Below are 72,089 nucleotides of genomic sequence, written 5' to 3'. Positions count from 1 at the left end.
ACCATCTCTCCAGCCCCCACCAGTTTTTTTTTTAAGAAAATCATATCAAATACCTTCTTTTAGATGTTTATCATTACATTTATTTATTCAGTGTGTGCTCTCCTGTGCATATTCACAGCATAAAACATGTATGGAGCTCAGGCGTAAGTTCCCTCCCTCGACTGAACTCAGACCACCAGGCTTGAGCAGTCTCACCAACCCAATATGCCAATTTTTAGAATAGTAGGATCCAAAGTCTTTATATTATCTTTAAGATTTAGAGAACTAAATTTAGAATTTAAGAAACATCAGGGGGCCGGGTGTTGGTGGCACAAGCCTTTAATCCCAGCACTTGGGAGGCAGAGGCAGGCAGATTTCTGAGTTCAAGGCCAGCCTGGTCTACAAAGTGAGTTCCAGGACAGCCAGGGCTACACAGAGAAACCCTGTCTCAAAAAATAAATAAATAAATAAAATAAAATAAAATAAAATAAAATAAAATAAAATAAAAAAGAAACATCAGGGGGCTGGAAAGATGGCTCAGTGGTTAAGAGCACTGACTGAAGGTTCTGAGTTCAAATCCCAGCAACCACACATGGTGGCTCACAACCATCTGTAATGGGATCTGATGCCTTCTTCTGGTGTGCCTGAAGACAACAATGGTGTACTCATACATAAAATAAATAAACCTTTAAGAAAGAAGGAAACAAACAAACAAATACATAAAGAAAGACACTTCAGTCATTTAGTTCAAATCCATTTTTTTTTTGAGACTTCAGGCCAGAGTGTTCAAAAGAGTGTGTGTGCACATAGCAGAAAGAGAAGAGGGGCCAGGATGCTAAACAGAGCAGCTGACCCTCCATATACCTGGATATCCATGAGGGAAGTAATCTCAGCGGCCTGCTGGCATGGTTGCTGATCAGGTCATAAAGGAGCATTTCTAAGTCCCCACCTGTCACAGGGACTCACTAACTTATTTGCATGATACCAAGCACCTAGGAAGCAGATTCTCCTTTTTACCTTCTAGAGATACGGACAACAAACCAAAAGCAAAGTCAAATGTGTGGTATGTGAATGACAAATGCTAAGGAAATAAATCTGCTGCGGTGCAGGCAGCGCTAACCAGGCAGCCTGCAGAGAAAGAAGAGCTCAGTGGAGAAGAGGCAAGCAGGCTGACCCACGCGAAAGGGCACATACGCAAGAGAATAGAGTGTGTAAGTGAACAGGGTGTGCAAGAGAACAGAGCATGCAAGAGAATAGTGCATGCATATGAACAGAGTGTGCAAGAGAACAGAGCGTGCAAGAGAACATAGCATGCAAGAGAACAGAGTGTGTAAGTGAACATGGTATGCAAGAGAATAGTGCATGCACATGAACAGAGTATGCGAGAGAACACAGCATTCAAGAGAATAGTGCCTGCACGTGAACAGAGCGTGCAAGAGAACAGAGCGTGCACGTGAACAAAGCATGCGAGAGCACAGCAAATGCAAGTGAACAGCTCATGCAAGTGAACAGCGAATGCACGTGAACAGCGAATGCACGTGAACAGCAAATGCACGTGAACAGTGAATGCACGTGAACGCTTGTCCAAGTGAACAACACGTGAACGAGGCTTCACTGGAGGCCACTGTGGTCTCTGAACAAGAAGGGAACAGGAGGAAATGAAATCAGACTTTGTAAGCGGAGTAAGGATTCCAGTTTTGGCTGGAAGGTTCAAGCGGGTTCTTGACCTTCGAGGTTCTTGGCTTTGTATTTAAAGCCTTGAAATAAATACACATAGATTTGCAGTATAGTAAGGAAACTATTCAAAGTCAACTGAGAGTTCATACAGGTAAAACACGCTGCAAGAGAGCAGTGACCACATGAGTGAGAGCTATAAAGGGTGACATTCGGTACTTCCTTCCATGGGGTCCAAGAGAAGGAAAACTTCGGTTGCTAAATGGCGTAGCTCCCGTGGCTCTTTTACTAATTTTTTTTAAAAAAGATTTTAACTAATTTTTATGTTAGCATCTGAGTGTTGGATCAGCATGCTAAGCTGCAGTGCCTGCAGAGGCCAGAAGAGGGCCTGGAGCTGGAGTCACAGGGCAGCTGTGTGCTGCCAAACAGGTGCTGGGAACTCCAGTCCTGCAGAAGTGCGTTTAACCACTGAGCAATGTTGGGAGATGGCTTTGTGTGCTGTGTGTTCAGATGCTGATTTCTACGCCCAGACATCTGGTTGCAGTCCTGAGGATGGCATGGTCAAGCATCTCTGGCTTCAATGTTATGTAAAAATTGTTTTATATCACCTTTGAGTGGTTAATAAAGAGCTAATCAGACAATTAGCTGGGCAGAAGAGAATAAGGCAGGACTTCTGATTCCAGTCATGGGGTCCCAGAGGAGGGAAAGAAAGAGGGAGAGGGAAAAGAAGAGGGAGAGGGAGAAGAAGAGGGAGAGGAGAGGAGAGGAGAGGAGAGGAGAGGAGAGGAGAGGAGAGGAGGGGAGGGGAGGGGAGGGGAGGGGAGGGGAGGAAATGGGAAGGGAGGAGAGGGGAGGGGAGGGGAGGGGAGGAAATGGGAAGGGAGGAGAGAGGAGGGGAGGGGAGGGGAGGGGAGGGGAGGAAATGGGAAGGGAGGAGAGGGGAGGGGAGGGGAGGGGAGAGGTGGAGGGACCATATGGAGGGACCAGGAGGATTTGCCATGACGTCACGATGAGAGAGCGCCCATGAGGACACATGCACCAGAGCAAGCCAGGGCAGGAGCAGATGGCAAGCTGTGAGGCACATGGTTAAGAAATTGCAGCCTAGACAGGTTAGAATAGCTCAGAAACTGCCCAGCTTAGTGCCGGCAGCTTGTTAATAAAAATGCCAGGTCTCTGAGTCTTTATTCAGCAGCTAAATGGGCTAGAGCAGGGGTAGAAACACCCTGTCATTATTCGGCAGCAAAAGGCAGGTTAGACCCCCCCCCCCCATTACCTTTAAACTCCAGCCCTGCATGTGCAGATCTTTATTTTAAATGACAGGTTAAATTATACAATCTTTATTCTATCGTGTATGTTCTTTCCCATAATGCACCATATTTTAATCATATGCACACTTGGTTATGCATAGGTATAAAAGTTAAATAGGGGAGCATACCCAAAAGTTCACTTAGAGGACAGTTCAGTTTATTGTGCATTAATCCAGAGTCAGTCTAGCTATGTTGGTCCAATTTCCCTGGTACTCAGATATACTGGAGATCTTTCAACTGAAAATGTCCAGGAGCTGGAGAGATGGCTCAGCAGTTAAGAGCACTGACTGCTCTTCCAAAGGTCCTGAATTCAAATCCCAGCAACCACATGGTAACTCATGGCTATCTGTAATGGGATCCGATGCCCTCTTCTGGTGTGTCTGAAAAGACAGCTACAGTGTACTTGTCATATACATAAAATAAATAAACAAAAATCTTTAAAAAAAAAGAGTGAAAGAAAAAAAGAAAAAGAAAATGTTCAATTAGGGTTGGAGAGATGGCTCAGTGGTTAAGAGCACTGGCTGCTCTTCCAGAGTTCCTGAGTTCAATTCCCAGAAACCACATGGTGGTTTACAACCATCTATAATGAAGTCTGATGTATTCTGGTGTGTCTGAAGACAGCAACAGTGTACTCACATATATAAAATAAATAAATCTTTTTTTTCAAAAGGGAAGAAAAGAAAATGTCCAACTATAAAAGTTGACTTGGCCAGGTAGTGTGGTACACACCTTTAATCCCAGCACTCGGGAGGCAGAGGCAGGTGGATCTCTGAGTTTGTGGGAAGCCTGGCCTGCAGAGTGAGTTCCAGGGCAGCCAGGGCTACACAGAGAAAGCCTGTCTCAAACAAAAACACATTAGATTCATTTATTACTTTACACCTATGTGTGTTGTGCCTGCATGTGTATATGTGCACCACATGTGTGCCTATTGCCCTCAGAGGTCAGAAGAAGGTACCTGGTCCTCGGAGACCTGAGTTACAGATAGTGGTAAGCCTCCAGATGCTAGATCCTCTGCAAGAGCAACAAGTTGTCTTAACCACTAACTAACTTCCCAGCTTGAAGATGTCCAACTTTGTCATTAAGGGAGAAGAAACTTAGCTCATTATTTGAAGTGGGGAGTACCTGGGATTTGGTGTGAGTGAGGGTTCTAGGTCTCTCTCTAACAAGGTGCTAAGTTCACTGTCAAAGAAGGATGTGTGTGCGTAGCACAGTCAAGTAAGGCTCTCAGGCTGTCAGGTGTAATATTCAAAGAGGGATGCGCACATAGCCCAAACCCAGTAGAGTCCCAGCTTACCAAACCATTCCCTATACTTGTCTGCCCTAGAGGCGGGACAGAGGCTGAGTGACTGCTTTAGTCTGGCAGATGAAGACAAGGTTAGGAGAGGTGAATTAGTTAGGCTGATACTTGATCCAGGGATGCGACAACAGGGGTTCATTAAGGAGGCAGCAAGAGACGGGATGAGGAGAGACCAGATGAGAAGCAAATGGTTTATGCTATGCAGTAGAAGTGTGTACCACAAACAACTTTTTTGTTTTCTGAAACAGAGTCTCATTATATAGCTCTGGCTGCCCTGCAACTCACTTTGCAAACCAGCCTGGCCTTAAACTCACAGAGATCTACCTGCCTCTGCCTCCTGAGTATCAGGACTAAAGATGTGAACCACCATGCCTAACACAAGTGTTATCTTATATGTTCATATCACAACATGAATGCTAAGAGAGGAGTCTGGCACCATTACTGCCTGGGAGAGTGTAAGCTAACACAGGCACGGGGGAATGGTGTCTAATCATATAGATGTTTTCTCATAGTTCCATTTCTCATGCACGACAAAAACCTGAACTTTCAGTACTGTCACCTGTAACTGACCATTCCAGTAAAGTGCCCAAAGCTAGAGTTCAGATGGCAACTTCCCCATCAGACCATTGACGGCTGACTAACTCAAACTGCAATGGCTGGACATTGAGTCATGGTGGCTGCAAAGTCGCCGGGTGCTTCTCCTCACCCTCTGGTGCTGATTAATAGTGCAGTTTCCTAAGGGCCAACTGTTCTGTTTCTTTGCGCCCTTCTGCCCTTTTGTGGCACAGAAATGATGCTTTCTAGCACTGCTGTAAATTTGTTTAAGCAAAAAATAGCCGCTGTGGTTTTCCACAAAACCTTATTTGGGTCAATAGGTCAATGTCCTCAAAAAGACCAGTGTGTATCTGGGAAGCTATGTAGTGGCTTCTAGAACTAATTGTGACTCCAAACCCCAATGCAGTGTCTTTAATATGCCCAACAATTGCCCTAAAGACATACTGTGGTTATAAAATATTCTTTTCTAAATCCACCATGTCTACTTTACAAGTGGCAGCTTGCGTGAATCCATCAGCACGCTCTTCAGACTTGGCGTCCTGTGGGGAGAAAGGCTTAGCAAACGAATGGGCTCACCCCACACCTCCATGTCACCAGCTCCTTGTGTAACACAAGAGCTGCACCACTGTACTCCTGTCTGAGTCCACATGAGCCAGGGACCCTTCTGGGAAAGCCAGTCAATTATCCAGATATACCTTATACATGCATTCCTTCAACAGCTCTGCCAGTCCTTGTCAGTAACAGAAATCCTTGTACTGCTTATAAATTATGAGGAGCTCAAGGCATGAAAATACCACCAGCAACAGTGTCATCCGTTGTGCCAAATCTTATACCACAGTCTGCCTGCTCGAGACAGGGTTTCTCTGTATAGCCCTGGCTGTCCTGGAACTCACTCTGTAGACCAGGCTGGCCTTGAACTCAGAAATCTGCCCACCTCTGCCTCCCAAGTGCTGGGATTAAAAGCGTGTGCCACCACTACCAGACTCTTGCCTCTGCTTTCTGCATGCTAGAATTAAAGGCATGTGCCACCACACACCACTAACATCAGTTCTTGGTTCCTCATTACTTCATCATCTTCATCCAATTCCTTGACAAGTTCCATGGGCTCGACATCAGCATCCCCAGGGAATCTTTGCTTCTACGCAGCTGGACCAGCTTGTTCCAAGACACCATTAGCACTCACTCTAAGGGCTACAATGCCTCCTACCTGTCAATGGCTGCTTCTACCCTTCTCTCCACAGGGAGTTTGAGGACTGCTTTTTCCTAGACTATGCTGCAGAGGACCTTGGTTCATGATAAATCCTACTTCGGAGACACCTGTTTCTACATCAACACACCGATGGGAAGATTTGGTTGTCTATATCCACCACATCCCTGTGCTGAACCCTAATTTGGATTAAGGTGCAGGACTAGCACTGCAGGAGGCTTGCACCAGAGCAGCAAAGACCTGCTCATCTCAAAAAGCATATTTGTCCCACAGCTAGATATTTGGACAGAAAAAATAAAAAAGAAAGCCTACTTATGAGAGAGACAGAAGCTGTCCCAGACACAGAAGATGGCCACTTTGCAGTGTCCTCTGACATGCTGTTCCTCTGGTTTGTGTGTTGGTTTTGCAAGTACTCAGTTTCCTATAAAAATTCCCTTGTGCTTGCTCCAGACATGAGAGTCTGTTCTTAAAGCTGATTTCTGTTACCAAAGGAGTATCTATGAATGGAGTTACGAAGGCTGTGGGTATACTTTAGAACAGGAGTTCTCAACCTTCCTAATACAGTTCCTCATGATGTGGTGACGGCCAACCCTAAAATAATTTTCATTGCTACTTCATAACTATAAATTTGATTTTGTCATGAATTGTAATGTAAATGTTTTCCAATGGACTTTGGTGACCCCTGTGAAAGGGCTGTTTTAACTCCCACAAAGGGTCAGAATCCCTACTTGAGAACCTCTACTTTAGCGAGCTCTGCTTGAGGCCAGCCTAGTAATTCTTACAAGAGATGGGGATGAGAGAAGCAGATGTGTGTTCTTTGTCCACAATCACTGAAGAATAAACCCAAGAATGTAAGCGCTTCCCAGGGGGTCTTCACACGTGGCCCTGATTCTAAACTGCTTTCTGCACTGAATAAGAAAATCCAGCTGCCTCCCAATCTCTACTAGTGAATTTCCATAACCTTGCCAGAAATTATATAACCTCTTCCCTCAGGATTGTGCTCAGAGCTACTTACTATCTGAGCTTGGCCAAACAGCAGGGAGAGGGAGCTGCCCCTCAGAGCATCCCAAGGTGGACACTGTCAATTTCTTCCCAAGGTCTCCTCAGCAGGCAAAGCTGTAGAGACCTATCTCATTCCTAGTTTTCTAGTCAGCCTATCTATCTCCCATAGACACTCAATTTTAGTTTTTAATTTTTTTCTGTTAAAAACACCATTGAGAATTTGCTAGGATTGCACCGAATCTGCAACAAGATTTGGATAATGCATACACCTGAACAGGATTGTCTTCTAATCCACGAACATGAAATGTCTTATGTAGTAACATCTTCTGTAATATTTCATTTATATTTGTAGTTTCCAGTATACAAATCTGTCACCTTGAATAAGTTTATTCCTAAATATTTTTTACGCTGTGGCAAATAGAACTTTTTAAAAAATTCTTTCTTCTTCTTATTTTTAAATTTTATTTATTTAATGTATATGAGTACACTGTAGCTGTCTTCAGACACACCAGAAGAGGGTATCGGATCTCATTATAGTCACCTTCTGTAACACAGGCTGGCTTCAAATTCATAGCAATCCTTCCTCAGCCCTCAGTACTGAGATTCCAGGTGTGAGCCATCAACCCAACCGACAAGCAATACTCATTGGGAGGGCTAGGCAAAAGGATTGCCTGTCTTGGATCTTGAACAACTAACTCCTCTGACTCAATGTCATAATAAAACAGAGAGTCGTATTTCACTTCCACAGATGCTGCAGGGAGTAAAGCAAATTGTACTAATAAAACCCTAGTCACAGAACATGTTGCATGGTGGAGAGCTTTCAAAACATTATTGAAGTTACTAATAACCTTCCCACGTGGTATTGTAACAGGCTATGATTATCAGTGCAGGTCCTTGTGTATGCTGGGCAAATATTCTACTACTAAATTACATCCTAGCCCTATAATGGTCTATTAAACTTCTATCTTTCTGATTAATAAGGACCAGGGGATCACTTATTTGTCTCTGCTTATTATCTGCATAAGTGAAAGAATAATTCCAAGCCACTGACTCCTGTCACTGCCTGATGAAGGCTCCTTTACACCTAGTCCATAGTATACACAGGAAAGGGAAGGGGGAGGGAGAGAGAGAGAGAGACAGAGAGAGAGAGAGAGACAGAGAGACAGAGAGACAGAGACAGAGAGAGACAGAGACACAGAGAGAACATCTAGTCCATAGTATACACACAGGAGAGGGAAGGGGGAGGGAGAGAGAGAGAGAGAGAGAGAGACAGAGAGAGAGAGAGAGTCAGAGAGACAGAGACAGAGACACAGAGACAGAGACACAGAGAGAACATCTAGTCCATAGTATACACACAGGAAAGGGAAGGGGGAGGGAGAGAGACAGAGAGAGACAGAGACACAGAGAGAGACAGAGACACAGAGACAGAGACACAGAGACAGAGACACAGAGAGAACATCTAGTCCATAGTATACACACAGGAAAGGGAAGGAGGAGGGAGAGAGAGGCAGAAAGAGAGACAGAGAGAGAGACAGAGAGAGACAGAGACAGAGACACAGAGAGAACATCTAGTCCAAAGTATACAGACAGGAAAGGGAAGGGGGGAAGAGAGAAACAGAGACAGACAGAGAGACAGATAGAGAGAGAGAGAGAGAGACAGAGAGACAGACAGAGAGAGAGGAGCAGAGATGCCATCTCTAAACTCAATAAACACTTAGGCCAGAGTGGCTTCCCCCTTTGCCTAAATGCCTCTGGCTGTGTTCTCAGAAACCTCCACCCTCCCTTCCCCCAGAAGACTCAGCCTCATAACTATCACTGACTGAAATTTCCCAGCCTCAGTATGTTGCTGAAAGGACTCAGCTGGTGATGCGTAGGCGAAGCATGCCTTTTCTCCCCACCCCACCCGGACCCCCATTGCTCAATCACTTTGCTGGCTGGAGTTGCCAACCTGCAGAACCTAGAATCACCTGGAAGGCAGCCTCTGAACAGGCCTTCCGGGTTCTCTCGATTGTACGGTTCTGGCCCTGCCCCTGGATGGAGCTGTGGACTGTGTGAGGGAGGGAGGGAGGGAGGGGGCTGAGCAGAAGGCTGCCGTCATCCCCTCTGTCCCCATCAACTGTGGAAGCGACTGGCCAGCTGCCCCAAGTCCCCACACCTTCCCCTCCTTACCAGGTGGGCTGTGTCCTTGTTTTTGTTTGTTTGTTTTTCTCCCCTAGACAGGGTGTCTCTGTATAGCCCTGGCTGTCCTGGAACTCACTCTGTAGACCAGACTGGCCTCGAACTCAGAAATCCACCTGCCTCTGCCTCCCAAGTACTGGGATTAAAGGCGTGCGCCACCACCACCCAGCTGGACAGTGTCCTTGTACCCTGAGCCAGAATAAGTCCCTGCCTTTTAGGTTGCTTTTATCAGGGTATGTTATCGCGGAAGCTGTATCACCTGTGTCTGAACTCAGGAGTTTCCATATTCTTGGTCTCTTAAGGAATTGAAATAAAAACTCATGCAGATTTGCAAAAGTATCAAAGGACTTTATTGAAAGCCAGGCAATTGAGAGGCTAACGTACGTGAGGGAAGATACTGAGGCCCCAGTTATTGTTTGAGGTCTCTCTTTTTTTAATAGGGGTCAAGAGAAAGAGCAGATTGTTTACTAAGGAGTACACTGGGAGGTGGGTCTGTTTTGATTGATAGGTCAAGTCATGTAATCACTTTTCTACTACATGTCCCTTCCCATAAATTATCTGATTTTAATCATATGCATACCCAAGTGTGCATCTGTATTATATCGTAAACAAGGATTATCCCTAACATTCTCTCTTTTTAATGACTTACTTATATTTTATTATATTTTATTTTGTTTCGTTGTTTTGCCTGCATGTATGTCTCTGCAAGGGTGTTGGATCCCCCAGAACTGGAATTACAGGCAGTTGTAATGCTGCCATGTGGGTGCTGGAAACTGAGCCTGGGTCCTCTGGAAGAGAAGCCATTGCTCTTAACCACTGACCCATCTCTGTAGTGCTGCCCCTGCCCCCAAAGTTCTCTTGAGGACATAACTTTGCCTTGTTGTCCATGCACCCAAAACCAGTTCAGGCTGGATCAGCTCCCCCTACCCAGGACCAGGATATAATGAGAATACATTTGAACAGAAACTATCCAAGTTTTATATTCATTGCTGGGACAAGTCCTATTGTTCCTAAAGGAGTGTATATGTAGCCCAGTTCAGGTGGGGGTCCAAGATGAAGACTGTGTGTACAGTGTACAGTGTGTGCAGGTGAAGGAGCTAGGTGCCCAGGTGTGGCATTAGAAGAAAGGATGTGCACACCGAGTTCAAGTAGAGTCCTAGCTTACCATGTCAGCATGTCTCAACAGGAAAAAAACAAAAAACAAAAAACAAAAAACCAAGACAACCATCAAGCCAGCTCTTCAAAGAAGGGTTCCAGTAATGTGTAAAAGAAAAATAACCAGGTCTGCTCATCCTCTTCAAAGACAAGAACCAAGTTTAGAGGTGGAATGTTGGGTTATCGGTGGCCCGTGTCCACTCTGTCACAAGATACACAAGAGGTGGGCATCAGATCTCATTACGGATGGTTTTGAGCCACCATGTGGTTGCTGGGATTTGAACTCAGGTCCTTCGGAAGAGCAGTCGGTGCTCTTAACCATTGAGCCATCTCTCCAGGCCCTGATGCTTTCTTTTATAGACTCCCAGCATGTTTGGGAAGTCTCTGCACACTTCAAGGCCCCAAGGGTGACTTCTGTTTTATTTCCAGAAGCTTCGTCATTGGTTGAGGGTGTGGCTCAGCTGGTAGAGTTTTGCCTAGCATCACAAATCAACCTTATTAACCTGGAGTGAAGGCAGGAGAATCAGAAGTCAAGGTCATCCTTGCCTACGAAGTGAGTTCAAGGTCAGCCTGAGCTACAAGAAACCCTATCCCACCCTCAAGTCTTGAGGAAGAACAAACCCCCACAAGTTTGAAAGTTTTACCTGTTAAATCTGAATCAACAATCCACCTGATACTGATTTTAATGCAGTGGGAGGTAACTTTTCACACGTGAACTTTTAATTAACCCAGCACACACCTGCTGGGGCTGCAGCCCATGGCAGGGTCTGTGTCTCACTGAACTCACATGTGCAGCCCTTGGGTCCATGCATGTCACTCCATCCCCCTGCCTCACTTCTGCCACCTTATTCACAGTTTTAAGGCTACCCTGCAGGTTGCTAATTGGTCCACGTTTATGCAGCAGACACTTCAAGGCCAGGACCTAGCTTGTTAAGAAAGGCTGGAGAGATTCTGCTTTCCCACTCATTTCCTGAGTCATTCCAACACTTCTGCTTGAGAACTCGGCTTCAACTGCCCACATCTTCCTATATGGATCAAGGGTGCGCTTTATGGGCACACATGCTTAAGTATGATTGATAGGCACACTTCAACCCATCACACTTATTAACCTTATTCATGTTGAAAATGTCCCACTTTAGAAGCTTCTTTCTGCGTCGGAATCATTTGACTTTTTTCTTAGTTTCCTTGTTTATGACAACACATAATGGACACATAGAAAATCTCTGCTCATACAAGGATCCCACGACAGAGTGACTGTGTGTTGCCACTACGGGAGGGCTGCACACTGGTCCAGCCTGGGGCTCACTCTCTGTTCACACTGGGGTCATCTCAAGGGTGACAGGAAGGCTAACGTCGGTGGAGGTGAAACAAAGTCCAAGTTCTCCACATAGACCCAAGGAGCAGAAGGGAAATACCCAGCACTTTGCTGGTGGCAGTGATGGCTTTGGCTTTTGGATATTTGAGACCATCTCACTCTGTAGCCCAGGCTGGCCTGGAACTCAGCATCATCAGGCTAGCCTAGCACTCAGCATGCTCCTACCTTCTCAGTCTCGTAAGCACGGTGACTACAGGTAGAAGCCACCACCCACAGCTGGCCAGGTTTATGAAACTAACTTATAGCTGGTGTTTGTGGAAGCTTACTGTGTGCCAGAAGGTAGCCACGCTCTGTACAAGCAGAGGTGTATTCAATCCTTATAACTGCATGGGGGTGGTGCTGTGCTTGGAATGTGCAATGTTCCCCACAGGCTTGTCCCTTGTCCCTAACTGGTGACACTATTTAGAAAGGTCAGGTGACTTTTGGGCCATCGTCCTTCCATGCAGGCCACGGGAATGGGCCTTTGAGGGGTTTGTCCCATGCCTACTTCTGGTCCTAGTCTTTGCCTCCTGTCTTGTCACATCAGAAATGGCCACATTCTGGCTGCCACATCTTCCCCACCAGGGATGGATCCCTTAAAGCTACGAACCCAAATAACCCTCTCCTTCCTTACACCGTCTGTGTTGGACATTTGGTCACAGCAACAGGAGATGTAACTAATACAGACGAGTGTCTGAGTGGTCATCATCCTTGGGCCTCACCTGTGGGTCACGACCCTCTTGGTTTCTATATATCAGATATTGACATTATGACTTATCACAGTAGCAAAATTACAGATATAAAGTACCAGTGAAATAATTTTATGGTTGGGGTCACCACAGCATGAGTGTCATAGGGTTTTATCGCTGAGAAGAGACACCATGACCAAGGCAACTCTTACGGAGCTGCGTTACAGTCTCAGAAGTTTAGTTCCTCATCATCATGGCGGGAAGCATGGCAGCACACGGGCAGACGTGGTGCTGGAGGAGCTGAGAGTTCTGCATCTTCATCAGAAGGCAGTAGAAGACGGTCTTCCTCGGCAGTCGGGGGAGGCTCTCTTCTGCACTGGGTATAGCTTGAGCTTATTTCTGAGACCTCAAAGCCTGCCTACACGGTGACACGCTTCCACCAACAAGGCCATACCTCCTAATAGTGCCATTCTCTTGGCCATTGAAACACATGACTCTATGGAGCCAAACCTTTTCAAACCACCACAATGCAGAACTGTATTACAGGGTCACAGCATTAGGAAGGCTGAGAACCACTGCATTATACCATGAAGAAATATAACTAAGACAGGTGGACATTGCATTACTCATTTTACAGTGAGGAAACCATAGCACAGACAGGGTAAGTAACCTGCCCAATGCCACACAGCCAGCCAGGAATACCTCAATTAAAACAGAAAGGACAAGCCATTCCACCTCTCCAGATGTGTTAGGATATCTGTGAAGGGAGGCCCAGCACTGGCTGGGAATCTGATCAATGCCTTGAAGCATTCAGCTGACATCCCAATGTACCTTTAGTTTCAGCTGGCCCCAGGCTGCCTGAACTAAAGTCAGCTCTGGTAGTTAGTCTGCCCTCCTCTTTGTTCCCAAGACAGAACATTCCTTCTGGGTGCAACCAGCTGCAGTTCAGTGCTGACTTCCCCAGAACACTGATGCCAGTTCTTTCTTTTGCATAGAAAGACATTCATTTCCCAGACCACACTGATACCATGACAAACAGAAGCTTCTGGCCAGTGACTATTGGAGTCTAAGAACTGGACAAGAGCTTTGCATATTTTTTCAGCTCCCTCTGCTTCATGCAGGGTGAGGTTAGACCTAGATCCTATTCAACTGTGTGACCTAAGTTACAGCGCCTGAGCCTGGCTCCTGACTCACCACTGCCCTCTGCTGGGCCTGTGGCAGCACTGCCTGTCTGAGACGGGGACTGCAGTTTTGATTTGGTTGGCTGGTTGGAGTTTGTTGTTGCTGTTGTTGTTGTTATTGTTGTTGTACGTTTTTTGAGATACACCATTCCCCCCTCCCTTTTCTCACTCCAAACCCTCCCGTATACCTCCTCTTGCTCTCTTTCAAATGCACGGTCTTTTCTTTTTTCATTAAGTGTTGTAACACTCATGCATGCATATAGGAACTGCGTTTTTACTCTGGCCTCTCAGGGTCAGCATTTCCATCAAATGGAAGACGGGGCAGGCGGAGGCAGAGGGGAGGCATTTCTTGTTCTCTAGTTCACTACAGGGCCTCTCAAAATTGCACATCTTATAAAATTGTACACGTGTATAAAATACACATATTACATATTGTAGGAAATGGGAATGCTGCTCAGAGATAGGAGAGCAGCTAAGCATCCACAGGCCGTTCTCCTATACAAATAATCAGGATGAAAGTTGGCCACTTCTCAGGAATTCTTCTGTGGAGCGAGGACTCCATACAAAATAAGACAATTCTTTTATTGCTGTAAAACACTCATCTATGTCACTAACCAAATTCAATAGTGGGACCCTGCCTCCTCATCCCAGCAGGTCGCCCTGGTTCTCTTCACTTGGCTTTCTGGGTGTCTTCTAACTTCGTAAGAATCAGATACCTTTTTAGGTAAGGGTGTAGACAGACAGACAGACAGGCAAGCAGATAATATATGATAGGTAGGTGGATATGCAGATGATAGCTAGGTTAAGTAGGCACATAAGTAGAAAAATGATAATTAGGTAGATAGATAAATAGATGATAGGTATAGGTGGATAGACAGATGATAGGTAAGTAGGTAGATAATAACTTATAGGTAGCTGGGCAGAGAGATAGAGAGATCAATACTACATACATACATACATACATACATACATACATGACAGAATGGTGGTCTGACTGAGAATGCCTACCATGGGCTCAGATGTTTGAACACTTGGTCCCCAGGTGGTAAGGTTTGGGTGTGGCCTTGCTGGAGGAAGTCTGTCACTGGGATGGGCTAAAAGGTTTCAAATACACACACACACACCATTACCAACTCCCTCTCTCTGCTGTGTGCTGTGAGCCGTCAGCTTCCACTCCAGACTCATACCTGCCGCCTGCTGCCTCCACTCCACCCCGGACTTTTCCTTATCCCTCTGACTGTAAGCCCAAATGAATTCTTCATCTGTAAGTTGCTTTTCTCATTGTGTTTTATCAGGACAAACAGAAATGTGACTGATACAGATAAATCAGGTAGGCAGGTAGCTGGACAGACAGACAGACAGCTTGTGCTGAATACAGGTGACCATTTGACATTTTGCACACAAACATTTTGAAGACCATGCTGAAGTCACAGTATGGAAGTTCTGTACCTGTGCGGTGAGTTATTCCTTGACAGCCATTCCTGGGTTGTTTTTTTCTACTTAAATAATTAGGAAAAAATTAATATTTAAACAAAATCCTTAGTGTCAACAGCATAACCCCAACCTCAAACATTGAAATTAATTGTAGCCAGGCGTGGTGGCACACGCCTGTAATCCCAGCACTCTGGGAGGCAGAGGCAGGCGGATTTCTGAGTTCGAGGCCAGCCTGGTCTACAGAGTGAGTTCCGGGACAGCCAGGAGAGAAACCCTACACAGAGAAACCCTGTCTCGAAAAACAAAAACAAAACAAAACAAAAAAAGAAATTAATTGTAAACAAGCTAATAACAGATCTTTAGATGTAGAAATAAACACCTCCTGTGGAAATGTCTAATATATGCTATTCGAAGATACCCAGCCTTAACCTTAATAGGACCAACTTGTGTGCTCTGTGACTTTAGAGACGTCTCTATGATTAAAAAAGTTTTAGGGCAACTCAAAATTATTAGCGAACGAAAGGTGGTCACAGTGTTAGGAAGGAAAGGGAGATGACAGCTTTACAGGAAAAGACGTACAAGTCCAAATTACCTCTCTAGGAACTGCTGGGCAGGCCTCTGAAAGAAGGCTCCAAACAGGGTTCTGATGCAGCCTGGTAATGTGGCAGGAAAAGTCCAAAAGAAACATTATTTCTCCAGGAAAGTGGGTGTTTAACAGTTCCTTGAATATTGGAGACAGGGTCTCCCACGGAGCCAGGGACAACCTCAGTCTTATGATCCTCTGATGCCTCCCTCCCTCCTTCCCTCCCTCCCTCCCGACCTCTCTCCTTCCCGGTTGTCTGATGACTAGCAAGCACTATACTTGGCCTTAATGCTTTTTCAGAGATCATCTGCTTTCATGTGCTTGTGCCAAGAGGCCCCCTCCCTGTCCTATGTCCCCTCCCTGTCCTATGTCCCCTCCCTGTCCTATGCCCCCCTCTCTGCCCTGTGCCCCCTCCCTGTCCTAGGCCCCCTCTCTGTCCTAGGCCCCCCTCCCTGTCCTATGTCACCTCTGTCCTATGCCCCCTCCCTGTCCTGTGCCCCCCTCCCTGTCCTGTGCCCCCCTGTCTGTCCTATGCCCCCATCTCTGTCCTATGCCTTCTCTGTCCCATGCCCCCATCTCTGTCCTGTGCCCCCTTCTCTGTCCCATGCCCCCCTCTCTGTCCCATGCCCCCCTCTCTGTCCTATGCCCCCTCCCTGTCCCATGCCCCCCTCTCTGTCCTATGCCCCTCCCTGTCCTGTGCCCCCTCCCTGTCCTATGCCCCCCTCTCTGTCCTGTGCCCCCTCTCTGTCCTATGTCCCCCTCCCTGTCCTGTGCCTCCTCTCTGTCCTATGCCCTCCTTCCTGTCCTATGTCCTCCTCTCCGTCCTGTGCCCCCCTCCCTGTCCTAGGACCCCTCTCTGTCCTATGCCCCCCTCTCTGTCCTATGCCCCCCTCCCTGTCCTGTGCCCCCCTCTCTGTCCTATGCCCCCCTCTCTGTCCTATGATCCCTCCCTGTCCTATGCCCCCCTCTCTGTCCTATGCCCCCCTCTCTGTCCTGTGCTCCCTCCCTGTCCTATGCCCCCCTCTCTGTCCTATGCCCCCCTCTCTGTCCTGTGCTCCCTCCCTGTCCTATGTCTCCCTCCCTGTCCTGTGTCTCCTCTCTGTCCTATGCCCTCCTCCCTGTTCTATGTCCTCCTCTCTGTCCTATGCCCCCCTCTCTGTCCTGTGCTCCCTCCCTGTCCTATGTCCCCCTCCCTGTCCTGTGTCCCCTCCCTGTCCTATGCCCCCCTCTCTGTCCTATGCCCCCCTCTCTGTCCTGTGCCCCCTCCCTGTCCTATGTCCCCCTCTCTGTCCTATGTCCTCCTCTCCGTCCTATGTCCTCCTCTCCGTCCTGTGCCCCCCTCTCCGTCCTATGCCCTCTCTGTCCTGGGTTCTGGTTTCTCTGCTGCATCCGGCCTTCACCTCTGTCTTTTACTGAGTGGCTCTGCAGCATGGATCAATGGACTTAAAGCTCTAGGATGTGAGAAGAGGCTGTGGAGAGCAGTGAGGACTGCAGAGCTCTATTCTCTGAAGAGAGATGGGGTTGGCTTTAATTAATATCAAGAAAGAGAGCTCAGCTTCACCAAGGTTATCAACTTAAAATGCTAAAATACCTTTTTCATGCAATATATTCTGATCATGGTTCTTCCCCTCAATCTCCTCCCAGATCCTCCCCGCCCTCATCTCTCCTAGCTGTCTATCTCTATCTATTTATCTGTCTCAAAAAACAAACAGGCAAATAAAACAAACAAAGCAGAGTAAAACAAAACAAAAAAGCAAGATAAACACATTCATATGCAGACACACACACAAAGGCACACAGACACCAAACACAAAGACACACACACACAACACACACATATACAAAAGCACAGACATACATAGGCACACTCAGACACACATACAGAAGACACAAAAATGAACGAACATACACAGAAACACACAACAGACATTATATATAGACACACACCATAGGAAAAAGTGTTTACCAATTGGTTCATTTGCTATTTGGGACCTGAGAATTGGTTTTTGTTTGCTTGGGTTTTTAAATAGAGGTAAGAATGGTGCAGTAATAGGAAAAGTTCTAGAAGATGCTACATATTTAGTTTAAATAAGAATCTGGTGTTTCTGTACTTTATTGCTAGTGATAAAACCATATTTTTCTTAAAAAACAGTCTTACTACATAGCCCTTGAGATTGTAACTCAGCAGCCACAGATTTCCAATTGCTAGGACTGCATGTGTGCACCATCCTTACCCAAGAAAACATCTAACTGTTCAAAAAAGAGAAATTCACGTGATTTCTCTATGAAGGACACATTAGTGTAGCATGAAAGCTGAACAAGTCGGTAAAGAGACGCCAGGCCCGGTTTCAAATGGTTCAGGAAGAAGGCATGAAGAGTAAGAAAATACCAATGTGGCAAATGTTAACATCTGGGTGAGTTGGTTCACGGCTGTAGGGTGTTCTTTATACTGCTGAAACTGTCCTTGAAAGAAACATAAACCAAACAAAATACAGAGCTAAGCAGCCATGCCTGAGGAAGGGCCAGGCCCGCATGCTCTCCATGGGAGGGCGCCTGGCGCCCACAGAGCCCTGCCTGGGTCCTCTGCATAGTGACCACCATGTAAACCGTGGCAGGCAGGGAGTGAGGGGACCCTTGAATGTACAGGAGGAAACAGCTGCCTCTCAGCAAGAGGCTCTGAAGATCCTCAGGGCACAAGGATCCCGTGCATAGCCTCTCTAATGCACTCACATATGTAACTACAGGCAGGGGTGGGGAGCCCTGAAGGGGTAAACGTCTATCTAGACAATGGTCAGCACAGCAGCAGGGAGACTCGGGGAACAGTCTGACTTATGAAAAACAAAGATTGTTTTTGAAAAAACTTGGGACAAAGGAAGGCCAGGAGGCTAAAGGAGAGACAGGAGTCAGGCGGGAAACACTCTAGATAGACATGGACTCTACAAGAAAACTCAAGTCTGAGGTACAAGAAGGGGTTGGCAGAGGTACCAGAGATACCGGTCACTCTACACCAGGGGCCAGCACTGGCCTAAAGAGCACACTACACCAGAATCACTTCAGAGCATCCTGAGGATGTGCCAGCAGAGGGGCCAGCCACCTTGGAGGAGGTAAGACGACCATTCACTGCCAGCAGAGCCAACCATTTTTACCCATCGTTGATGCATATTAGAACCACAGAGGGAGGTTCAGCCTGTGTGTTCCAGCCTGATCCTGAGCATTTCTGATTTAACTCGTTTCAGCTGCCTGCATACTGGGACTTTCTGAAATTTATCACCTGCAGCCCGGTTTGAGAATGTCTCACTTCAAGCAAACACACAACTGTTTCACTGAAGATCACCAGAGGTCTTCACCTCAAAGAGCTGTAATGCTAAGACCCTTGGAGAAGGCCTTCTCCCCAAACCGCTTGTCCCCAACCCCTGACACACACACACACACCTGTCTCTGCCTCCCCGCCCTCCCCCCACCATCACCCCGCCCCGGAATTCACTCCCAGATAGGCCCTGCTTCAGTCCTCCAGCCTGGTGTGTGGCAGTGTCTGGACACTGACACAGAGGCACTGGAGGATGTGGAACCACAGCTAGACCCCTAAACACATACCACACCAGCCCAGCCTACAGAGGAAGATTGTCTAAAAACAAACACAGAAACTAACCTTGAGGGATACAGATGGCTCAGTGATTAAAAGCAGTGGCTGTTCTTCTGGGGACCCAGGTTCAACTCCCAACACCCACCTGTAATTCCAGTTGCAGGGGAATCTGATGCCCTCTTTTTGGTTTGTCTGGGCAACAGGCACGTACGTGGTACACACATACATGCAAGTACAACATCTATACACATGATATAACTTTTTTAGAGGGCTTCTCCCATCAAAAACCACACACAATCTAGAATTTAGTATATGTTTATCTGTTTAATAGGAACATTCAGGTATATAAATAAGGTAAATACTTTCCAATATACAATATATCACATTCTTATACTGTGTTGAAAGAAATCTACAAGTGTGTTGAACACCAATCCTAAGTGCAGAGAGAAAGGTCGGACGTGGTAAAAACACTGACTGGGGAAGCCCCGGCTGAGAGGCGGCATGACAGAACACCCTTGCACATGCCCGTCTGGGGAGCCCCAAGGACTGTCACACGGATTCCACAGCCAGGTGCTGAGGCCCAGAGCCCAGGTCTGAGGGCAGGGAAGCAGCCAGGCGCTGAGAGATAACTGAGTTCAGCATTCCCTCCACACAACGGACGAGCCTGAGGAACTGCCTGGGGCGCTCTGCTCAGTCTGCCACTATGATCCCTGCTGCTGTCTGGAAGGTGTTTAAACTTCAGTAGAGTTGGGTTCACACAGACTCTAGAAGGGGCCAATGAGCTCCCCTCAACTCCAGGATGGATGGATAGATTTCCTAAGGTGTTTTCTGGTCCCTATGGCCACCAGGAGCACTGAGCTGGTCTGAGTCTACCTTTGGTTGTGTGACTCTGAACCCCTTTCCCTGCTCTGGGTCCCGTTGCCGTCACCGAGCTGGACAAAGAACTGCGGCCTCCAGCATCTGAGTGCCTCTCTCGTCTCCACTCTCTCCCTTTTATATTCAGCCCTAGAAACCTCCACAGTGTGCCCCAAGACAAACCAAGGAACGAGCAGAAAGCTCAGACAAAGGGCTCTCATAACGAGTGCACATTCAACTCACTGGAAAACCATCCTTACCCCTTTCTACCTCGGGTGTTCCTTTGAGAAAAGCCAGTAGAACCAGAACACAAACCTAGTGAGTGAGGAAAAGGTGTTCTAGTAAGGAAAGAGAGGGCTGAGAAGGTGACACCTAAAAACACAATGTCACTTAGGGCAGCTGGCCGTGTGGTTAGGTCTTCTAACACTGTACTCAGGGAACTCACAGCAAGTCACCCAGGAGCTACGGAGCTGGGCCTGGCCAGGTCTGGGAGAGCAGCACCCCAGGGCCTCCAGTTAACAGACTGCCCGATCGATCGATCGATCAGTCCATCAGACCGGCAGGACAAAGGAGGGGCGGGGCTGCCAAACACAAGTGCAGAGAAACAGGAAGAGCTGCAGTATCTGAACTCCAGCAATAGGCCTGCATGTCTCATTAACATCTGGGACACTCCACAGCTGGAACAGGTTCCTAGTTACTAACAGAGTGTGGGAATCTCCTGGGTCGTGTTAGCCAATGCCACTCAATCAAGGTGAAGAACACACACACAGACACACACACACACACACACACACACACAATGTCCAGTGTCCATTCAAAAAACTGAATTAAACATTTCTCCATTCATGATTAACAATCTATGTGATTCTTTGCTAACCTAGAACATTCACATCACCTGTCTTCAATGGTCACTTGTTCTAACCTGTTCTTTTAAAAAAAGAAAACCCAGGTGGTAGTGGCACATGCCTTTAATCCCAGTACTTGGGAAGCAGAGGCAGGCAGATCTCAGAGTTCGAGGGCAGCCTGGTCTTCAAAGCAAGTTCCAGAACAGCTAAGGCTACACACAAAGAAACCCTGTCTCAAAACAACAACAAAACAAAACAACCCAGACAGACAGACGGACAGATGGACGGACGGACGGACAGAAGAGGTGGAATGGTTGTGCTGTCAGAGCACAGGCAGAGGTTTTAGGCTTCAGGCTGATGCCCTCAGCTTCAGGCTTATTTTCTTTATCCTGTTCTATTCTGAAATTATCCATTTGTGGAGGAACCAAGGGTTCCTGAGACGTACAACAGAACTACAGAACTTGGCTGGGGAAAGCAGGGTCAGAAGCAAGACAGGCCCTGGCTGCCCAGCACAGGCTCCACCAAGCCAGAGCAAACTGCCTTCTTCCTGTGGGCAGCCTCGACCACGGGGGTGGGGGGCGGGGGGTGGGGGAAGAAAGAACAGAAGCGCCAAACAGCCTTGCATCACCCCTCAGTCAGGCTGGCCTCAGTGCTACAGGAAACAGCAGGGCACTGCACAGGGCTCTTACCACTGGACCACTGAAGTGCTTCTCTTGAGAGGACGGTGTGGTCACTTCACAGGACACGAATACCAAACTAGGTCCAGGCAGCGTGAATGTGGTGCTTGAATGCCCGGCAGCCCATCAGTGTGGGCCAAACTGCTCGCCGAGCTCAGTTTAAAACAACAGAATAAAAACAACTACCGTTTATTGAGTGCTTACTATGTGCCAAGGCACCTCGCCAAAGGCTTCCATGATTAGCTCCTTAAATCCTCACAGCAGCTGACTGGAAGTGAAGGCTGCCCGCAGCCTAGAACCTGACCAGGCACAGCACTACCCAAGCCTCAACGTCTGTCGTCTTGACACTGTTCTCAATCTCTAGCACGGAACTTGAGTTTTCCTGCCTGTACGATGGGATGATACCACCTAGCCAGAGCTTCTTCTGGATTGAAGGAGATAATGCATGCAAACCCTCGGCGCTGTGTCTGGCACATATTAAGCACTGTATGAGTGCAATCATTAATAGCACACTGTTTCTACTTCATCAGCTGAAGAATTAGATAAAGAGCCAAGCAGACAGTCACCTGATAAAGGGAGAAGCGGAGACAGGGTCTTCAAAGAGCCACTGGATCTGAGGATCACTAGCCATAGAACTCTGGCTTTCGCATATTCTGCCCTTGCAGTCTCAACATTATCCCTATGTCCTAAAGTCCTATCACGTCAGCATCCAAAGCACACCCTCTAAAGTGCCCCCAGCACCAGGGTCTTTTGACCTTCGGGGAAAAAAATAAGAGAATGACTTGCCCAAGCAGCCCAATGATCACAGCCTCCACCCACAGGACAGCACAGAGCCCCCCGTGAGGTCACTACATCAACCTGAAGAGGGAGGCTAGAGTGGACAGAAAGGTGGACCGCATCCTCCTAAGCAGGGGCTCACCCTGCAAGAATGGGAGTGGGGACAACCCAGGACACAGCAGATGAGCCCAGCGAAGTCCTCAAGTAAGATCCCTCCTCTGCCCCTTGGCCCAAACCCCAGCACCTCCTGGAAGCTGCCCATTCAACAAAGAAACCGAATCAGGAAGCAGAAGCTAACACTCTTTAAAAACAGGGTGCTGAGCAACTGTGGGGAGAGTGGGAAGAGGAAAGGGTGTTTCTAAGCTGAGGAGGGCTCTAGAGCTCTGCCCAACCATTAGCCTCCTCTCCAGCAGCTCACAGTGCCTCTGGGCGCTCGCGGGAGCCCTGTGCACCCGCAGCTGACTACCTCCTACTGTACCTACGCCAGCCACCTGTTCATCCTCTCTTAGGCGTTCTTCTCATCCTGACCTGGAAAGGACGAGAACCCTGGCTGTACACGGAAGGAGCTGCAGTATGCACACATGCCCAGCAGGCAGGAGTGGGAGGCACCGCCAGGAACTACTCTAAAAGACAAGGACAACATGGCCTTACATGTTACTAACACAACAAGTTTTAGTTGTGACATCCCACACTGGTAGTGAGCAATCGGCTTCCCTGGGAATCTGCCTCAGGTGCCCCCACGAGGAGCACGGACTGCCACAGAGAACTGCGTGTGAGATGCTCTGTCCTGAGGTGAGTCCTCCTCCCCGCTCCATCAACAGCAAGGACTGACCTCGGCTTGCCACAGACTCGGCGAATGGAGGAAGCTCTTCAGAGCAGGCTCCTGCCAACCCAACAGTTAGCCCAGCATAAGGTCCTTGTTGATCCTCTTGAAATGTACCGCTCAAGTTCTCTTGTAGACTGTAGACCAGGCGACAAGGCGAAAGCAAGCAGGGACAAAATCCCATAACACTGTTTTCGCGGTCCGCCTCTGTACGGTTCTATGTTTCATTTCACCTCTGATGGTTCTCACACACACTACAGTACACTAAGAATAAATATATTTTAAATGTGGTTATAAAGCAAAACCTAAAAGTCTGATAATGTGAAATAGGCTGTGTGTGTGTGTGTGCGCGCGCGCATGCGTGTGTGTGTGTGTGTGTGTGTGTGTGTGTGTGTGTACATGCTCCCTGTGCACACCTTCCCACCTTCCTTACAGAACTTCACTTTCAGAACATATAAATATTAACCTTTCTGACACTGAACGGTTAAGAGGGTGAGAAGCATACAAACAAAGGGAAGGCTCAGTTTTCCTGAGAACGACCATGAGTAGAACTCACCAGAAGACACCCTGGCTTGTTCTCACGTCAGCCTGGTTTCTGGGACCCCACTGTTCACCAAGTCCTTATTCCACCAGTTCTAAGCTAACAGCCATCTAAGCAGTGCCCAGGCCTGGCCTGGTCAGGGCTCCATGGCCTACAGGAAGGAACACTGCAGTATTTCCGGTGTCGGGTCAGGGAGTAGCTAACCCTGTCCTACAGGCACACTTTGAGATGGGGAACTTTCTGGTTCCACCCCCTGGCTCCCACCTGAGATACCTCAGAAGACTGTGATGAACAGACAGCATACAAGCTGGCCAACAGTGAAACCGCACAGTGTTTATGCTCACACAAAGCAGGAAACATAAAGCCATGCATCAAAGTGACAAACACGGAACTCATGACAAGGAAAGGCACAAACACTTTATTTCTGACAAAACAAAATAAATGTAAAGCAAGTTATGTGAACCACTGAGATCTGCAGTGCTGAGAAAGCAGCCTCTGGGCAGACACCATGCCGTGCCATCACAGGGTGGCACTGATCTCCTGGCTACCCGACTGGGAAATTCTCCTCTTTCACAAGACTGGGGGACTCAGAAAAGAATGAAGACCTGTGGCTGGCAGCTCCGTGAGCACTGGGTTCAGGGTTTCAGGACACCAGCTTCCTCAAGGCTCAGCTGCTGCCAACCAAGAGTGAGTCTTGGCTGCTGGGGAGTGCTGTGCCCTTCTGTACCTGAAGAGTGCAGCGTCACTCCTAATCACCACTGAGAATCTTCAAGAGCGATTGTAAAATATACTTCAGTGTATTTCCTTTTTTGGGTGCCCATGACATGACTTAATAGCAACAGGGGGCAGCTAGTGACAGGAACTCTCCACAGAGTTTCGGAATTGGTGAACTTGGAGGACAAACCAGAGGAGAATGTAAGGGCAAACCTCCCACTCAGGGCCACACGGCAGAACCAGACAGAAGGCAGCAGCCTTGTGCTCAGTGCAGCCTGGGAGCTGGGAACAAATAGCCACAAGGCTGGCGAGGACGTCAAGGCTGAGCCAGGGAGCTGCCCCGCCCCTGGCCCACCCTGCCCCGCCCCGCCCTGCCCCTATGTGCACACTGGACTCTCAGGAGGGTGGGAGGCCACAGGAAGGTTTATCTGAAAACAAATAAGCAGAGATCCCAGTGCTTGAGCAAGCCACTACAGCCTCCTCAGCAGCGGGCACGCCGAGGCAGGCCGTGGGTGACACTCTTGGGGACCACGTTCCTTCCCTGCCAACCGCTCCTCACCATGTCAATCTCGACTTATGATTAGGAAGGGAAGGAATCATCACAGCTTACATGAACAACAGCAGAAGATCCCCAGGTACAAACTACATCTACACTGGTCACAGTCCGTAAGAAGTGTACAATGAGTCTTGAGAAGAGCCAAGCCTCCTGACAGATTGGGCTGGCCATGGTTCTAAGCAGGGCATAGGGACTCTCAGGACATTCGGGTATGACTGAAATCATGAAGGAAACAAGGTGACTTTTAAACAGACACACATATGCTCACTTCAAGAGTACTATATACAAAACACAGCAGCAACACAAGTGGGCTTCCAGGCAAATGGTGTGTGAGCAAAAGCCCTCTGCTCCCCACCTCTCAGGGCTCCCCCAGAAGAACTCAGCACAGCAGCAAACCCACAGCACAATCACGATGGCCTCAGCTCTAAAAGCTGTGGTCTGTAGGACCTCCCTCCAGAGGCCACTGCGCCTCACTGGCGCAGAAAGGGCCAGGACAGTGCGCTCTGCTGAATACATCTGGTATATTACAGCAGGGGCTTCTTTTCCGAACTTCATAAAGTCTTCATGCTTTCTGAGAAAAAGAAATCTGAAATCTTCTTTCAGTCTGTACGGTGAAAGCAAACTACAAGCCAAGCTCGCGTGCCCTCTGCAGAATTTTGGCCTGGACAAGACGCTCACCTGAGCAGTACGCATCTCTCCACAGTTCTACAGAAGGCAGCCCTCCACTGCTCCCCAATAGATGCCCGCAGAAGCCCCAACGAACAGTGTCACGGACAGCAAAAGCAAGATAGCCATGACGCCCCGTCCAGGAGGGAAAGTCCGCAACTAGTCAGACGCAGATGAATGTATGATCTCTCATACAGCCCAGAAACAACTGGATGGCCAGGGAGAACCCCACCAAGCAGACACCCTGAGCTGGGCAGCACGGCCTTCGTGTTGTTCAATACCTGGACTTAAGAAACCCAAATGGTTCTTTCCTGTGACTTGTTTGCAACTCAAAGCTACAGCTTACTCACAGCCCACATTATAAACAGACAGTATATACAGATTAAAAAACAAACCACAAATTAAAAAGGAAAAAAAGACGGTGAGTTGAAGCTTTTCATTATCTAAGTCACAGCAGCGAGGCGGCCACAGCAACCTGCCCCGCTCGCTCTATCCTGTCCGTCTCTCCCAGCCCTCGGCGACTCTACTCGTCTTCCAAGGAGGCCGTCAGAATCCCCTTGTCAGTCAGGTGAGACTTGAGCGTGTTGAAGATGTGAAGCTGTTGGTCCGGCCGCAACGTCAGAAACTGCTGGATCAGTTTGCTCGGGTTTGGACCCCTGCAACAGAACACGGAGCATCCTGAGCAGGGGCCAGCTGCTTCAGGGCCCAGGTACCCTGAGGCACTATGACCCTGGAGAGGCCTCGGAGGACCCATAAACAGTAGCAATGGAAACCCACAGTCACCAGGTTCTGGCGGTAGGCGCGTACCTGATGAAGCTGGCGATGTACACGTTGACAAAGGTGGCCATCAGGTACTGGCAGTCGAAGCGATCCATGATGCCCCCGTGCCCAGGAATGGTGTTGGCAAAGTCCTGTTAGAGGCAGAGGAATGAAGGAGGAGCCTGGGCTCACCAACAGCTGAGTGCCAGACTAATGGAGCCACCCCCAGACCAAAAGCCTGCTGGGCAGAGGAGGTGACGGGCAGAGGCACACCGAATGCTCAGGGGATCACAGGACACAGCTGTCAACTACAAAATGGTCTCTGGTTGGAAGGAGCACTAACTCTTGTTTACTGCCCCCAAATTCAGCACGTGGGTTGAGAAAAGCCCACATTAAGTGCTGGGGCATGACCTGGTCTGAGCTGATGGAGCAGGGGTGGGAAGACGTGGGCGGCAGGGAGTGGTGAGGAGTGAGGGGCGACGGGCAGTTTCCCTACTTTGATTTTAAAGGCTCGTTTGAATCCACTGGCGAAGAAGCCTCCGAACGGGCCGATGAGCGAGGCGAAGGTGGAGAGGGCGATGCTGTGGATCTGGAAAGGGTACATCCTCACCGTTTTCTGAGGAGAGGGAGGAAATCAAAGTCAGCGAGTGTGCACGTTGGGCTTCGTAGGGTTAATTAAGAACTTAATAAAACAAGTTCTCTATTTTTTCAGTCAACTAAAAGCCTGCAGGGCTGGAGAGATGGTCTGGTAGTCAGGAGCACCTACTGTTACAGCAAAGAACTTGGGCTGTTTCTAACATGTACATGGGAGCTCACAACCATCTTAGAAATGTGATGCCCTCTTCTGGCCTCGCACGCATGCATGCACGCACCCAAAACATTCATACATCTAAAGGGAATGAGTCTTTAAAAGAAGAGGGAAAGAGAGAGGGACAAAGGGAGAGGCAGAGAGAGAGGAAGAGAGAGAGGGAGAGAGGGAGAGAGAGAGAGAGAGAGAGAGAGAGAGAGAGAGAGAGAGAGAGAGAGAGAAAGAGAGAGAACTGGCCCATATTTTTAAATCTCTAACGTTTGGCCTAATACTAGAGCATTATGATATTGTCTGGAGTAGCGGCTCGTGCCTGTAAGCCCAGTATTTGGAAGACAAGAGCGGGAGGATCAGAAAAGTTCAAGGGCTACAGGGAGAATGGAAGGTCAGCCTACACTACATAGGAACCTGTCACAAACAACAAACAAATGGAGAAATTCTGGAACCAACTTCTCATGCTGTTTTGCAGGCAATATATGAAGAAAACCAGCCTTAGTGTTACAGAGAATATAATTTCAAAAGGATGAGTGTTTTAGCAGTTTTCTCAGAGAATTGTGGGAATTACACAGGAACTTGAGGCATAATTCCGTAAGAGTTAGGTACAAGCCAGGAAGAGCCATTAGTTAAAATGCTTGCCCTACAGCAGGGCTGGAGTTCAGATCCCCAGAATCCATGTGAATGGTGACTGTGCATGGCAGCCACCTGTAACACCCTGAAGGGATCCCAGAGCAAGCTGACAAGAACCCTGCTCAAAAGCACAAGGCCAAAGAGCAACTGAGAAAGATTTCTGCCATCAATCACACACACACACAGAGAGAGAGAGAGAGAGAGAGAGAGAGAGAGAGAGAGAGAGAGAGAGAGAGAGAGAGAGAGAGAGAGAGAGAGAGACGAAATTAGCTGCAAGCCAGGTGGTGTCACACACCTATTATCCCAGCACTCAGAAGGATTCAAGTTCACAGTGAGATCCTGTTTCCCTCCCACCCCCCAAAACAGAAGCTAGGAACAGTGTGGAATCTGAAATCCTCCTAATGACTGTTTTGTGCTTCCTCACACAATCCACTGGTCTACAATGTGAGTCAATCTTTATCCAGACATGATGGTGGATCACCATACACTGTCTTTAAGAAACAGCAGCTCACTGTTGGACACTGTTCTGTGGTGTCAGAACAGCTTCTATGTCCCCAAATCCCATCATCCTCCCAGTGACAGGTGCATGCTCTCAGATTTCTTGTCTCCACCTGAAATGCAGTTTCATCACTGGTAATGACTGCTATCAGCCACTGTTTTGTTAGTGATAGACTTACATCATTCTTCTCAAGACAAACATCCGTTACATACCCAAGTCTTTACAACTAAAAACCCATCCTGAGAGCTAAGCAGACAGCTGAGCTCAGAGCTTAAACAACAGTGCATGTTTCCTCTTTGGGACACTCTGTGCTTCAGTATTTGGCAGAAATACTTTCTGTGTATTTTCCATTTCAGTACAGAGAATACTAAAATGGTGTCAAGGACCAGGAATATTCTAATGACGTTACTAATTTTAGAGTCCCATCAAGGGCACTCGCTTGTGTGCACTGCAGCTCTGACTCTGCCCAGTGCCACTGGCTTTACCAACCACTAACTGCGTCATTAAGAAAACGTCAGCCCAGTGAAAGAGGTGCATATTATTCAGTAAGCAGGATCCTCTAGGAACCCACACAATATGAGAACCACTCCTCTAACTGACATAAAGTTAGAGAAAGGCCTCCTCTACCCTCTCCCTGGCACAAGGCTCAGAGCACTAGAGGGGGAAGCTAACATCACCGGAGGGAACTCCTCCCTGAATCACTCATGTGAACAGTACGTACCCAGCCAACGACCGACTGGATCACCCCAGGAATGTTGTACTCCTGCAGGCGGAACAGGTCAGATGGCTCGCAGTCCACAGTGAAGCTGTTGGTGTCGTTGTTGTATTCCACAGGACAGACAAAGCATCTGTACCCAGACATCACATAGGAGAGCTAAGGATGAGGAGCAGAGGGCAGGAAGACCATCAGTTCTGGACGTCCTTGAACAGGGCCCAGGAAAGAGCTGAACAAAGAGCTGTAAGGTAAGTCTTGCCACCTGGGAAGCCCTGCCCTACTGTGCTAAGAATCTCTAAAGTCAGGGCTACAACACTAGAATAGAGAGGGACTGAGGATCAGGAGCCAAGCATGGTATCCTCAAAAGGGCTGAAGATTTCACTCCTCCAGGTAAGTCATGTGCAGGAGAAAATCTGAGTTGAAGTAACACATCTCATCTCACCCCATACTTCCAAGCTGCTGTTGTCACTCCAATATTAGTGTTACCCGGTGCATGGGCATAATAAGATATACATGGGCCAGGGCTGGAGAGATGGCTCAGTGATTAACAGCAGTGACTGCTCTTCCAGAGGTCCTGAGTTCAATTCCCAGCAACCACATGGTGGCTCACAACCATCTGTAATGGGAGCCGATGCCCTCTTCTGGTGTGTCTCAGTGTGTTCATAAAAATAAAATAAAATCTTTAAAAGACCAAAAACCAAACAAGCAAACAAACAAACAAGATATGCATAGGCCTACACAACTGCTTGAAAGCTGGAAGCCGCCATGTCAGTTACAGAATGCATTCTTTTGAGCAAGGGTCAGCATGGGCAAGAGTCTCTGGTTGGGGAGACATAACCTCTACTCCTGCCCAGGTCTGTGAGGATGGCTGAGTCCCTGCCCCTCCCCTCCCCTCCTGATGGGCACCCCCCACCTACCAGAAGGCCAAACAGCACCGTAGCAAAGAAGCCACCAATGAAGCCTTCCCAGGTCTTCTTTGGAGACAGCTGCAGACGGAAAACACTGTCAGCAAGGAGCTTCCAGAACGCAGGTCTGGTGCTCCATTACGTATGAAAAGTGTGTGTGTCCAGGGATGACAGCACACACCTTTAATCCCAGTGTGAGAGAGACAGAAGCAGGAGGATCTCTGTTTGAAGCCAGCCTGGACTTTACAGTGGGCTCTAGGGCAACCAGGGCCACACATTGAGACCCTGTCTCAAAACCATGCAAACAAGTATTTCTATAGAAAAATCAGTCTTCAATTAATCATGCCACTTCCTCTTGTTTTTAAAGTAATATCAGTAATATATAATACATTATGTACCTGTAATATTATCACCATGCAATGTGATCAATGTAGAAAATTTATTGAGGTGTTTAACATACCGTTTTTCTTTTTTCCTTTTATTGGATATTTTCTTTATTTATGTTTCAAATATTATCCCCTTTCCAGGTCTCCCGTCTGGAAAACCCCTATGCCATCCTCCTCCCTCTGCATCCATGAGGGTGCTCCCCCCAACCCACTCCCGCCTTCCCGCCTTGGCATTCTCCTACTCTGGGGCATTGAATCCCCTCAGGCCCAAGGGCCTCTCCTCCCACTGATGTCCAACAAGGCCATCCTCTGCCACATACTCGGCTGGAGCCATGTGTACTCTTTGGTTGGTGGTCCAGTCCCCGGGAGCTCTGGGGTTGGGGGTCTGGTCATTTGACACTGTTGTTCCCCCGAATCATGTCACTTTCAAAATCCTCCCCCAAAATGTTTTTTCTTGCTTCCTATCCTATGTTCTTCAGGTTAGTTTTCTTTCTATTCCATTAGAGGCTAACATTTACTATATTATAAAAATACACATTAAAACAATAGTCAAAATGCAAAGCCAAAGAAGTATGCCTACATAAAAATATTTTCCTTGGTAGATTTTTTGAAAGTATTTGCCAGGGTCTCTTTGATCCCTGTCCTCTCTGACACAGCCCCAGAGTAAGGTGGAGGCAGGCCCACATGGATACACACCAACTAGTCTCCTCTCTATCCCTGACATGCCACAGAGGAAGCAGTACCACCCACCACCCACATCAGGTGATCCACTTACCTTAATGAGTGGGGTCCGACCAAAGAAAAAGCCAAACATATAGGCCATGATATCATTGCAGATGACACATGAAATGGGAACAATAAACCTAGGAAAGACCCAAGAGGAGTCACTCTCCCGAGATGATCTCAGATGTCCACCAAAGAGTGTCAATAATAATTCAGTGACAAAATAACTCATGGTGAGTTTATAATTCACTAAGGTTTAAGTTGAGAAGGAAATAAACACAGGAAGCAGCAGGGAATCGGGGGAGGTGGGGAGGGAGGAAGAGAAAGCAATGGGGAAACGATGAAAACACACTGCGCACGCGTAGGAGAGCAGGAGACACAGCCCTATGTATTTCATTCCTGTTTAACTGACATCTGTAAAAGAAAGTACGCCAGCTATGACTGTACACACCTCGAGTAGCAACTGGGAAGGGTAAGGAAGGATTGCTGTCAGTTCAAGGCTGATTTACACTGAACACTGAGACCATATCCAAAAAAGGCAGTGAGGGAAGACACACCAAAATGTCATACCTAGTGCCTGGCACTGGTGTTCACTGACTGACTGACTGACTGACTGAGGCAGAATTCATTACAAAGGAGTACATGAACAAGACAATACTGTTAAGGGAAGGAGAAGAACTACTTTCCCCACTCCCTGCTACCATTCCCCAAAACAGCCACTGAAAATCATGTTGGCATTTTTGCCTAACAGTTACCTTTGTTTTTAAATAGCTTACAGGATCAGCGTCATAGTTAACACCTCTTACTGTTTATTACTAGCACTAGTATTCCCTATGGTGTTTGAATGAGAACGGCCCCCACAGGCCCATACATGTAAAACTTGGGTCATTAGTCAATGGAATTGTTTGGGAAGGTCTTGGTAGAGGAGGTGTGTCACAGGAAACAGGCTTTAAGGTTTCAAAAACCCAAGTGCTGGGATTAAATGTATTTTGTGTTAGGCTATGGCCATAAGCCTGCAGGCGCCAGGGAACAGAATGTGGTGGTCTGAGTAAGTATGGCCCCCACAGACTCGTGTGTTTGAATGCTTGGCCACAGGAAGTAGCACTATTAGGAGGCGGGGCATTATTGGAGGCTCCATGGTGTCTCAGTCACCATGGAGGCAGGCTCTGAAGTCAAGCTACACCTAATGTAACACACAGTCCCCTTCTGCTGTCTGGGGATGAAGACAGAGAGCTCTCAGCATCTTCTCCAGCTCCATGTCTGCCTACACACTGCCATGCTTCCCATCATGATGATGATGGACCTCTGAAACTGTAAGCCAGCCCAAATTAAATGTGGTCATGGTGTCTCTTCACAGCAATGAACCCCTAAGACAACCTCCTCACTCAATTCACCTCCAAAACCCACAACATTGCCTTCATCAAGGCCTCTAGTAGTCTCTGCTCTACTAAACCTAATACCTAATAAAAACCCAGACAGAGAAGGAGCTAGCCAGTGCCTCCCTGGGCCATTACACTTGTTTTAAATAGAATGCCTAAGGCTAACACTTAGAGATGAATACATTCCAATTCTGAGATGAAGCTCGTGTGCTTGTCGCCCACTATGCTCAGCGACTCTCACTCCACCAGGTGTCTCCTGACCATCCCACCGAGGGCATCTAACTTCTCCAGTCAGCCATGACCAACGACAGACAAGGTTCCAGATGAAACCACAACTTCAAACTCTCAGAAGCAGCATACTATTCTTCTGACCCACTGCCAAATTCAATTCTCAGGCATTTTATTTATTTTTAATGGTAAAGGACATCAGTTTCCCATCTACCGCTCCTTCTATATGATCTTCTGTAGGGCCAGGTAACATCAGCTATTGACCCATATGGTCCTGAGTCTTTTGCTGAGTGTGGAATTAAGTTTCCAAAGCTCCTCTATAATTACTGATCTATTCCAGTGTGTTTTCATTATTTTCCTTGTTTACACGTTGCTAGGAAATCATGACTATCTCACCTATGTTATCAAGTCTGTTGCCAGTTTTCCCCCTTTGGTTTCTTCAGTGTACGGAGAGCTAGAACAGAGCTTCTCAGAGTCTGGCCTGACCCAGGGCATCTACATCACCTGGGAATGTACTAGAAATTCAAATCAGGAGCCACCCCAGAGCTACTGAATCAGAGACTCATTGCAAACCAGCCCACGGGAACTTCTGAGAGGTGGAAACCTTGAATACAGAGGCCGAGGTCCTGGGCCTGCCTGTGTGTGAGAGACAACCCCAACGCCCGGACAGGGGAGAAAAGCAGAACTTCTGTCACACTTACCATATCATTCCTTCAAACAAGTTATGGATAACAAGGTGTGACTGCGTTACAACAATAAGCAAGGTCACATGGGTCCAGCCAAACTGCAAGAGAAGGAAATGAACTCTACCTACCTTGTTTATTACCATAATGGCTTCAAAGAATAAGGAACAAGTGGGAAACTTCTGAGAAGCAGGGAAGACAGGCTTTAATACCAGGTTTACTGACAGTGACAAGTACAGAACAAACTTCTGGGCATAACAGAGTCTTTCCCAGTCACAGTCCCACCAAAAGCATGGACTATGCACAGGCGATGCATGCCTGAAATCTCAGCAATCTGGAGGCAGGAGCATTGTAAAAGTGAGGCAAACCTCAGCTAAATAGTAATAAACAATCGAACAACAACAGAGGCATGACAGTAGGGCCTGTACCCTGCCGGTGACGTGACAGTAGGGTCTGTACCATGCCGGTGACGTGACAGTAGGGCCTGCACCCTGCCGGTGACGTGACAGTAGGGTCTGTACCCTGCCGGTGAGTGAGCCCTTTTCATGCTCTCCCGGGCCTAGGAACAGTGTCCCACTCGGAGAAGGGCAAACAGTGAATTGGATGAGTCCCTGCCAGGAGCCCAGAGGAAAGACCCCTCAGGTGTACGCTGAGGCCCAGCTAGATGAAGGGCTGCTGCGGGCCTCTTGCTCGCCCTGCTCCAGGCTCTAGATGAATACAGAACAAACCATTCAAGGTTTGATTTGTCACATAAAGCACGAAAGCTCTGCTGAGTTTCTACAGATCACCTCGCCAACAAGCTCCATGGATTAGTTTCTGCAAATCTTCAAGTAAACCAAGAAATCAATCTCAGCCGCTCACACGGCCCAGAACACACACACACACACACACACACTCCCCTTACCATGTAGAACTGCAGCCGATAATGCTTCTTAACTAGACTCAGTACAAACATGCAGAATCCTAGTTGGAGACAGAAGGAGAGAGAGTAAACCCAATCACACTGCATTTCTTTCTCTTTAGCTGAGTTAGGAAGTCCACTGATTAATTCATTTGTAACAATTAAGCAGTACATTAATTTCAAAGCCCATAGGAAAAAAATAGTTTACAGTCAATGTAAGACAGAGCTGTCAGCTCCCTTCCTAGTATGGTAGAGCTAGCATCCATAACCAACCCTTACAAACCAAGCAGAGGAGCTCAGTGCCTGGAGGACTGGAGAGACGTGATACATACCTGTCAGATAGAGGGTGAAGGAGATGAAGCGGTGGTATTTACTGAGAATCCGCAAAGGCTCCTCTCTCTGGACCAGAGTGAAGAAGTAGTCCGTCACTGTCTCGCCATAGAAGAAGTAGTTGACACACAGGAGGAAGTACCTGGAAACAGTGGAAACACCGTGCCAGGGAGCATCTCAGCTCTCCGCCATGGTGCTGTCAGACAGCTGAGAAGAGAGAACAGCAGCCCACCTTGAGATCCGTTCTACACCTCTGTGGCACCTTTCACTCCCTCTCCCCCCAGTTTGTCCCCTTCTGTGCTCCCACACCTCACCTCAGGACCCTCCAAGTGTGCGTCACCCACCTCCCTAGGCTCGGGCCTGCTACCCAACAGGGCCCCCGCACTGTCAAAAGCCGTTTACGTGGCTTTGTTACTGTCGCCTGGCTTACCTGTTCCTGGCCTGGAACACCCTTTCAGCCACCCATCCATTTCCTTTGTTGTTTTAACACCACTATAAAAATGAAGTTTTAAAAAGCTGCATGACCTGATATCGACCCCATTACATTTATTTCTATAGCCAGTAGTACCCGATGACCTCATTAGGCAGTAGGCTCCATCTTAGGACATCCCCCTTTGGAAGCCTGGCTGTGACCCAGATCCTTCAACTAGCATCAACTGCACATCTGTTTACATCCTCTCTTCAACTGAAGACCAGAGGGAAGCCTCAGCCTCCACCCTTGTGCAACCTCTACTTTGCTTCTGGGTATTGGATCACACTGCATCACCCCAAGCCCTCAGCAAGAAGAAACTGAAGAGTGTCTCTTTCCAAACTTTTAATTATTGGGTTTATTTGGTAGGAAAAAATTTTCTTTGTAAAGTGACTGTCGAGAAAGGTCAGGCCTCCTGAGTATATTAGCAAGATTAAAAACAAAACAGGCACAAAGAGAACAACATCTGAGCCCAAGGGCGGGTGGAAGCTGAGAGTCGGCTTGTACTGCTGAGTGGTGGATACACATGAACGAGTGCGCCCAGATCTGAGTGTGTCAGCTTCCTTGACCTTAACCAAGCCGCCTACGCACAAGTCATTACTGTCCAGCCCATTAAGTCACGAAGCAATTCTCACGGTCAGTGGGTCTTCCCAGCTCTGCTACAGTAACCCCACCTGAGAACAGCATGGCCAACAGCAGAGCTTTGGTCAGGACAGGGCTCAGAAATCGTATGTGCTACAGCTCTTTATTTAGCATTTGCTGTTAGGCAGTCAAGCCTTTTTAGGAGAAGAAAAAAACAGACTCTCTGAAGGAGTTCAGGTCCTAACCACGCTGGCACCCTGGGTGCCTTAAAGAAAATAACTTCAGCAATCTGTTGTAGTGATGAGGAAATCAAGTTCCAGAGACCGGCACACAGGCACCAGAACCAGAACCTGTGAGTTTCCAGATGACTCCAGTGACATGCTGGGCTGCAGCGTAACAAGTATGTGGATGGACCTCAGGTGCGGATGCACAGTACCACGTCAGGCTGCAGGGGCCCAAGGACCCTTCTGCTGAGCTAAACCCAAGCACAGACACATCTGCTTGTTTTAGTGAAGTCCTCAGCCACTCAAGACTCCGGCACTGTGTGGCACTGCACGAACCTGCCACAAATCACATCACCCAAATCAGGCCCGGTGCCTGCCGCACGGAGCAGAGCTTACCAGCTGAGGGTCCTGAACCAGGGCAGGTCGTAGGAGTGGTAGACATTGTAGCCAATAGTGATTATCTCATGGAAGCACTTAATCTGAACACACATAACCTGAAAAACAGCGATATCAGAGAGCTCTTCTTAGGGTCTTCAGAAAGCGAAACCAACAGGTCACAGCTTCAGTAAAGCATTTAAGGAATGCTTCAGTCTCGCACTGATTGGCTTTCTCTTTTCATACCACCCCGCCAGACACTGTGGCCCCTTATATCATACATAAAATGCATAGTCCTGCTATCCTAACTAACCTTTTATTCTAGAGCCTCTGCCTCCCTCACATCCCACTGTTAGCATCTAGACCTGTTAGTTAGGTTTTTGTCCACACGACACAAGCTAGCAACATTGGAGCAGAGCAAACCTCAACTGAGGAAATGCCTATACTAGACCGGCCATAGGCAAGCCTGTGGGGCGTTTTCTGGACTGATGACTGATGTGGCAGAGCCTGGTCCACTGCAGGAGGTGCCATCACTGAGAGTCCTGGGATGCGTAAGAAAGCAGACCGAGCAAGCCACGGGGAGCAAGCCAGTAAGCAGTGTCCCTCCGCGCTCTCTGCTCCAGTTTTTCTGCCTGACTTTCCTTTATGATGGATGTGGTCAGGATATGTAAACCAAATAAACGCTTTCTTCTCCAGGTTGCTTTTGGTCATGGTGTTTATCAGAGCAACAGAAAGCCAAACTACAACAGGCGGGGGACTGAACTCCTGTGGACTGCAGCTTCTTAATGAAATGTTCTAAGTCCATGAATAAAGCCCCAGGAACACAGGAAAGAAACCAGAATCTCACACAAACCAACAGCCAGGGTCACCATTCACGCCAGTGACCCTACAGCTGGTGTACTGGCTGGTTTTGTGTGTCAACTTGACACAAGTTGGAGTTATCACAGAGAAAAGAGCTTGAGTTGAGGAAATGCCTCCATGAGATCCAGCTGTGGGACATTTTCTTAATTAGTGATCAAGGGGGAAGGGTCCATTGTGGGTGGTGCCATCCCTGGGCTGGTAGACTTGGGTTCTATAAGCTGGCTGGGCGGTGGTGGTGCATGCCTTTAATCCCAGCACTTGGGAGGCAGAGACAGGCAGATTTCTGAGTTCGAGGCCAGCCTGGTCTACAGAGTAAGTTCCAGGACAGCCAGGGCTATAGAGAAACCCTGTCTTGAAAAACCAAAGGAAAAAAAAAAAAGAAAAGAAAAGAAAGCAAGCTGAGCAAGCCAGGGGAAGCAAGCCAGTAAGAAACATCCCTCCATGGCCTCTGCATCAGCTCCTGCTTCCTGGCCTGCTTGAGTTCCAGTCCTGACTTCCTCTGGTGATGGACAACAATGTGGAAGTATAAGCTGAATAAATCCTTTCCTCCCCAGTTTGCTTCTTGGTCATGATGTTTGTGCAGGAATAGAAACCCTGACAAAGACAGCTGGCATGCGAAAAATGGCAAGTTACAGGTGCTCTCAGACAGAAGGTTCTGAGAAACCTTCAAAGAGTCTGGAGCTTCAAAGAGTCCCAGAAGCAACCTATCACCAGATACTATCAGCCCCGGACAGGAGATGACAACACCCCAGGAAAGGCTGAACTCAGCACTCACATGGCTTGTCAGCGGTACTTACAATCATCATCAAAACCATTGGTCCCAGGTAAATGATAATGAAGAAGAAGGCAATCATAGCCAAAGTCAGGATGCCTCTCACCCACCAGTTCTTCCACCTAGGTAGAGAGAAAGACCCGTGAGGCACAAAGCCTAAGGGGGCAAGGCCCTGAGTGTAACCCTCTCCACAGCATTCCTGCACGCAACAGAGGCACAGCGGTGAGGCGGGAGAGGGCAGGAGCTCAGCAGCACTGCCTGCTCACAATACCCAGCAGGTGCAGAAGCCACCAGCACACTCCTCAGACAAAGCACGGGGTAGTGTGGGGAGGGCCAGAGAGAAGTTAGTGTCTGTCCTTCCCTTCTGTGACCACATGAATGGCTTCTGTGGCCATTTCTATCTCAAAAGAGGAAGCTAAAATCCGCTTCCCTGCAGCTGGCTTCTACACAGCATGGCCCTGAAATCACAATGATAATAGCTGTCTTAGTCCAAGAGTGCCAACTGCCACAAACTGCACCAGGCTTGTCTACAAGAACATTATGCAGCAACCCACCCCACCCTCAACACAACAATCTGGATAGGTTTTATTTCAAATGCATTTTTAAATCAGCACATAATATCTGTACACATTATGCTGAGAAATGGAAACAGATTCCAGGGCAAGCTAGTAGTGAGGCTAAGGATTCATGATGCCGACCCACAGGAAAACCTCGGGGAGACTCTAAGAGACTGCTTCGGAGCCTGGTGATTTGGGCTTCTCAGTCATGCATGCACACAGCTGGTGTTAAGAGGACTGGTTTTGAGGGATCAGGGGTCTTACACTTCTTAGTTCTTCCTGGACTAAGGGAAATGTTCACTGTGGGTGTATGTGGAGGAGAGAAAATAACCTTGAGCCGGAAACCCTAAAAGCCTCAGTCTTACCCAGCAATGGACACCGTGCACCACTAAGCCAGGTTACCTTGAGGACAGGTTGGAAAGAGCCCTGTTGAGGACCTCTGGGGTGTCATCTACGGAGGTTGGTGGGGGAGCTGCCTCCGCTCGGCTCTCGCTGTCTGATGCGGTCTCTCCATCTAGCTTTGCTTCAGACTCTGATTCCTACAATGCAAAAACAAAGAGCAAAGGTCAAAACTCCTGCGTAACCACTAAGATGAACAGCTGCACAGGACATCCATTAAAAGACCTCAGAGCGCCTGCAGAGTGAGGTGACAGGACAGGCGGGCCACAGTAACCCTGACAGTGTTCTGACATGAGAAGAGACAGGGATGCCAGGCACAGGCTGTTCACAGCCCCACACCCTGGGCCCTGGAAGGGGTATGAGACACAGAAACAGCTTCCAAAGAATGCAAAACAAAGGCCTGGCCCTGAGCCTGCCACTGCGTAAGTATCCCAGGCTCATCCCTGTGTCAGCCTAGGCACCCAGAGAGAGCTGTCCATTACTGAACAACCTGCTCCACCTGCACCTGAACCGAACCCAGGGGGAGAAGCCACAACCTGTCAGACACTGACCAAGATGGCTGAATACTTAGATATTTCCATTTTATGAAAGGGCTCGGTAAGGGTCCCTCATCCTTGGGGGTTCCTTTTTGTGTGTTGTTCTGTTTTACAGTTCTGGGGAATTAGGCCCAGGGCTTTGTGTGTGGAAGACAGAACATTACCTACCACGGATGGGTATCCGTGTCCAAACAGGGATGCCCTGAAGAAAGATAAGCAAATGCCACCAGAGCTGCGTCGCACTCCACTGTCACAGAGACTTGAGACACTAACCCCTCCATGACTGCTCCTCCTAGAGCAGGTGAGGTGCCGGCACCATTTCCACTCACTAACACACTCACAGGCTTCTGGCAACCAACTGCCGCAGTAAGACTAGCTAATAACGCCCTGTGGTGGCTATGCAGCTCTGATCCCTAAACCTCAGAGCTTCAAACTGTCAGCAAGTGCCCTGGCCGCCCTGCAATCCACCCACTGACACACTCTAGGAGCATCTAGAAGCCACAGGAACTGAGCCAAGCACCAGAGAAGGCCCAGCACAGGGTTATTTTTAACTTATCTATCCTGTTGTCAAGGAGACTCACAGAGACTGCTGGGTTCCTAGGCTGAAAAGGACAAAAACAAAGGCTAGTGCTGGGGAACTTAAGGGGAGGATGCTAAGAATCTCTCTGGCCATATACGGTAGCAATGTATCTACAGCCCTGTGATTTCAGCACCCAAAAGGATGAGGCAGGAGACTGCGTTGAATCTGAGGCTTACATGGGTCTACAATGAATTTCCAAGTCAGTTAAGGGTATACAGTAAAACTGTCTAAAAAATAAAATAGTCAGCTAGTCATGGTTACACACGCCTTTAGTCTCAGCACTCAGGAGGTAGAGACAGGCGAAACTCTCAGTTCGAGGCCAGCTAGGTCTACAGAGTTCCAGGACAGCCAGGGCTATATAGAGAATCCTGCCTCAGAAAACAAAAAATAAAACAGTCTCTAATAAATAAATTAGTCTTTTATGGATCCCAAGCCTGACCTACATCTTCCCAAACCTGAGTCTACTTCCTCTTAAAAAAAGAGGAAAGAGAGGTACCCTGAGGCACGAGTCAGGACCAGGAGATACAGACCCCTCACAAAGCACTGTGGCTGCTGCCACTACCTCAGGATGACCGGGATGAGGGACTGAGAAATGAAGTAAGTCTAGAAGAAGCAGGCCTGAAAGAAGGGGACTCCCCAGGCTTTACCAGCCTCCAATGAGCAACCTCAGGATGTCTCTGGAATAAACAACTTGGAGCCCTTTTTAGGAGTACCGCTAGGCCAATGCCCACTCCTAATACCACCGAGGTCAGAGGCCAATGCCCATTCCTAATACCACCGAGGTCAGAGGCCAATGCCCACTCCTAATACCACCTAGGTCAGAGGCCAATGCCCATTCCTAATACCACCTAGGTCAGAGGCCAATACCCACTCCTAATACCACCGAGGTCAGAGGCCAATGCCCACTCCTAATACCATGCTCCTACCCAACAGCTGAAAATGCCGAAGGTGGCCACCTCTCCACTACTCTCCCATACACCCAGGGTAGAGCTCAGGACCAAGCAAGCATACTCGGGAACCTAGAGTCCGAAGTTTTTCTGGCTTCTCCTCAACCCATAGGCACCTCCTTCCACTCAGGAAAGTGGCTGTCAAAGGGAAGCACCCCACAGCAACTTCCACACTGAACAGAAGACAGACCTGGAGCCCAAATTCTGGCCCAGAATAAAAGCAGAACATTCTGGCCAGAAAAGTCAGAATGAGGGACTGGAAGGATTGCTCTGCAGTGAGGAGAGCTTGCTCCCTCCCCTTCCAGAAGACCTGAGTTGAGTTCACAGCACTCACATCTGTCTGTTACTCCAGAACAAGAGGTCTGACGCCCTCTTCTGGCCACACCAGAGACCAACACATATGTAGCACCTGCGAACATTGTGTTTGCTTGTTTGCTTGCTTGCTTGCTTGCTTGCTTGCAAGTCAGAAGTGGAGCCAGGAGGACGGCTCAGGGGGAAAGACAGTTGCTCTCAGGCCTGATGACCTGAGTTCGTTCTCTAGTACACACAGAGTAAAAAGAGAGAGCTAACTTCCAAAAAAAAAAAAGTTGTCCTCTGGCTTCCAAACACACGCCTCCATCCCACAATAAGTAATTAAATACATTAAAAAAGCAAACAAACAAAAAACAAGCTGGGCAGTGGTGGCGCATGCCTTTAATCCCAGCATTTGGGAGACAGAAGCAGGCAGATTTCTGAATTCAAGGCCAGCCTGGTCTACACAGTGAGTTCCAGGACAGCCAGGGCTACACAGAGAAACCCTGTCTCAAAAAACAAAACAACAACAACAAAAACGAAACAAAACTCAGAAGTGCAGGAAAACCTTCGGCAGCAGGTGGCAGCTCTAGTCAGGGAAGCAAGGCTGGGTCATATTCACCATACTTAGCATGAGTCTCCTTCTCTGGTCTTCCAGTAAGAAAAAGACTCCGTTCTCTTACATGTTGCTGGGGAAAACAGAGAGACTGTGATAGCTATCCCACCAGCCTCTCCCGCTCCCACCTCTCAGTAACATGCCCAAAACACAAAACACACAGGTCAGAAGCAAAAGAACCCTTAAACAGCCAGCCAATGTGAGTGCCATTCCCGAGGGGTGGGGGAGAGAAAACAACACCGGGCTAGGAGTTTACAAACTACTTGAATGCAGCATCTGCACACAGATAGCCCAACCAAAAATGAAGACTCCTTGACCCACATGTGATGTCTAACACATGCAGGCTACCTGTTAAAGCAAGAATGCATGTATGTGCCCACACTCTCCCCTGGGATGCACATACCACAATCTCCAGTGTGTGTGCAGAAGGAAGGGCCTTCTCCCCTTCAGACTTACTTGGTTTTATTTCATATATGTGCTTTGGTGTCTGGGTATATTATGTGCATCATGCACATACTTATGCCCTGGAAGACCAGAAGAGGGTGTTGGATCCCTGTGAAATGAAGTTACAGATGAACCACCATGTGGGTGCTGGGAACTGAACCCAGAACTTGTGGAAGAGCAGCAAATGCTCTTAACCACGGAGGTATTTTTCCAGTCCCTGGGTCTCTCAAGCACTCCTGCAGCCAGGCTGTCTGGTTCCCATGGGGGGGGGGAAGGGGGCAGGGAAGAGGGGGCGGGGAGAAGGACGGAAGGCAGGGAGCAGGGAGGAGGACAGGGGGCAGGAGGCAGGGAGGAGGATGGGAGGCAGGGAGCAGGGAGGAGGACAGGGGGCAGGAGGCAGGGAGGAGGATAGGAGGCAGGGAGCAGGGAGGAGGACAGGGGGCAGGAGGCAGGGAGCAGGAAGCAGGGAGCAGGGAGGAGGACAAGGGGCAGGAGGCAAGGAGGAGGATGGGAAGCAGGGAGCAGGGAGGAGGACAGGGGGCAGGAGGCAGGGAGGAGGAAGGGAGGCAAGGGGCGTGGCCACCAAGGCTCTGAAGTACATTCACTTTCTAGCTGAGATCCGGATACCTGGGAGTTAGACCTGCCACTGTGGAGTGCGTGTGGGTGTCTGTAACAGACAGGCCTGCTGAAGGCAGTGTGATCCGCCCAGGCCCAGTCTCCCTCTCTCTTCTGGCCTGCCACACTCTTTTTCTCTGATGCTGTGCCCTGAGGTCTCCGACTAAAGCCCTTCCCCAGCAATCGAGCTCAGTGTCCTTGAGCTCACACCCAAGGCCTTATGCAGACTCAACTGAACACACAGCCCCATACCAACTCCCAGCTCACAGGGACAACACATGGGCTCCCTCCGCTGCTCACCCCTCCTTGATGGACATAGGTCAGTGCACACAGAGCAGGCTGCTCCCAGGGCCTCTCCTCCTTCCCAGGGCCCCCATTTCTTCCCAGGGCCCCTCCTCTTCCTCAAGAACCTTCCTTCCTTTCTAGTTCCCTGGGCCCAGAGCACAGGATAAGCAGAGCAAGCCCCTCAGTCTCCACCCATCCTCCCACAGTTCCTGAGCTAGGCCCAGAGGGGCGGTGATGCTGATGTAAACAGGAAACAGCATCCTCTGCAAGGAAGGGAACCCAGCCCCTCTGGGTCACACAGGCGCTGCAGGGAAAGGCAGCAGCACTTAGCGTGAAAGAACTTGCACTAGACACCAAGAGCCAAGCGAAAGACACAAATGTTCTTAAACTGTTATTCAAACTGTGGCCCCGAGCAGCCTTCCAGACTCTTCACCCCCTCAGCCAGCACCACACAAGTCTCAGAGCAGCACAGACGTCTGACTCCAACAGAAGAAAAAGTAGAAGGACGTAAAGAGACAGTGGGGTGGGCAAGAAGACCCGTGTCATGGTCTGGTTTTTGCTGGGGAAGGACCTCACTAAGCCCGCAACAGCCTATGCCAACTCATGCCCGCTACGCTTGCTAGGTGGAACTGTGGTTTGAGTTGCATCATCTTAGTTAGGATGGCTATTGCTGCGACGAAAACACCAAAAAGAAACCTGGGGAGGAAAGGCTTTATTCAGCTTATACTTCCAGAATATAATCCATCAGTGAAGGAAGTCAGGACAGGAACTCAAGCAGGGCTGGAACCTGGATGATGCGGAGGCCGTGAAGGAGTGCTTCTGACTGGCTTGCTCATGCCTTGCTTAGCCTGCTTTCTTATAAAACCCAGGACCAGTGAGGAAAGGCATCACACACCACGGGCTGGGCCCTTCCTCATTGATCTCTAATTGAGAAAACGCCCTACCTACCGAGGGATCTCATGAAGGCAGCTGAGGCCCCCCCTGCTCTCTGAAGACTCTAGTCTGTGTTAAATTGACTACATAGTCAGCAATACACACCCTATTTTCCCTCTTAATTCCCTCTTAATTCTCAGTATTTCATGAAGGGCTTCCTCCAGCTCACAAAACACACACACACACACACACAACTTTTGAAGCTCCCCATGTGACAAAGTCTCACCATTTAAGAAGAAATGTGGCTGTGGCTAGGGCTGGGCAGAGCCCCTGTGGGCTGGGGAACCCAGGTAGGTGGGACTCAGCCAACTCCACACCCCATTTCTTTACCAGACTGATTCTCTTTTGATTCCTGTTAAAATTCTATTTTATCCCACTTTGTCTTAAGAAGAGCTAACAAGGGGGCAAGGACAGAGGCAGCGCCACCCTCCAGGCTCCCAGTCACCTCCATGTGGCGGCTGTGGTGGTGCTTGGCGCACTGGCCAGTTATGCCCCCACCCCCAAGCGCTCTCCTCTCTGGGGGCCTGATGGTTCAATCCGTAAGTTCCAGAGACTGAAATGACTCCACAACTTACAAACTATATTTTTGCACTGCTTTAGATGCAAATTTCAAGCCTCCTCCTGGAGCAAAAGCTTAACCTAAGTACAACCTTAGTGCTGATACCAGCCCTGTCATCCTGAACAAGCCTTTTGGCCAGCAGCCAGGGTAATCAACGTCCCCCCACTGACAGACAAGTGCAGGGGGAGAAACTGCTGGACAGAGGGTGCTTAAGAAATGTCAGGATCGGCGGGCGGTGGTGGCGGAGCACGCCTGTAATCCCAGCACTCTGGGAGGCAGAGGCAGGCGGATTTCTGAGTTGAAGGCTAGCCTGGTCTACAAAGTGAGTTCCAGGACAGCTAGGGCTACACAGAGAAACCCTGTCTCAAAAAAACCAAATCCAAAAAAAAAAAAAAAATCAAAAAAAAAAAAATGTCAGGATCACCGGGCGGTGGTGGCGCACACCTGTAATCCCAGCACTCTGGGAGGCAGAGGCAGGCAGATTTCTGAGTTTGAGGCCAGCCTGGTCTACAGAGTGAGTTCCAGGACAGCCAGAGCTATACAGAAAAACCCTGTCTTGAAAAAAACCAAATCCAAAAAATGAAAGAAAGGAAGGAAGGAAGGAAGGAAGGAAGGAAGGAAGGAAGGAAGGAAGGAAGGAAGATAGGTCAGGTTCCCTATGCTGTTCTTGATAGGAGAGCCCAGTAGGTTTAAACTGAGTTCTTCAGGACAAAAAGATACAGTACACATACATGTGTACTGCATGCATGTGCAGTGGGTGGGGCAGGTATTGTGAGGAAGAACAAAGAAATACTTCTATTCCTTTTCAATACTAATCCCATTTGACAAGTCCATGTGTCTAAAGAAAAGGTCAAAGATGAGTTTACTGGGAGCTGGGAGCTATAGAAGCAAGCGAAGGGAACTTCCCCTCTCCCCTACATAGATTAACAGGAAAGGGGACGTAGACTTTAGCTCCAGGGGGAGGGGCACTCACAGGCAAGTGACCATCAAGACCTCAGAAAACAGAAGCTTATCTACACTGTGCATGAACAAGCTAGCAATTCTAAGGGCAAGGAATTGGCTCAGAGAGCCGAGCTAACCCACTTCATGCAGTGTGGAGTCAAGTGCTCCTGCCTATGACGTGGCTCACTGAGGAGTCTGAGAGAACGTTCCAGCACAGCACAACCCTGCTGGCAGCGAATGGACATCAGAGCACTCAAGTCCCGCTAGGCATCAGGAGAGCCAGGCGGTCAGTGTGCCCATGGAAGAGGAGCCCCAAAAGATGTTGTTTCTGACTTAGTTAAAAATGCTCCACATGCCAAGGTGCAACACACTGGGGTCTCATTTCTGAGACTCAGCAGAGCCTCCCCCACTACAGCACACCCTGCCCACCGAAAGTCTCAAATCAAGACTGAGATCTACAGAAAGAGCACTCAGCTTTCCGAGATGAAATCCATCACAGGTTCCCTTAGCAGTAACAGCACTCCAAAGGGAAGATCAGGGGTGGGGAGGCAGGGTAGAGTCAGCTTTTAAAAACCTAATTGATGGGCTGGAGAGATGGCTCAGTGGTTAAGGGCACTGACTGCTCTTCCAGAGGTCCTGAATTCAATTCCCAGCAACCACATGGTGACTCACAACCATCTGTAATGGGATCCGATGCTCTCTTCTGGTGTGTATGAAAACAGCTACAGTGAACTCATACATAATCTTAAACTATCTACAAACTATTTCAAGGGACATTTGCAAAGGCATTTGCAAAGGCCGTGGCACTGACGACCACATACCCCAGCCAGGTCCTGGGAGGCCACACTGAGGTCAGCATGTGATTGCCTGGCCCTTGATTGCCTGGCCTCTCTGCTTCCCTCCTTCCTCTTCTCACTTCCTCCCAGCCATCCAGGCAGGCTCAATAATAAACAACTCCCAGAAGTTCACCCAATTAATGCACTCTCTTCCTCTCTCCTCGGAAAACTCCACAGAAAAGAAAGAGCTGGCCCTGGCTGCGCCATTCCTCAAACCACAGCAAGTCAAGTTCATCCCAGCCTAAGCAGCTCCCTCATCAAAAGAACCTCTTCACTACAGCTGTCTGAACTCTCCCTCCATCCTCACCTCAGCAACCTCTGATACTATCACTTAAAACAAATAAACAGGCAGAGGCAGGCAGATTTCTGAGTTCGAGGCCAGCCTGGTCTACAGAGTGAGTTCCAGGACAGCCTGGGCTACACAGAGAAACCCTGTCTCAAAAAAAAACCAAATAAAAAATAAATAAATAAATAAAAATAAATAAATAAATAAACCCTGTGTAACTTAGCCGCCATGTCTTTCACCCCGCACTTCCCAGAGCGAAGTAACTCCTTCCTCAGTCCTTACAGCCACCATTATGTTAGCAAAGGCTACCTCCCACCCTGCCTTCATCGTGCCTCTCTGACTCCGTAACTCAGGCCAGTAGCAGCATCTGTCCTGACAACTGCAGCAGCACCAGCAGCCGCCTGCCTCTAGCCTGGAGTCCACTCTCCCCACTCCTGACCGCAGCAAGGAGAGAACAGCCGCTCTCATCTCTCCCTGAGGTGCTTTAAATGAGATGTCCCCACTGTCAATGTCGGGCATTGAATACTTGGTTCCAAACTGGTGATGTTTGGATGGGACGAGGAGGAAGCCTTTGCAGAGGAAGCAAATCACTAGGAGGACCGAGTTTATTAAATGGGCTCTCTCCACTCCCAGCTCACACTTCCTGCTTCTTTTCTGCAGTTCAAGCTCTCGGTGCCTGTATTCCACCACCATGGACTCTGGAACTGTAAGCCCAAATGAATTCTTTCTACCATCACGGTGTTTTCTCACAGGAAGGGATAAGTAGCTAGCATACTCCTCCAGCCTCCAAAGCAGCCCAGTGTTCAAATACTACCCCTTACAAACCCCGTGAGGGTCAGCTCCCGGCTAGGCTTCCAGCTTGTCTCTCGCAGCCATGCTTAGTGGGAGCTCATATATAAAAACTAGAGCGTTTGCAAGTCAACAACCTAATGATGTACCTTGAGGTTTTAGGAAAACAAGAACTCAATCTTAAGAGATGGTTCCTCCAGAGGACCTGGATTCCGTTCCCAGCAACCATGCCAGGTGGGTCACAACCGTCTGTATCTCCAGCACATGGAGATCCTATACCTCTGGTTCTGAGAGCACCTGCGTTCACATGTGCATACCTACACATATACTGAAAAATAAAACCTTCGTTAAAACACACAAGGTATATAAAATTCTGGTTTTCCACAATTAAATCATCTCTCTCTCCCTCTCTCTCTCTCCCTCCCTCTCTCCCTCTCTCCCTCTCTCTCTCTCTCTGGGGGAGTGTTTGGGGGGGGTTGGATTTGGTTTTTTTGGAGACAAGGTTTCTCTATATAGCCCTGGCTGTCCTGGAACTCACTCTAGACCAGGCTGGCCTCGAACTCAGAAATCTGCCTGCCTCTGCCTCCCACGTGCTGGGATTACAGGCATGCGGCACCACCGCCCAGTGTCTCTCTCTTTTTTAGGATTTATTTATTTTATACATATGAGTACACTTTAGCTGTCTTCAGACACCCCAGAAGAGTGCACTGGATCCTCATTACAGATGGTTGTGAGCCACCAAGTGGTTTCTGGGAATTGAACACAAGACCTCTGGAAGAGCAGTCAGTGCTCTTAACCACTGAGCCATCTCTCCAGCCCTTTTTTAAAGATTTACGTCTCTTTTTTAATGAAGATTTTATTTTTATGGGTGGGTGCAGGGAGACAGTATGCACCATGTGAGTGCAGTGCTCCCAGAGGCCATGAGAGGGCACTGGATCCCCCAGGAGTTGGAATTTCTATGCAGGGATGACCCACCCAACATGGGTGCTGGTAAGTGAACTCAGGTCCTCCGCAATACACCCTCTTAACACTGAGCCATAGTCTCATCTCCAAACCATTATGTTTCTTTCTATAAGAGCAGAAAACTATGTGTACAAAAGAAAAGACAAACACCCATCAATAATATACAATAGTCCAAATCTGAGTTGAAATGTTTCAAGCAGAATGTCACATCATGTTGCAACACTATGTACACCTGTCCTGCAGTCAGAACCAAGGCTACAGTGAATACAATGAAGTCACACAATGCCAGAAACACATCAGATTCATTCTGCATTTAATTTTGAAGCAATGTTTGGCCCTAGTATGTTCAGAAACTTTTTTTAAGATTTATTTATTATTATATATAAGTATACTGTAGCTGTCTTCAGATGCACCAGAAGAGGGCATCAGATCTCTCTATGGATGGTTGTGAGCCACCATGTGGATGCTGGGATTTGAACTCAGAACCTTTGGAAGAGCAGTCAGTGCTCTTAACCTCTGAGCCATCTCTCCAGCCCTAGAAACTTTTTTTTAACTGTTGGTAATTTTTTAAAGTATTTCCATTCTTTCACCAGTCCATGTATATTGGCACTCTGACTTGGCACTGTTACCACACTCACCCTCTCCTGCTCTCCCCCAGATCTCTCTTCCCTTTTCCACCTATCTCTGTGTCCTCCTTTCACTACTTGTTTTTAAACCTATCAAGGACACTTTGTGCTGCCTTTATACTCTTGGATACATAGTCTTCATTGGATGTTGGTCTAGCACCAGGGGCCACACCTTAAAGAAAACTGATTCTCCCTTTCCCAGAAGCTATCAACTACCAATAGCTTCTTAGCTTGGAGTAGAATGAACTGACCTCCCTCTCTATGCTGGACTTTTGTCTGGCCAGAGCTGTGTAGCTTTTATGCATGCTGTCTAGCTGCTGTGATGTCCAGCTGCTGTGACGTCATATGTGCAGCTGCCCTGCCGGGTCCAGAAAGCTTTCTCACAGTCGTCCTCCACCTCTGCAGCTCCCGTCCCTCTTCCCAGGATCCCCGGACCTGGCATGGGTGGAGCAGGTGAGATACAGTTACTCTGTTAGCATCCCATAATCTCTTAATCTCTGAATCTTGATCAGTTATTGGTCTCTGTGTTAATCGCATCTACAGCAAAAAAGAAAAGAAAACCAAGGAAGAAGAAAGGAGGAGGAGGAGGAGGAGGAGGAGGAGGAGGAGGAGGAGGAGGAGGAGGAGGAGGAGGAGGAAGAGGAAGATGCAGCAGCCTCTCTGAGGACTGACCAATGTACTAATCTCTGGGTATAATGATAAGCTCATTTTACCTACTGAGTACAACCAACACTGCCTACACGAGCATAAGCAACTGGCCCATGAAGAAAACACATACACACAGCAGCCGCCAGTGTCAACAGCTTCTAACGTGGGGATGAAGCTGGGCTTCTCTATCCATGCTGAAATAATTGACTGGCTTGACCTCGTACAGGGCTAGTGCAAGTCACCACAGCTACCATAGATCCACAGGTGCAACAGCAATGTCGTGTCCAGGAGAGCATTGCCCAGGCTCCTCCCCAGCCTCTGGCTCTTACACTCTCCCTCCGCCTCCCTGTCAGCAGTGCTCCCTGATGTTCTGCTTGTGGCTGAGACCTCAGACCCTAATTCTCAGCATTCTGACCAGTCAGGAGTCTCTGCACTGACTGATGCAAAAGGAACATTTTCTGACTATGACTGGAAGCAGCACTAATCATGGGCTTGGTGATTTGAATGACAAGTCCCTAATAAGTCTCAGCCAGCTAAATACTTGGTCCCCAATTTAGAGAACTCTTTGGGAAGGATTAGGAGGTATAACCTTGTTGGAAAAGGTATGTCACTGGGGGCAGGTTTCAAAAGACTCACCATTCCCAGTGTATGAACACACACACACACACACACACACACACACACACCTCTACCTCCTACTTTCTGACAAAGATGTTAGATCTTAGCTGGACCTGCCACCAAGTCTATATTCTCCACCACTGACTCACTCTAACCCTCTGAAACCATGAGCCCACATTAAATGCTTCTTTACTTTGGTCATACTTTGGACATGGTACTTTGTCACAACAACAGAAAAGTAACTAAGACAACTAATATAAACATAAATATCAAGAAGACAGTTTGACAACAGGCCCAGTTAATGAGACCACAGAACTACAGTGCGAGATGTGCGTCCCCACATCAGCTAATGCACCGCCAGGAGCAATGGGTAAGCACAAAGCCTTTAAGAGTTCTCAGTGCTTCCTCTGGGCACTGCGGAATGCACAGGCCTAGGTACATTTCCACTTGTGTCTCAGACAGGCTCAGAAACACATCCACACTAGACTACACACTGGAGGGCCCCTGGAAAAGCTAACACTTGAAAATGCTACCCTTGTAAGAAATACCTAGTTAGTCCAGGCATGATGGCCACAAACCTCAAACCTGTCAGCCTCAGCACTAAAAGGCTGAGATAGGAAGAGCCTGAATGTGAGGCCAGCCTTGACTACATGGTGAGACTGTCAAGAATAGAACAAGAAAGGAAGACAAAGCAGCCGGGGCAGGTCTGGCAGCACGTTACCTGTGGTCCCAGCTACTTGGGAGGACTCACAAGAGGATCATGTGAGCTTGGGCTTTCCAACAGAACGGGCAGCACTGAGAGAGCCAGCCTCAAAAGGACAACCTGCTTTATCCTGTTAACCTCATTAGCTCTGGACAGTAAACATTCATCTGCACACTTCAATGGCAATGAACTCCGTAGGAAGGAACTGGTTCTACTCACTGTGGTGCCCCATGTCTGACAACCTTGCCAACCAGACAATTCTAGTATGGGGGAAGAACCTGAAAATTCAAGGTTCTTGGATTTTCTCAGCTAAGCATTGACAAAGTTAGCAAACATTTCCAGCCTGATAGCATCCACAGGTGCATACTCAAGCAGGAATTTCTAGATACCGACTGTGGGGCATGACCTCAGCAACTCCTAGAGGTACTGGTTAGAAGCAGTGGCCTCTCAATCAGAACATAAAGATGACAGGAGAGTTGCACTGGCTTCCAGTAGGAATTCTAAGCCCCTTGAGACAGAATCTCTCAAAAAACCACACCAGAGAGGCACAGGAGGCACTGAGTTTGTCCTGCATGGTGACAGCCCATGCTGTCTATGTCCCTGCAAGTTCTATCCTGAGACCAGTGGACAAATGCCAAGAAAATTTCCAAGACACCTGTCAAAGCAGATGTATCTGACTATACTCAGAGTGCCAATCCCAGCAAGTCCCCACAATGAACGTCCATTCCCTGAGCACATTAAGAAGGGAACACTGAGCATAAAACAGAAACAGCCACGGCTGACCTGTGAAACAACTCCCTGCTCATCTCAGGAGAAGAGACCTGGAAGAGAGGAAAACAGTGCACGCCATGTGATCCTGGGAGAAACCAAGTCATCTTGGACTTCATCTTTTTCATCTACAAAAGAAGAAAATTCCTACTTCAAGAATAATTAGATGAAACGTGGCTATGTTTTTTCCAAGTAGCAAGTTGAGACCCACTGGGTCTTGAAATTAATTTAGTAGGTTACAAATACACACATACACACATACACACACACACACACATACACACACACACACACATACACACACACACTCTGCCAGAAAGTAGGCTGGTGGCCTCCCAGGGGAGAGGTCAGTGAACAGAAGGCATCACACAGAAGCCTCCCCGTGGAGCTTCCCCAGGGACTGGAAATGTTCTGTCCGACCTGAGGCTGCTGCAGGGATGTGCTTAACTTACGAAAAGTCACTGGGAAAGTGCAGCATGTGCACATTTCTGTTACAGTTCAACAAAGGAGTTACAGGAAGGGTAGATACGATAATGAAATCAAGGAGCAGCAAACTTTGACTTGTTCACAGAAAGAGTACTGTTTTGTGAAGCTATTATTCTCAAATCACATGTACACACAAGCTGACATATACAAAAGCAAATCCTAGAGATGGGGGCCAACAAGGGTGTAGGGACAGACAGAAGACATCCTTTTTAAGAAAAGCTTGGGTTTGTGGGTAAAGCTCAGCGAGAGAGCACTTGGGTAGCACGTGCCAGGCCCTGCGCACGATCTCCAGTACCACCACCCCTGCCCCCATGGCATGATACAGTGCACTCTGAAAGCAGGTACCTGTGGACAGGCTTACCTGGACCAAGTGTGCTTTTCTACAAGCCTTACCTCCCTGCATAATCCTCAGGAGGAAGAAAAACAACCAACAAGGGCAAATTTCTACCTGAAGATTAAGTCTCAATTGAGCTCAAAGACTTTCTGAACAGATGAAACTGAAGGGCATCAAAACAAATAGAAAATCCTGTCTTGGAGAAAAAAAACACAGATTACTAGCAACTAAAGACTACAGTCAGCCCACTGGCCTCGAGTCCTCAATGTCAGCATACAGGAGAGTATAGCAATGTCCGACTCGAGAAGGTCAGTGAACAGAAGGTCCCTCCGCTCCTCCTCCTCCTAGAGTCAACCCATACAGGGAAAACACCTTGACCAGAAACATCTAAGTCATTGTTCACACTGATACAGATCTTAAAAGGGATTTCATTTTAAATCTGTTTTGATTTTATATTTAATAAACTCAGTTAATGTGGGACATCTTGATAAATTTTCATTAGAAACAATACATTTTGTCTACTAACCTACCCAGGAAGAATAATTAATGTTCAAAATTATATTTTTTATTAACTTGGGTTTTTAATAACTATTCTGAGGTATGTCAAAAAGTTAAATATCTGAACCATTTGATTTTCTTAAATCCTAAGCATTTTTAGGTAAAACACTGGGGTTGTGTTAATTTGCATTAACACATATTCACCTGGCACTTCAGCACTAAATAAAACACTGACAAGCCAGTGTTCTTCATGCTTCCCAACACATCAGTCACTCAGCATAACAAACTAAATCAGAGGCCTGGTTCTCCCTGCCCAAGTAACTGCTAATCTTCACAGCTAATTTAGCACCAACTCAACCTCAACCTCGTGACAAGCCACAGGTGCTGGGGAACTGGGTCCAGCAATGGGAAATGAGTTCATGACTTAGTCTGCAGGAAAGTCACACCCATGAGTACAACCCCCAGGGCAGCTGAAGAAAGCTAAGACAAGAACCAACAGAAACCATGTGCTGCCAAGACAGCCAGAGATGCCACCTATGGAGTCCTGAACACTGATTTCCACAGAAACAAGGGGAAGAACGGAGATGGGCCAGAAGAGTACGAAGTTTCCCAGAAGCAGCTAGAGTTGATCTGGGTCTCAGAAGACTGGGGCTCTATGACATCACTGCACACTGGTCCAGGATGCAAGCCTCCAAGACTTCTGGGCACTGTCATTGCCTCCTCTACAAAAATGGGTGCAGAGAAAGGCAGAGTTCTCCCCGGACACTCAAGCCTTCCGTCTTTGGATGGCTCTTTCACCAAAGCCAAGAGGAAAACTGACTTAGGAGATGACGCGTTCTGCGAGACCGAAAGGGAGAGAGGTGACGAAGGCCACAGGCCCTGCAGACCCTTCCTCACTGATACTTTCCTGGGACAACACACAGAGACAAATATGAAGATATCTTCAACAAGGTTTTAGTCAAAGTGTGTGTGTGTGTGTGTGTGTGTGTGTGTGTATCTTTTAACTCAAAACCCAGTCAACATTTTAAATGAATGCAAAGGAAAATCCTCACAATAAATTTTACATAGCATCCAAGAAACCACCCATTCTGCAAAGTACATGAAAATTCAAATGTGTAGTCCCCAAAGCTACCAAATTTTGAAGCTTGCATTAGTGGCATGTTCTCTGCAGCAATATGAGATACTTTACTTAAAAAAAAAAAATAGAGGGGCTAGGAGAGGTCTCCGTGGTTAGGAGCACTTGTTGCTCTTCAAGAGGACCTGAGTGTTGGTTCCCGGCATCCAATGTGGGTGGATTACAACCCTTTATAACTCCATCTCCAAAGGATCCCCTCCTCTGGCCTCAGGCACCCTCACTCATGTGGCAGTTACTTACACACTCACACTCACACACACAGAAATACACAGAAATAAAAATAAGTAAATATTTCTAAAATACAAGTCCAATGATTAATTAAAATGTCTCCTAACATCTCTAGTTAAGTCTTGTCTTGTAATAAAGTGTCGCTCTGCCCATAGCTTGACTGTCCAGAGCCTAAAGGACAACTAAAAAGTGACTGACAGTGTCACAGGTACTGAGGGAAACTGTACCATCACTGCCATCCCACCGGGGAGCAGCAGGTGTGCGTCACTGTGCTCAAGATCTGATGGGTCGCACACCGTCACTCTATACCCAAGGCAGTGGCAGCTTTAGTCCTCTGCTCCATGACAAGCGAGGAATGTGCGTCATCCATTATAGTGGCTGCTCTTAATTACTAAGGTCTTTATTACTTGTTTATATAGATCCATCAAAACTAGCCATGTTATAAACTAAAACTGAGAAATTTCGGAAATATAAGTATACAAGTTTTATAGTTCCTCAAAAAAAAAAATTAAAGTTAGAATGACTTAGGACCCAACAATTCTGCTTCTGGCTATACCTTAAAAGCATTGCCAGCAGAGCCAGGCATGCCGGCGCATGCACTCAGCAGGCAGAGGCAGGTGGCTCTCTGAATTCAAGGCCAGCCAGAACACAGTGAGTTCTAGGGCAGCAGGAGCTACCCAGGGCCTCACACATGCCAAGCAAATACCTTTCCACAGAACTATATCCCTAGCCTTTTAAGTTTGAGACAGTCACACTAAGGTGCTCAGGCTGGCCTTGAACTCACTCTACAAACCTACTGCCTCAGTATCCAATGTAGCTGGGATTGTGGATCCGCCACCACAACTTCCGGTACTTTTTCTTTTAGTTTTTCAAGACAGGATTTCTCTGTATAGCCGTGGCTGTCCTGGAACTATCTCTGTAGACCAGGCTGGCCTCAAACTCAAAGATCTGCCTGCCTCGGCCTCCTGAGGTGTGTACCACCACACCCAGCTAGCCTTCTGTTTCTCGAACTCTTAAGAGAATGAAGACTTTCTATAAAATATACATGACTTGGGATTCATTTCCAGACTGGATAAAGTGCCCCCACAAAACAAATGGGGATGCAGATGGATAGAAAATCAGCACTTCAGAGAGTGGAACTCTAAGGAAAGCATTCAGGACTGGAGAGATGGCTTAGCATTTAAGAGCACTCACTGCTCTTACAAAGGACCAGAGTTCATTTCCCAGCATTCACTGATTGTCTCATCATTTGCCTAGAACTGCAGCTCCAGGGAATTCATCCCACACCCTCTTCTGCCCTCTGCAGCCACTGGCCCATGCACACACAAGCAAAATAAAAATCTTTAAGACGAACAAACAACAAAGAGAGCAGTTCAGCCTGGCATGGGAGTTTACACCTTTAATTCCAGCACTAGCAAGAGCAGGTGAATCTCCAGGAGCTCCAGGACAGCCAATATTGCATAGTAAGACTCTTATCTCAAAAAGGGAAAAAAATATTAAAGAAAGTTAAGTTCATTTACATTACAATAAAGACTCCCATCAAAGAGCAGAAGGAGGAATGCGCCTACAGTTCCAGCTGCTTTTGCAAGGCTGTGTAGAGGCTGCTTGAGAGTTCAGAGCGAGTCCGTACACAGCAAGAACACACCGCTCCTTTAAAGTTTCTGTTCGTTTGTTTTGTTTCTTTGAGACAGGGTCTCATTCCTGAAACTCACCATTTAGACCAGGCTTTCCTCAAACTCATAGAGATCTGCCTTCTCAGTACTGGGACTAAAAGGCATTGCTGGCTTTTACCACACCTAAGACCATATCTCTTACCAAAATATAAAAATAACAAATATTCAAATATACCCAATAATTTTATTTATTTTTCTTCATAAGTCTGACTAGCTCAATATTCAAACAGAGCTGAGGAATCATGACTCTTCTTTAAGTCTGCTAATGTACTGAGTGGTTTTCTCTTCTTCCCTGTGTCTACCTCCCTCCCCTCCCCTCCCCTCCGCCTCACGGGGAAGAAGCCTCTGAGGCCCTTATTTACAGAAGCGGCCAGGCCATGGATCCAGTGGTGTTTTTCAGTGTATTCTTTTGTCCTTTCAATTTCCTGTCAATTAGACTTTACAACTGAAAGTTCTGATAACTTACAAGTGGGACTGTTCTAGAAGACTCCTCCATCAGAAGCTTCGGAATGTATCTGGTATCTCTATGATAGCTATCTCATCCCATTAATTCAACGGGCTGAAACAGCTCCATTATTGTTTTTGTAGTAATGGAGACTGAATCTAGGGCCTGACCACTGATCTACATTGCCCAGTCCCTAATACTCTATGACTCCTTTACCACCTTTTAAGAGAAACTTTCCCCCATCAACTAGCTGGTCACTCTAAAGGTAAGCATGGTGGCTACTAGTTTTATGTCAACCTGACAGACACAAGCTAGGATCATTTTTGGCCTCTATCAGAATGGCCAGTGGCAAGCCTGTGGTGCATTTTCTTGGTTGATGACTGAAGTGGAAGAGACCAACTATAAACAGTGCCACCCCTGGACTAGTATTCCCCAGTGCTGTAAGAAGCGAGCCAGAAGGAAGGACTCTTTCATGGCCTCTGCTTCCGTTCCTGTCTTCAGGTTCCTGCTTCCAGGTTCCTGCTCGGTGCTTACCTCAGTGATGAAATATGACCACAGAGTTGTATGCTGAAATAAACCCTCTCCTCTACAAGCTGCTTCTTCTGTTGTGCTGTTTGATGACAGTGATAGAAACCTAACTAAGACCCCCAGGAGTAGCTGCTATGGCTACTGCTGTTTTTTTGGGTTTTTTTAGTACGGGACAAGGATTCTCTGGGGTAGACTTGGCTGTCCTAGCTCTTGCTATGTAGAACAGGGGACCTAAAATTCAGAGATCTGCCTGCCTCTGCCTCCTGGGTGCTGAGTTAGTATCATGTCTGGCTTAACAATATTAATATTTTTAAGACTTAATTCTGGGGCCTGGAGTGATTGCTCAGTGGTTAAGGGCACTGACTGCTCTTCCAACCTTAGTTCAATTCCCAGCAACCACATGGTGGCTCACAACCATCTGTGATGGAATCTGACACCCTCTTCTGGTATGTCTTATGACAGCAGCAGTGTACTTACATAAAACAAATAAATCTTTGGGGGAAAAAAAGATTTAATTCTATGTAAAACTAAGAGCATACTATTCAGATGCAAATGTGCTTTTTGTGTAAAATGAACAAAAATTCTATGTCTAACAACTCCCGGGGCATGTGGGTAAAGATGTTTGCTTTCAAGCCTGAAAACCTGAATTTGATCCCTGGAACCCACGTGACGGAAAGGAAGAAGTAATTTCAGAAAGTAATCCGATCACCACATATGTACCACAGTGCACTCAACCCCATACATAGATAAATGTAAAAAACTACAATCTGAGTTGGGCAATGGTGGTGCATGCTTTTAATCCCAGCACTCAGGATGCAGAAACAGGCAAATCTCTGTGATTCAAGGCCAGCCTGGTCTACAGAGCGAGTTCCAGGACAGCCAGGGTTACACAGAAAAACCCTGTCTCAAAAGACAAAAAAATAAAATAAAATGAAATGTGCATATGCATGCGTGAATGGATGTGTTAATGTGGATGCTTGTGTGTGTGTGTGTGTGTGTGTGTGTGTGTGTGTGTGTGTGTCTATGTAAAGGGCATAGGTCAACTCAGGAGTCAAGTCACTGGGTTTCTGAGAGACCTGTCACTAGCCCAGAGCTCACTAAGTAAGGCTCATCTGTCTCCGCTGTCACCGCCAAGCTGTGCCACTGCGTCTGGTGTTTTTGGCTGGGTTCTCAGTATCAAACTCAGTTCCTCGTGCTCATGTAGAAGCAAATTGATAGCTATGAAGGATGTGCCCATTCCTAAAACAAACTTACGATTTTAATTAAATGTTTGATTTGTTTAGCAACTTTATTTGCCTATATACCCAAAGTTAGATAAAAAAAAAAAATTCTCTGGGTAAACAGGGTAGCCTGCTCTAAAGTATGCTTCATACAGAGAAGGAAAGACAAGGCCTCAAAGCAATCAACCCAACATCCTTCCCTCAGGCTGCTCAGAGGGAAATAACAAAGCAAATCAGTAAAGGGCTACAGCATAAAGCAGGCAGGCCAACCCCCAAGTCTGCACTGCCCACTGCCAGGCTATAATACAGTAGCTCTTGAAAAAAACCAGCAAACACACTGTGGAAACTACCAATTTCCTGTAGAAGGAAATGCACTCCTTGTATCAAAGGCTTAAACAAAGGCCATCCTTTTCTGGCTCAGCAGTTCTAAACAAAAGAATCTTCCAAGGAGATCATACATGAATGCAAGAGTTTAGTGTTTTGTTGGGTTTTTTTTTTTTTAAACTAGAGCTATCTTATACAGCACTAGTTATAATAGCCAGATATTTAAAATAAAACAATTTTAATTCTTAATGAATTTAATAGACTAAGGCTCAGCACAAAACACAATGGCCTATAGCTTTTAAAATTATGGGGTGGGAAGAGGGGGCTGGAGAGCTAGCTCAGCAGTTAAGAGCACCAACTGCTCTTCCAGAGGTCCTGAGTTCAAATCCCAGCAACCACATGGTGGCTCACAACCATCTGTGATGGTATCTGATGTCCTCCTCTGGTGTGTCTGAAGACAGCGACAGTGTACTCACATATATATATATAAATGGCACCAGCCACCAAGCCTAGTGGTCCAACCTAGTCTCCATAACCCACAAAGAGAAAGGAAAAACACATGCCCCACAAGCTGTCCTCTGACTGTCACGTGCACACAAATCAATAAATACAATAAAAAAAATTTTAAAAGATGCAGGGAGCTGAAGAAATGCTCTTTCAGAGGACCCAGGTCCAACTCCCAGCATCCTCATGGAAGCTCACAACCTCCTGTAACTCTAGATCTGGAAACCTGATACCCATTTTGGACTTCTGCAGGTATCAGTCACACATGTGGTATACAAACACACATGCAGACAAAATACTCACATGCAAAAAAGACAAAAAATAAAATTAACCAAATCTTTAAAAAAAAAATACTGAGTTTAGAGTCTCAATGTTCAAATGGCATTTCTAGAAAAATGGGAAAACCACAGGTGAAAGAGTAGCTAATGCAGGAATTGTAAAACATCTAAAATGAAACAAAAAAAATATATATATAGTAACAATGGTACCTAAACAACAGATTTAATACCATTTCTACCTTTCTTTTTGGTGCTTCTACAAGAATTTTGTCTGTACCTGTTTCTTCATACTCAAGAATAAGTTAGAAACACTGTTTACAAGGAACCCGAGGGGCACTGCTCCCATGAACACAAAGGGCAAAGTGTGAGATTACTCATGGCTGCTACTTCAGTCACACGGCTATCTGCACAGGAGCTGAACCACAGTTGTGCCTCGCGTGAGTTCACACACAGACTGCATTCTCATATGTACACACTCACTGGTTTCCAGTGAGGAAGTGAGATCTCCATAGCTCCAAGTGGAAGAGGATGACAAGGAAGGATGCTCTAGAGCAAGGGCCACGATGAGTGTCAGAGGCTGGAGCAGGAGGCTGGCTCCACGGAGACGGAGACAGAAAGGAGTCCTCTCCTATGGCTTTGTACTGTAATTCATAATGCAGCTTCACAAGTGCCAGAAGATGCAAAAGGCAGAGATGGGCTAGAAAAGCAGGAGCCCATCGTGAGGTGAGAGGAGGCTCAACGTGAGGAGTTTCCAACAGTGAAAGCACTGAGTCCTGAGCTACGGGAAATATCCAGGCAGCAGATAAAGAATCCAGGTACCACTAGGCTAGAACCTGAGTCCTGGACTGAGCAGAGGAGCAGAGGAATTACAAGACTAACAGATTTCTTTTTAATAATTTAGATTCATTTACTTAGTGTGTGTGTGTGTGTGTGTGTGTGTGTGTGTGTGTGTTTGTGCGCATGGGCGCACATGCCATGGCACATGTATGGAATGGTACATGTATGGAAGTCATACGTGCAATAGTTGGTTGTCTTTTTGTAGAATACAGGGATTGATCTCAGGTGTCAAACTCGGCAGCAAGCTTATTCATTGGGGCCCAAGGCTAGCAGACTTCAAGCCTAAGTAACTACAGGATCCATGGTTCTAGCTGAGGAGGAAAACAAACTGTAGGGACAGGGTCAGCACAGAGAACATGACAAAACTCAGGCATGAGACAAGCCAAGCTTGCACTCATCAAAGGACAGAGGAATGCGTTCAGACTGCTGAACCACAGGATTGGCCAGGAAACAGATGGAGGACACAGCAGTAAGAGTCAGTAAAAGGGGACGGGGCTCGTGACAGCCATCTATCAATATCAGAGACTCGGGAGAGTGTAGCTGGTAAACCCTAGGTCCCAAGCATTTGTTTGTTTTTCAAAACAAGGTTTCTCTCCACAACCCTGGCTGTGCTGGAAGACCAGGACTGTCCTCTGTAGACCAGGCTGGACTCTAAGTCACAGAGATTCACCTGCCTCTGCCTCCCAAGTGCTGGGGTTAAAGGTGTGTGCCACCAACAGTTTCAAACTCTCAGCCAAGTCTTCAGGCAAGTCCAAGATGGCTCTATGGGGTCCTTATTGCAAAGAGGGGTCCACAGCACCAAATCAAAAGGACATCTGATCTGGCCAAGACAGGTCAAGCGTTCCCACAGACCCCAGCACCCAGGAGCTCCAGTATCTGGGAGGTAGGAGGAAGGAGCCTCGCACTGCACCCTTCCCTCCAAATCCTGACCCAGCAAGCACTGCCACTTATAAGAACACGATAAAATTTAACTTTTCAAGGTCAGGCAGCCACATGGGCCCATTGCCATCCCTACTGTTGGATAAACATGAGGTCAAAGATCAATGACAGTCCCAGGGAAGGTGGCTAAAGGGGCGGTGGGGTGGGGTGCCTCACTACTCCCCCAGTCAAGCAGCTACTACACAACAGGCCTTGGAAAGCTGAAACCCTGCTTAATGGCAGGAGCAAATCAGCATTCATTCAACAAGTCTCTGGCAGGCTTACCAGTCAAGAAGAGCCCAAGCCTCTTCCAAACTGGAGGAGTGAGCGACTGCACTTTTGTAACCCCACAGCCTCTTGTGCCAATCAAGGACTAGAAACTGTTAGAGCACAAGTGCAGATAAACAAGCTATAGGAAGGAGTCCAATCAGCCTATACAACCTCAGAGGGACAAACAATTGTGAAAACTTGAAATATTGGACAGATGCTTTCAAACAATCTAAAGAATGATTATTTGTACTGTGAACTGTATCACAAGATTCACTTTTGTTGAGTTTCTCAGCCAGGGTCAGTGACACAAGCCTATAATCTTAGCACTCAGCAAGCAAAAGCAGAATGATCAAGAGTTCAGGGCTAGCTTAAATCACATGTCTCCAAAAACCAGGGGCTTGGCCTGAGAGATGGTGACCTGAATTCAAACCCAAGAACACAACCTCCACACACTCACTGTAGTATGTTCACTTACACACACACACACACACTCACTCACACTCACTCACGCTCACCCACTAATTTTTAGACTTGACTTTTAAGGATTAGGGGTGTAAAATGCTTGAAGTAGAAACCATGATAGCCTGGCTTTGACCTCCTACCCCACCAAAATACAAAAACAACTTAAAAAAAAAAAAAGCCAGCTCACTGGGAATGAAAATGTTATAGAAGCTGGACACAGGCAGTGGTAGGTGACCTGCCAAGCATGGACAAGGCCCCGGGTTCCACGCCCAGTGTGTGAGCCTGAGCTCACAATCCTGAGTAAATTATAGCTATGACCCCACACATACTGACACCAGCCTCACCCGGGGCAGGATGTACACTAGAGCCACAGGCAATGCACACAGCAGACTGAGACAGAGAATGCTCGGGAAGATGCCGATCTGATGACGAGGATGCTGGGACAGACAGTTCTGATGCTTAGTCATGCCTGGCCAGCACTTCCCCGAGTAGCCTCACACACACTGCCCTGAGTGAAGCTGTGTGGCTGCCAAGGCCAAAAAGGGAGAGCCATTCACAGGTGGCCCAGCGGTTACTCTCAGGGGTGGACTTCAAAATGATAAATCAGAGAACCAATGACAGAGAATTGTCTAATCTACTTTCTCTTTAAAAAAAATAAAAAAAATTTCCCACAATCACCATACACACTATGAGACCTCACTTGTATTTTACATTTTACACTTAAAAGATTTTTTTTGCAGCTTTTTATTTATAATTACATAAGAAAACTGAGCCTCAAGTGGTGGCACATGCCCTTAATCCCAGCCCTTGAGATACAGAGACAGAGACAGAGACCGGCATCTCTGGGAGTTCAAGGTCATATTGCTCTACACAGAGTTCCAGGATAGCCAGGAATATACAGTGAGACTCTTGTCATTAAAAAATAATAATAATAATCAAGAAATAAGGATAGATGGGCTGGAGAGATGGCTCAGCGGTTAAGAGCCCCGACTGCTCTTCGAGAGGTCCTGAGTTCAAATCCCAGCAACCACATGGTGGCTCACAACCATCCGCAATGAGATCGGATGCCCTCTTCTGGGGTGTCTGAAGACAGCTACAGTGTACTTACATATAATAAATAAATACATCTTTAAAAAAAAAAAGGATAGATAAAATTTAGATTTTTTTAAACTATAACACATCAACATAAGAACTTATAAAGTCTTTAAATTAATACATTAATCCTATATCCTTAAAGGCATTATGCAACAGGAGAGAAAAAACTTAAATGGCTCACACTGCCAATCCCTACACCTAACTAACTATGTATGTTACCTTAGACAAGAAACTTAACATGGGGGCTGGAGAGATGGCTCAGTGGTTAAGAGCACTGACTGCTCTTCCAGAGGTCCTGAGTTCAATTCACAGCAACCACATGGTGGCTCACAACCGTCTGTAATGGGATCTGATGCCCTCTTCTGGTGTGTCTGAAGACAGCGACAGTGTACTTACATAAAACAAATAAATCTTTTAAAAAAAAAAAAAGAAACTTAACATGGCAGAGGGTGGCACCTCTTACATGAAGCAACAACCTGTAAGACCCCTTGTAGTGCTCGAGTCAAAGACAGCAAGTTAACATTTTTAAAGGGTATTAAGTCATAAAGAAATATACTGCCGGGCGGTGGTGGCACACGCCTGTAATCTATCCCAGGACTCTGGGAGGCAGAGGCAGTCTAATTTCTGAGTTTGAGGCCAGCCTGGTCTACAGAGTGAGTTCCAAGACAGCCAGGGCTATACAGAGAAACCCTGTCTCAAAAAACAAAACAAAAAAAAAAAAAAAAAAAAAAAAAAAAAAAACCAAATCCAAAAAACAACAAACAAAAAACAAAAAAAAAAAAGAAAGAAATATACTAATGCATAAAAATGCAAAGTATTTTGAATAAAATTAGCTTTATAGGGAAAAATGGATTTCAAGCCGTCACATATGGGGAAGTAACTGAGTCTTTAAAATAAAATATTGTTTTTCCAACATACACCATCAGCATGGCTCAATGGGTAAGGGGTGTACCAGCGAGTGCAGACTCCAGACTCCTACAGGCAGAAAAAGCACCACTCTGCAAGCCACCTTCTGACCTCCGCACGTGCGGTGCACACCTCGGGGAGCAAATACTGAATAAATATTTAAAAAATTTTAAGAAACCTAAAATGCTAGGGTATATGACAAACCTACCTTTTCCCACCTTTCACTACATAAGCCATGGTTAAGGTTTTCTGCTTTTTCAATTCCCAAGTCACTCCTTATCTGAAAACTTTTTAAAACAGAAGTAATACATGGGGCAGGAGGGACTCTTCAGTGGCTAACAGCCCTTTCAAGGGACCTGGGTTCAGTTCCTAGCACCCATATAGCTGCTCACAGCCATCAATAACTCTAGTTCCAGAGGATCCAATGCTCTCTTCTGGTTCCATGGGCACTGGGCACACATGTACCACATACATACATACATACATAATACATACATACACACAACCTTTTTTCTCTCTTAACTAGTGTTAGGGAGTTAAAGAGGTGGAAGGGAAGGGGTGGAGAAGGGTGGAAGAAAGAAGAGCCCCACAAAGTAATAAACATCAGCTACACTAACACATACAAAAAAGGTAATTTAAATTGTATTAAAATCTATTTTAGCCGGGCGGTGGTGGCGCACACCTGTAATCCCAGCACTCTGGGAGGCAGAGGCAGGCGGATTTCTGAGTTCGAGGCCAGCCTGGTCTACAGACTGAGTTCCAGGACAGCCAGGGCTATACAGAGAAACCCTGTCTCCAAAAAACCAAATCCCCCCCCCCCCAAAAAAATCTATTTTAACCAGCAGTAGCAACTGTGGCTAACATGCTCTTCCGACAGCCATGCTCTGTCTTAGTGCATGTCAACCCTGGACACACACTAATCCACTCAAATGACCTACGAAGCACATTCGATTTTCCCACTTATGATTTAGGGCTTGACAACTGACTTAGACCAGTGGTAACGTGGCAGAGCCTAGTTACGTGGCAGAGTCTCATGGACACTCTGATTTATCTGCAATTAAAACGTGAATTCTTTCTAGCCATGTTGACATTATAGCAACTCTGAGACCAGCCTAGAGCACACAACAAGACCCTGTTAAGAAATAACAAACAGGCTGGGCGGTGGTGGCGCACGCCTGTAATCCCAGCACTCTGGGAGGCAGAGGCAGACGGATCTCTGAGTTCGAGGCCAGCCTGGTCTACAGAGTAAGTTCCAGGACAGCCAGGGCTACACAGAGAGACACTCTCTTGAAAAATACAAAATCCAAAAAAAAAAAAAAAAGGAAAGAAAGAAAGAAAGAACAAACAGGGCTAAAGCGATGGCTCAGCGGTTAAGAGCACTGACTGCTCTTCCAGAAGTCCTGAGTTCAATTCCCAGCAACCACATGGTGGCTCACAACCATCTGTAATGGGATGACGCCCTCTTCTGGTCTGAAGACAGCGACAGTGTGCTCATATATATAAATAAATAAATCTTAAAAAAAAAAAAGAAGAAGAAGAACAAGAACAAACAACTTGCTGCCTATCTAAACTAATCTCATCCATCTAGAACAGAACCCCTTAAACAACGGATGCCATATTTTCATCAACATCTAAGTAATGCAGAAAACCCAGGACCGTCCACTCAAGTCCCTAACAAAACGCCAATCCAATTGTTTTGAGTGCTTTGGTCCAGGTCTCATCCTTTAGCTTCCTAAACTGTGCTGGGAAACACGGCCAGGCAGCAGAGACCTGTCCTAAAGCTTCACTTCCAAAGGTCTCCATCTGTCAACTGCTTTGGGACTTTAGATCCCAGAGAACATTTCCTTTATTAGCAGCCAGCCTTGAGAATTCCATTCTAGATGCTAAATATAAATTAATACCTCCTGACCTTTTATAAACACATTCTTCAGATTATTTTGATAGTGGTGTTTGTCTATTAACAAGACAGATCTGCAAATACATTTTTAGCAACTATAACATTTTGAGGAATCTTTTAAAATTGTTCTTTAAAGAATTGACTTGAAAATTGTTCTTTGGATTCTTGTACTGTGAAGTAACAGAGTTCAAATTTCACAATTCGTTTATCTGAAAGACTTCGTTATATCTAAACCCCTGGATTGCAGCACAACAATATTAGCAAAATCAGAATTATGGCAGTAGGTCTTTCTCCGGATTATTAAACAATAAATAAGAATTGGGCAGTGAGGAGGTCCCACGGCAGGGGATGCTTGCTGCTCGTGCAGATAACCCGAGTTCAGGCACATCAGGCAGCTCACAAGCACCCAAGAGTAGCTCCGGCGGATCCAATACCCTCTTCTGGCCTCATGGCGCGCATACACACATGCACATGCACATACAAATGAAACCAAATCTTTTTCTAAAGAATTAAAATTTTAAAATACTTACTACATATATCCATCAAAAGGAAATAAGGCATTTCACTGTTCCCTAAGTGCATTTTTACTTAATTTTTTTAAGTTTTAAATCACTTTTTATTTTTCAGTTATTAAAATATATTTTATTTTTTTAACATTTATTTTTATGCTATTAAAAATCCCATGCATGACAATTCAGTAATAATAAGCAATCATTACCCTGCATGGGCTGACTGCCTACAACAATCTTTTAAGCAGAATGCCTAACTGTTATGTTTTTAGGGAGCACACCCCTAGCAAACACTACCAACCACAAGTTTCTTTCACTGCACACGTGATTCAAATGCACTTGTAATTACTAAGGCTGGACAGCTCCTCTACCTAAAATACGGAAGTGAGTGTTAAGAGTCAACTGACACTTTACATTTGGGGAATGGAGCCAAAGAGCTGGGCGGGAACAGTAAAAGCTGCCTTACCCCTACTAATATCACAATTGTTTTGTCTTGTCTGATTATTATAGCTAACTTTTTAAGTAAATACCTGTGTATGTGTGCATGTGCGTGTGCTTATGAGTATGTGTGTGTGTGTGTGTGTGCATGTGTGTAGCTGTAGCTATATTCCAATAGCTATCAGACTTTGGTTGGTTGGTTGGTTTTGTTTTCAAGACTGGGTTGCCGGGCAATGGTGGTGCATGCCTTTAATCCCAGGAAAGGGAGGCAGAGGCAGGTGGATTTCTGAGTTCAAGGCCAGCCTGGTCTACAGAGTGTGTTCCAGAACAGCCAGGACTCCATAGAAAAACCCAGCCTTTATTTTTATTATTTATTTGTTTGTTTTGGGTTTTTCGAGACAGGGTTTCTCTATGTAGCCCTGGCTGTCAAGGAACTTGCTCTGTAGACCAGGCTAGAGTCAGAGGATTCAGAGATCCACCTGCCACTGCCTCAGCTGGGACCACAGGCATGCTCCACTATATCCAGCTAGATCTTCTTTCTTCTCCCACTTCTCACACCTTGAAGTCACCCTTAATCAGACAGGGTGGCATTCAAACTCACCAAGGGGTATCCAGAATACAGTTTTCTTCAGGGCCAATCCACTATACTCAGGAAAGATTAGAGATCTATAAGAATTGTCTTTGCAAGGTACTCCTACATCTGGACCTCAGCCCTAAGCTTTTTCCAAAGAAATACAGAGTTCTCCTCTGATGACCCCACTGTCTACAAAGTTGTCTAAACCCTTTATCTTTCATCTGAAATATTCTTCCTAGTAAAATTACTGTTGACATACTGTCCCTAAGGCTGATGCTTGTTTCCTTCCTGATGTTCTAACCAATTTAAACACAGTAAAAAGGTAAAGCTGGCTGGGGTCTGTGCCTTTAACTACACAGCACAGGGCAGCCAGAGGTGTGAGACCCAAGCCAGCTAGCAGGACTTCATAGTGAGATTCTATGTAAAACCAAATAAAAATTCAGACGACAAACGTGGGTGCTTGGGCTTGATGATGTTTCTTTAAACTGCATTGGGGAAGGGGGGAGGGTGCCTTTAGTCCCAGCACTCAGAAGGATCTCTGGGATGGAGGCCAGCCTGATCTACAGATCAAGTTCCAGGACAGCCAGAGCTACACAGAGAAACCCAGTCTCGAACAAGCAAACAAAGATACTAAACTCTGTCAACTATTAATCAGGGGAAACGCGGCATATCCTCCTTTTTTGAAGACAGGCTAAAAACAGACCTTCAGCGGAACCCTTATTTCGGTACCAGCTTGTAGGCCTACGAAGGCTTCTGCAGGTCACTAGCTGGCAATCCCTGAGTTAATCAGTCTCCATCATTCTGGTCTAGGCTACCTCAGTCGGTTCTACACATCACTCACTGATCCTGACCACAAACACCGTCATTCAACGTCCACAGTAAAACAACCACTCTCCACCTTTCTCAACTTCACACAAACCTCACACTTTCAACCAAAGGAGCGCCCCCACATTGGCTGTGTCCCTGCCAAAATGGCCTCCTCCTTACCTTCCTCCTTTACCCCATCAATGCTCACCCTTGGCGCAGTAAACAAACCCACCATTGGGAGCACACACCTGCTCTCTAACCGGCCCGCTCACCGCGTGAATCAAGACGCCTCTCTGGTAGAACCAACAGATTTAATGTTTTAATCAAGCGCAAAAGAAGGGTTTAACCTCTCAGGGAACAAATGCTATGTGGCCTGAATCTCCCCACTCCCCAATTAACAGCAATATTTGTAAAGCAAGCTGTGAGCCTACATCGCTCTCTTGGGGCCCCAAGCAAGGTCTGTGAGGTGTCCAGTCTCCACATCAGGAAGGCCTAGGGAAGGCGAGGACCCCCCCAGAGCTCACGCGCTACTCCCCGCGCCCGCAGGCGGCTGTCCCCACAAGCAAAGGACACCCGCCGACCCTCTGCGCAACCCAGGCCTGGTACCCAGGGCCGCGACTAAGGTCAGAGGGTGAGGCTACCGGCGCGCCCCTCCGCACTCAATGATGCCTCTACCTTGTCCTCCGGAGGTGCGTCCTCGCGGACAGCTCTCTGCCGTAGCTCGGTCATTCTGGAGACCCCGGCGCGACGTCACCCAGAGTGAGCAGCGCAGTGGCCGCGGAGGTCGGCTCAGCGCGCACGGCCCGGGCACCTCGCAGCCCCACCGTGCTTCGCACAGCCCCTGCAGCGGCGCCGCAAGCCCGGAGCCCGACCCCGCCCAGCACCGCTGCCGCCGCCCTTGCCGGGAGAGCGGAGCCGCTGTTTCCCCAGCGGCCGCTCGCTCCTCCTCCCGGGAAACTGCGAGCCAGCGCGCACGCGCACTGCCGCCATCTCCGCCCGGGAGCCCAGACGCCAGGAGGCGGGGCAGCCTGGCGGGGGTGGGGAGGGATGAGAGGTAAGAGGAGTTCGAGACACTCATTGGACAAAACCTGGAGGGGCGGGAGAAAAGAGCAGAATGAACCAATGGGGTTCTTGCATCCTACCGTGAGTCCCCGCGCGCGAGTGCTGGGTCCAGAAAGTAACCTGTTACTGGGGGACAACAGCACCTCTCGGCGGCCTAGACTCGCCAAACTTGCTGCTCTCAGTTTGGGAGTCCAAGGGAAGAGACCAGGTAGACCTCTGAACTCCTAGCAGGAGGTGAAACCTAAGTTTCAGCTCACGTTGTCTTGCCAAGCCGTGGTCACTAGTAAATTAGTGAGCACTGATTCTGTCTAGGCACCGAACTCGGAAATAGCCTTGGCAGGGCGGTGGTGGCTCACGCCTGTAATCCCAGCACTCTGGGTGGCAGAGGCAGGCGGATTTCTGAGTTCGAGGCCAGCCTGGTCTACAGAGTGAGTTCCAGGACAGCCAGGGCTATACATAGAAACCCTGTCTCCAATAAAAAACAAATCCCAACCGCCCCCCCCCAAAAAAAAGAAAAAAGAAATAGCCTTGATTAGTTTGTCTCGTCCAATCACACACCATTTTTGTTCACAGAGACAGAGAGGCAAGTGGATCTGATCTATGTAGCCTGTTTCAGTGCTACCCAATGAGACCCTGTTTCCAAATAAAATAAAATAAAATAAACCACCACTTACAAATGGATATGATTTGTGCAAGTAACATCAACCAAGGTATTGCTTAAGTTTTTGTCTTGTTTTGTGCGGAAGGTAGAACATCGGGCCTAGCTCTTGTTGACCACAACTTCTGTAAGTTAGCGCCTGCAACTGATTGTTAGAAAACCTTTGGGCTGAAAGGAATGTTTCCTATGGAGCCCCTATATTCTTGACATAGCCTAAGCATTTAGCTGGCAGCTACAAGGTTACTAGTAAGAGTTAGAACCCAGACCTTTGTTACTGAAATCGCGCTGTAACCAATGTTCACATATGCTGCCTGAATTCAGTATCACTGGTGCTGTTCCAGCATTGTTCTCGTGCAAAACAGGGCTCCCAGACCTTAGCCATATTGTGATCTAACAGAAGTCTTCCACACGTACTTTCAGTTTCCTACTAAAGATTTTGACCTGAGCTGTGAGTTTTCAGAAAATAGGAAGAATTCTGAAAAAGACATTAAATAATAGCACTGGTCTCCAGGTATATTCTTAAGTTCTTGTTATGATGCTTCACAGTAACAGCAAAATATTTAGACGAACTTCAGACCTCTGGACTTTGAATTTTATTTGCTATTTAACAGCTTTGAGCAAACGCCTGGGTGCTGTTGTTCCTGTGCCGGTGGTTGCTGGTTTTGTTGGGTTTGGGTTTTTGCTTTGTTCTTAGAAACAAGCACCATTTGAAACCAGACTTTGGCTACTTCGTGGTCTCTTTTTTTCTTCTACCCTTCTCCACCCCTCATTTTCCACCCTTTCAACACCCTATCACTAGGTAGGAGAAGGGAAAAAAGGATAGAGGTGAAAGGGGGTGATAATATTGTGAGCCTACTTCCTCCTAATTAAGGGCATCAAGTCCTTTGGAACGAGTTTGAAACCAAAATACATGACTAGAGAAATGGTTCAATGGTTAAGGGCACTTACTGCTCCTGCAGAGGATGGAGGTTTGGTTCTCAGCACCATGTGGAACACATAGCTGCCTATGATTCTGGTTCCAAGGGACTCAACTCCCTCCTCTAGCCTCTGGGAGCATCTGCATTCACATGGTACATACACTGTCACATGCATACAAAAAAATAAAATAAATATTATCTTAAAAAATAAAACAGGACTGGAGAGATGATGGCTCAGTGACTAGGAGAGCTGGCTGTTCTTCCAGAGGATCTGAGCTAAATTCTCAGCACCCAAACGGCAGCCTGTAACGGTCCAAAACTACAGTCCTAGGGGATTCAACCTTCTCTTCTAGCCTCCGAGGGCACCAGGTACATACATAGTGCACACATGTGCATAGAGACAAAACACCCATACACATCAAAAATAAACCAAGACCTGGAAAGCAATCACTATAAATCAGACTTATGAAACTCAATGAGAGGGCTGGAAAGGTAGGCAGCTCAGTGGTTAAGAGCACTGACTGCTCTTCTAGAGGTCCTGAGTTCAAATCCCAGCAATCACATGTGGCTCACAACCATCTGTAATGAGATCTGATGGCCTTTTCTGGTGTGTCTGAGGACAGCTACAGTGTACTTATATATAATAAATAAATAAATCATTTTAAAAAAGAAAAAGAAAAAGAAACTCAATGAGATATGTACTCAATGAGATAATGCCTTAGAACTTGGCCTAAACAAAGTTCTCACTTATCATCAGACCTAATTGAGCTCAAACCAAATGCATTCCTAAAATCAGTGTTGTAGGGAGCAGGAATCCATTAATCAGACAATTCTAGAAATTATGCTATAGCACTTCAGTTTTTTTTTTGTTTGTTTGTTTGTTTGGTTTTTGGTTTTTGGTTTTTTGGGTTTTTTTTTTTTTTTTTTTTGGTTTTTTGGATTTGGTTTTTTCGAGACAGGGTTTCTCTGTATAGCCCTGGCTGTCCTGGAACTCACTCTGTATGTAGACCAGGCTGGCCTCGAACTCAGAAATCCACCTGCCTCTGCCTCCCAGAGTGCTGGGATTACAGGCGTGTGCCACCACCGCCCGGCTAGCACTTCAGTTTTAATGTCTCTGCTTCAGTTGCAGAAAGAAAAGTAAAAAAATCTTCTGTCATTCAAAACATTTTCTTGTGCTTCCTCTGTTCATTGGGGTTTGTTCTGATTGTTTGTTTGTTTTGGGTTTTTCTGCTCATTATATTTACTTTTTTCTCTGTAATCTTTTCTTCCAAGACTCAAGACATTTTGTAA

At 47.2% G+C, this 72,089-nt stretch overlaps 1 protein-coding gene across 1 annotated transcript; it reads right to left on the bottom strand.

Moving 5' to 3' along the window:
• Window positions 1-19,477: 19,477 nt before the first annotated feature.
• Window positions 19,478-69,138, bottom strand: Cds2 (CDP-diacylglycerol synthase 2). Its single transcript, XM_052183699.1, has 13 exons — window positions 68,838-69,138; window positions 38,815-38,951; window positions 37,881-37,977; window positions 36,244-36,341; window positions 34,575-34,714; window positions 34,246-34,304; window positions 33,360-33,442; window positions 31,104-31,191; window positions 29,955-30,023; window positions 29,044-29,196; window positions 26,888-27,007; window positions 26,440-26,543; window positions 19,478-26,288 (listed from the first exon to the last, which is right to left on the bottom strand). The coding sequence occupies exons 1-13, from the start codon at window positions 68,889-68,891 to the stop codon at window positions 26,156-26,158; spliced, it is 1,335 nt and encodes a 444-aa protein (XP_052039659.1). The 5' UTR covers window positions 68,892-69,138; the 3' UTR covers window positions 19,478-26,155.
• Window positions 69,139-72,089: the final 2,951 nt, after the last annotated feature.

Source organism: Apodemus sylvaticus, chromosome 5, assembly GCF_947179515.1.
Source record: "Apodemus sylvaticus chromosome 5, mApoSyl1.1, whole genome shotgun sequence".
NCBI classification, from domain to species: Eukaryota; Metazoa; Chordata; class Mammalia; order Rodentia; family Muridae; genus Apodemus; species Apodemus sylvaticus.
The sequence above is the reverse complement of the archived record's forward strand: the minus strand, read 5'-3'. Positions and strand labels throughout refer to the sequence as shown.

What these genes read in the sequence shown, in the direction of transcription:
- Cds2 (XM_052183699.1), bottom strand. Translation starts at nt 68,891, where the DNA reads ATGACCGAGCTACGGCAGAGAGCTGTCCGCGAGGACGCACCTCCGGAG. An exon ending in TGGTTCAGGACCCTCAGCTG is followed by an intron (nt 34,715 to 36,243) that starts GTAAGCTCTGCT and finishes CACTGTTTCCAG; the next exon opens with GTACTTCCTCCTGTGTGTCA. An exon ending in GTCGGACCCCACTCATTAAG is followed by an intron (nt 30,024 to 31,103) that starts GTAAGTGGATCA and finishes TTCCGTCTGCAG; the next exon opens with CTGTCTCCAAAGAAGACCTG.